Here is a 52,458-nt window from a genome sequence, read left to right as displayed (position 1 = left end):
GCTTCACAACTAGAAGTGGCCACAGTAGGTTGCTTCTTGCTCAACCAAGATATGCATGAGCTACCGAGCATGAAACAAAAACCACTTGTGGACACTCTTGTGTCATAGCAACTAGCCCAATCTGAGTCCGAAAAGGCATGTAAATCTGGCGGCAACGATCCCCCCTTGGGATAAAACAACCCAAGATGTATGGTGCCACTCAAGTAGCGAAAGATGTGTTTAACTGCCTTCCAATGCTGAGACCCTGGGCTATGCATAAACCTGCTCACCTGTGAGACTGCAAACTGAATGTCCGGCCTCGTAATGCATACATAAATGAGGCAACCAACAGCTGTCTGATAGAGTGTGACATCAAAGTGATCGCCAGCATCATGAAGACTCAACTTCAAACCTGTCTCCATTGGAGTAGCAATAGGCTTGCAGTCTTCAAGGCCAAATCTCCACAACAATGTCTCAATATACTTTGTCTGACACAAAGCAATACCTCCATCACACTGCTTAAATTGTATCCCCAAATAATGATGCAAATGCCCCAAATCTGACATCTCAAAAGAGGCATTCAAATCAGCCTTAAAATCAGCAATATGACTCTCATTTGGTCCTGTGAGCAACATGTCATCGACATAGAGAGCAATGATTAGATGTACATCATCCACACATTTAACATACAAAGTGCTTTCTGTTGGACTATTCTGAAAACCATGTGCAGTCAAATATGCATGTATCTTTTCATACCAACCTCGTGGAACTTGCTTTAAACCATATAAAGCCTTTTTAACCTGCACACTTTGTTTTCCTGCCCTCTTTGAACAAAACCACGAGGCTGCGATACATACACCTCCTCATGCAAATCTCCATTCAAGAACGCAGTCTTTATATCCAACTGATGTACATTCCAACCATTATGAGCTGCCAATGCACAAATGCTACGAATGGTAGTCATACGACAAGTGGGAGCAAAGGTCTCATCAAAATCAATGCCCTTTTCTTGAGCATAACCCTTTGCAACAAGCCTAGCCTTATAGCGATCAACACTGTCATCTGGCTTTCGTTTCAACTTAAAAACCCACTTACATCCAATGGCCTTTTTACCAATAGGCAAATCACACAAAGACCATGTACCATTGTTCATTATAGCATCATATTCACTTTGCATTGTAGCCAACCAATTTTTTGATTTTTGTGCCTCATCAAATGAAAGAGGTTCTTCCTCTTCACACATACTAGACACAGCCAAAGCATAACAATCTGATGCATAAGAGGCATGCTGAAAACCTGAACGAGTAGGACTAGACATAGGTGCATCAATTTTACTATCACGCAAGGTTTGCACCAGCCATTTAGGCATACCTCTAGCCTGCTCATTTTCAGTCCTATCCTCATGAATTATATCCTGTAAATCTGCATCACAAATAGGCTGATCTATGATGTCGTTTAAAATCTGCATAGGCTGAATATTTGCCTCATTAGGACTTACATTTGAATTCCCACCTGTAAATAGAGGCAACAACATATCAAATACATCCCGTGAGCTCACACCTGTCTCTTTGGTACATGATAACAAAGGCTGCACAGCATCTTCCACAAAAACAACATCTCGACTAATCAAGATACGCTTTGACTGCGGATGATACAATCTGTAACCCTTGCTCTCAGCACTGTAACCAACAAAAATGCATTTGACAGCCTTATCATCCAATTTTTTGCGTTGTTGCACAGGCACTAAAGCATAGGCCAAGCAACCAAAGACACGCAAGTGACCAATAGAAGGTTTCCTGCCATGCCAAGCTTCATATGGAGTAATAGACTGCAAGGCCTTAGTGGGACACCTGTTGAGTACATATGCAGCACACATGACAGCCTCAAGCCAAAATGCATGTGGCAAAGCTTGGCTCTTGACCATACATCGTGCCATCTCCATAAGTGACCTGTTTTTCTCTCAGCAACACCATTTTGCTGAGGGGTATACAGCACTGTACATTGGTGTTTTATCCCACGATTAGCCAGAAATGCATCAAACTCTTTAGACATGTACTCCCCCCCTCGATCAGAACGGAGGGTGCCCACATTACAATTGGATACATTTTCAACCATAAGCAAAAACTGTTTGAAGCACAAAAACGCTTCAGACTTTGCCTTTAGTGGATATACCCATGCATGCCTTGAGTAATCATCAATGAAATTTACGAAGTACAAGTGTTTACCAAATGACGGAGTTTGCATAGGCCCACATACATCACTATGTACAAGTTGCAATTTGCGAGTGGCCCGCACAGAACCATCCTTTGGAAACGCAGAACGCTGCATTCTGCCCAAAATACAGCCTTCACAAACATGTTTTAATGGTGCCTCAAGAGGGGGCAATGAAGCAACCATATCAAATTTTTACAAACGCAACAAACTAGCAAAGTTCAGATGACCAAAACGAGCATGCCATAGTTTTGCATCTGAAACTGGCTTTTCATCAGAAACTGCATTTGCTGAATCTTCCACACACTTGTCATAAGAATTGAGCCTATACAGCCCACGAAACAAGGTGCCAGATACAATAATCGTATCACCAGAAGTCAAATCATGAACAGTACATCTGTCATCCATAAATTTGACTACAAGTCCAAGTCTAGCAAGCGCAGAGACAGACAATAGATTCTTCTTTATCCCTGGCACATACAAAGCATCTGAAAGTGTGAAAGCGCTGCCATTTGCAGCCGTAAGCATAATTTTACCAATGCCCTTCACTGGGTAAGAAGCATTATTGGCACATGTGACATTATTCCCATTAGGGACAGCCTCAAGAGAAGTGAACATATCACGATGTGAGTTAATGTGCTTTGTAGCACCACTGTCAAAATACCAAACATGAGAGTCAACAGAAACTGCCAAACATGCATCATGTATAGATGGGTCATACTGGCAATACACGCTAAACGCCCATTCTGTATCCTGCACAACATTGCAGAATCTGCATTTGTAGAAGCATCCGCTATTGTGGTTGCATTTGACTCTTTCTTCTTTGCCTCTTTAGCCTTTAGCTTAGGGCAATTCTTAATGACATGATCATTTGCCTTACAATAGTTGCACCTGGTCTTTTTCTTGCCTTTATCAAGAGCCTTCTCAGACTTATTGTTGCTACCTGTGGAAGGAGAAGAAGTTGCAGACCTACTAATAGGAGAAGAAACAGTGGAAGGGGCTACCTTACCACTTCTTCTCTGCTGTTGGGCAGCAATAAATACTTGATCAACTGCACGCTGCCTGGCCCTGTTTTGCCTGGACTGCGCTTCTTGCAAGAGCTTGTTGACTAAAGTATCATACTTGACAGCATCAGGTCTGTCCTCAGTAAGAAGTCTCCACGTGGAAGCAAAAGTCTGATATATCTCAGGTAAAGCATCAAGAACAATCTGCACAAGAGAATGATCAGGAATAATCTCACCTGCAGAAATCAACTGTTCTTTGAGATCTTTAACCTCAGCAAAAAAAACATTCATGTCATCATCTTCCTGCATAATCTTCAATTCTAGCTCTTTACGCAGGTAAGCGATTTTTGCCTCGTTACGACCTGCATACAAACCAGCTAGAATATCCCAAGCCTGTTTTGCTGTTTTAGCTGAACGAATATGTGGGGTGATGTTACGTTTGACAGAAAGTGCAATCAAGGCATGAGCCTGCGCATCTTTACCATCCCAACGAGCTTGTTCAGCAGTGGGTAAAACAGCAGCAACAGTAGAGCTGCTAGAACCTGCAACATCCTCAACAGATCCTACATCCACAGAACCTGGATGTACATCCGTATCCTGCACAATGTTCCACACTCCTTTTGCAACCAAAACATGCTGCATCATGTATGCCCAAAGTGGGTAGTTGCTGTCTCCATCCAATTTGTCATCAGCAGATAACATGCGAAATACATCATTGCTGTTATCAGCCATGGCCACTGACTGAAACTGATGCAAAAGCTACCTGTAATGAAGCAAAGACTGAACAAAAAACAACTTGTGCTATGTAGCACGGTCCACAATAGAGTACGTATGCCTGTTTTGCAAAAAACTGCACTGTCAAAATTTCTGCAGAAAATGACGAAAACACCTGTGCAGAACTTGAAATGACGAAAACACCTGTGCAGGACCTGCAAGCGCTCGTGAAATCTCACCTCAATCGGAGAAGGTGAGTCGGAGGGTGCTGGCGGCGTAGCCCTAAGAGCCGATGCCTGCTCTGATACCAATTGTTGTTGCAGGAAAGCACACAAAGCTTGGAGAAGAAGAAGCAAGAATGCACACAACACAAAGTGTATTAGATTGTGTCAATATACAAAAGATAAGTTAGCCCTAGAATGATGGGCGTATATACAAGCCAGGGGAAAAAACCTCCTAAAGAGGGAAAAAGTGCCCCGGCGGTCCTAAGTGTGTTCACACACATCACTGTCTATGTATATGGCAACACTCTAGAACCATATGGAGCATCTGCAATGGCCAAAGTGTAAGGTTGTGCTATAACAAAATGGTCCATTTCTTTGACCCTTCCCTCATACACGCATTACTTCATCGGAACTTCACAACATTGTCAGGAACAAATGTAAACACATTGGAAATATTTTCTACTTGTTGTGCCTCCTCTTTCCTCTTTCTCTCTTATCGACACAACGAGAGAGATGTTACTAAAAGTCATGAGGAATGCTCTTCAAGCTAACAAGAAGGGAAGGCTTCACTAAATAAAAAATAGAGCACATTGACTACTAAATTCGGATTCTTCAATCCCAAAAAACAAGGTAAAGATTTTCAAACCTAGAAACTAGAATAACAAATAAAGACCAAAAACACAAAACACCTAAAGAAGACAAAGTTATGGATTCTGGAATTCAATTTGACAAGATTTTGAGCTCACAAAAGAGATTCTAGAATCCAAAGTGCCAAAAGACAAAGTAGAAGGATTCGCAATTTGACAAGATTTTGAGCTCACAAAAGAGATTCTAGAATCCAAAGTGCCAAAAGACAAAGTAGAACAAAAGTAAAAATCTCTCCAACTATGATGGATTCCTTGTTTTTGGATGTAAGCTTCTCACTTCATCCCAGTTTGCACAATTCATTTTTTCAATGATAATACATTGCATGTGTAAGTATGTTTTTTGCCTAGAAAAAAGTACAATAAGTAAATCAAAAAGCTAAAAACTTAAAATGCATTTAAAAAGTAAAACATTTAAACAAAAGTACCTTTCAAATTCTGCACCCATCTCTTCAAAGGAAAAACATCTAGCCTTCACACGCAAGAGAACCCCAAGGATTAAGGATTTTTCTCGTATTCCTTGCTTTGACCTCCAAGGAGTAATCTTCATTTCTTCGGGGATGGGTTTTAGTACATCCTCACTTGTACTGCTTTTACCTTTGGAACTTTGAGAAGATTTCATCAACTTCTGGTCTTTCAATTTTCCCTCCTTTTAGAGCTTGAAAATCCCTTCTTGCAATTCCCAGACTTCATCATCCCAAAAAGCAATCTAAAAGAAGTTGTCATGGCCCTTTTTGTGCTAGGCTTTTGATCTACACCTCGGGCACCATTCTTCTTGGTCTTCAAACCACATTTGTCATAAAGTGCAAGAAAAAAATTATCATATGCCCTGTTCCTTGCCTTAATGTGTTCAACGCACTCATTGTGAAAGAACCTAATCTTTTATAAAAGGTCATTTGTAGTCTAAAATATGTGTTCAAATTATGGCCGAGGGCATGAACCTTGGCTTCTTCATCCGTCAATCTAGCATACATCCAAGAAAGAGCAATTTTGAATGTCTCAAAGTGTTCATATTCTATGCTAAGTTCTTTCTTGTTGGCAATCAATGTGAGTGAGTGCCACCAAGAACCTAGTATTTATTGTAGCATTATATGGTAGTGATGTGTGTGAGCACACTTAGGACCGTCGGGGCCCTTTTTCCCTCACTAGGAGGTTTTTTCCCCCATGCGTATGTACACCCTCTTATCTACTCATTTTGGGGTGTGTACTTATCTTTTGTAGCTGGCACACATTTGTTCATTCTAATCTAGTGAGTTTGTGTGCTCTCAAGCTTCTCTATCTTGTGTGTGTGCATTGTTGCAACCCTAACCCTAATTCCTACAATTGGTATCAAAGCTAGCTTCCTTGACACTTGATCTAGTAGTCTGCCTCATGACCCTATTTTTTTGTCTCCAATATTGAGATACCCTCTTAGAAGAAGAAGGTATATACTGTAGTGTGATGTATACAAAGTATACAAAGATTTCGGGGTCCGCGGCGCACGATTCGGGTGCATTTTGGGCACCGTAAGGTTTATGTAGACGTTCTGGAGAGGCGTCATTTTGGATTGATTGTGCTCAATTTTGGGTGTTTGGACTGTGCATCGGCAAAGATTTGGTGTGCAGCAACATCTACAGTGTCTTCAACACCATCGATCATCATACGTTTACGCCAGTAACATTCTATTCTCTACTCTATGTTATTTTTCATACACTTTGCAGGTGATTCAGTCAGTTGTGGTAGCCATCCGGGGTTGCATTTAGTGAATACTGAGTACTTGTGTGTTGAAAGATTTTGCATTTGGTGGACAGTCGTGGCTAGCAGTGGTGATGCATTCAATATGTTGTTTGCTTGTTGGGACTAACTACTCATTGTGGTCCTATATGATGAGGCATGTACTAGTTGCTAAAGGCCTGTGGAATGTGGTCAAGTCGTCCTATTTCACAACTACCAGAGTGCAACCAGATACTGCAGGTACATTTGAAGTAGAATCTGATAAATATGTGGCTCCTCCACATGCACCACTAGTACCTTCCACTACTGATCAAACGAGATGGGATGGAATAGATGCACAGGCACATGCATTGCTTGCACTTTCTGTGAAGCGGCGCATTATTCCTTATATTCGGTCATGTAAGACTTCAAAACATGCATGGGATGCACTTGCTCCATTATACCAGGTGCGCAATGAAGCACGTGTTTCATATCTGTGCAAACAATTAGAGTCTGAGCACATGAATGAGGGAGACTCAATGGACAGCTTCTTGACCAACGTCAAAGATTTTAAGGAGTAGCTGGCTAGTGTGGATGAAAGATATCCTGATAGTACATTGGTGCCCACAGTTCTCAAGTAACGATGCATAAACACTATATATTTTTCAACAAGGGGGAGGCTTCTATTTATAGGAAAAATTGAGCTCCTAACCAAACAAACTGATTCTAGAATTTTCTAAATCAGTTTGGTCAATATTTGACCATTTTTAGGTCAGTTAAGCTAACTTTTTGGAACTAGACTTAAATGAGGAGAGAGGAGAGATGAAATATCTCAATTTTTATGAGTTTAAAACTCATTCAAGCATGTGGAATATGCACCTCCTTTAAAGAACTCCCCTTCTTACATATGTCATACTTTTAATATTGCTCATAATTTTTTTACTAATAAACCTTGTACATTTTTAACTCTTCATCTTATGTGAAATATGCACCTCCTTTAAAGAACTCCCCTTCCTTACATATGTCATACTTTTAATATTGCTCATAATTTTTTTACTAATAAACCTTGTACATTTTCAACTCTTCATCTTATGTGAAATATGCACCTCCTTTAAAGAACTCCTCTTCCTTACATATGTCATACTTTTACTCCTCTTCCTTACATATGTCATACTTTTAATATTGCTCATAATTTTTTACTAATAAACCTTGTACATTTTCAACTCTTCATCTTATGTGAAATATGCACCTCCTTTAAAGAATTCCCCTTCCTTACATATGTCATATTTTTAATATTGCTCATAGTCTTTTACTAATAAACCTTGTACATTTTCAACTCTTCACCTCATGTGAGCATTTACTCATTTTTGGGTATTTTCTTTTTACAAGTTGGATTTATCTCCTCCCTACACATGGATTGATGCTATTGGTCCATAGGAACCTTAATTGGACCATAGTCTAAAGATTTCTGAAAATCTAGACCCTTAGACTAAGGTTCTTTATAGCTATTTTCAATTAATTCCAATTGCACATTGGAAAATTCTTTTTGAATTTCTGTTTCAGGGGAACTCATCTGAATTAGAAGAGATATTTTTCTATCCAAAAATATTCAAAATCTGAATATTCTCTCTCTAGAATATTTTTCTCTCTCTAGACTAAAACAGATAGAAACAAGGTCTTTATATTTCTGAAGAGGGATTGATTACAGGGAAAGATACTAGACATCAAAAAGGGGGTGGGGGAGGAATCTTACACCCCACCACGTTGTATCATCTTGAGTCCATGCATTGTTCTCCTCGTGTTGTAGACCCTCATGTTGCACTATCTGCAATCTTCTTGAGTCTGGAACGGCACGTCCCCCATGTTATTCCTCTCCACAAGGCAATGATAAGTAAATTATGTAAGCCTTTGTGTATATGCTTGAGACTCTTGCCCGAGTTCCCATAGTTCGTTGTATTGCGAATGTAGATGTTGGAAATCTTGTAAAGGTAGGTCCAGATCTCCTACATGACTGAGTATTGTAGTTGCAGCTTCATTACTGGTACCTTTACTTTGGCCTTTATAACCTTCCGATGGTGACAACTGTGGTTGATTATTCACTTGGAATGCATGGACATATGGGTATGTCAATTTGCTTAAAGCTTTTCCCATCCCATCTTCTTCCTTTGGGTTAGGTGGCTTGCCATTGAAGTGTTGTTTAAAATCAGCTTCCCATTGAATGATTTTAGTGTCATCAATGGAGAGGTAATTGATGTGAGGCAAATCAAATTCTAAAGAATTTCCTCGTTTTAGGATTTCCAAATGAAATGTAATGATTTTGAATGACTTCAATATGCTCAAGGGGTGATAAAGATTGCTTTGCTTAGCTCGTTACAAGGAGCAGTCCCTAGCCTCATAAGGTCCAAAAAGTTTCATCCAAGTAAGGCTTTGGTCTATGTAGTCTACACATGTTTGGGCTTCAAAGGTTAAGTTCTCTAGTAGACCCACTTCCATAAGTTCCCCTTCCTTAGAAAATCCTTGAGAATTGAGAAGCACCCTAACCCATGCCCGAAAATTGATTATTATAGGATGCAATGGGGTATAAAAAAGATCACTAGGGCTTTGTAGACTAATGTCTCCATGAAGAATGGCCATTACAAATGTAGGGGCATTTTGTTGGGACATTTTTTGAAAAACCCACTGCACTACCTCACTAGGAACCTCAAAATCTATGTCGTTTACAATCATTAGACAGTAAAAGGGTAGAGGTGAAAAAAATTTATGTTTTTGTTGGAGTTCATGGGAAAACATCTAATGTAGCTAGAGTAGAGGCATGGTTAGAGATAGTGGCAAGAAATGTAGCTTAAGCAGAGGCATGGTTAGAGATAGTGGCAAGAAATGTACCTGCCCCTTATTCTACTGGAGAAATCTCCTCCTCTGTGTGTTGATTCTGTTGTGCTCAACATGATACTTTAAGCAATCTTCTCGTGCCTTTTGCAGCAACTGGAATAAATTATCTTTTATGCCTTATGCTTGACTTTGACCCTAACTTCTTCTTGATTTTATTTTTGAAGCTGTTGTACCAGGCTTTCCTTGGCTTCTTATAGTCTATGTTTCAAGTCACTACCCTGGCTTTCCTTGGCTTCTTATAGTCTATGTTTCAAGTCACTACATTGTTTTGTTAGTTCTTTTACCCTAGCCATGTCCGTAGTAGCCATCTTACTCTGAGCCTGATTCCTAATTGCTATGACCAAGGAAAATTCTTTGCTTGAAGTTTCTAGCTCTTTTAGCAGATCTTTCTTTTGTTTGTGTACCTTGTCATAATGTTCCCTTTGCTTACTAGCGTCTATAGCCCTTTTCAAAGACAACAGTTTTTCCTCTTCCTCCAAATTGGCCACCAACTCACTAATTTTATCTGCCTGGTTGGATGATTCCTGAAGCTAGGATTTGAACTGTGTTATTTAAGTATGTTGTTGGTCAATGACTTGTTGCTTATTAAGTACCTATTGTTTGTAAAATTATGCAACCTTCTGGATGTTGTTGGTCAATGACTTGTTGCTTATTAAGTACCTATTGTTTGTAAAATTATGCAACCTTCTGGTTGAGTACCCTTGTCAACTCTAAAAGATGTAGCCCAAATTCCTCCTCTACTTGTTCTGTGTTCAAGCCAAACAGAGTGACTACCTGTTGGTTGTACTTGTTGCACTTTAGGGTTTAGGACTTCCTTTGCAGCTCTTTGCTTCTTTGGCTGAAGGTCAAATTGTATTGACATTGCTTCAAGCATTTGAGTGGTCATTCCAAAATCCATTTTTCTCTTACCTTTAGGGTCAGTTTGTTGGTGCTGTTTACTGACGTGGACTTTGCTCGTGGAGATATTGCAATAGGGATTTTCTTGCACATGGATGACGATTCACCATGCACATGTTGGTTGGTTCTATCCTTAGAGCCTTGATCTCCCTAGTCTTGCCTTTGAGCCTCTTATCCTATGAGAGTTGGAATGTTGACACCCGCTTATTTTTAAGGACCTTTCTTGCCCCATATTCCAAAACTTGATGTAGAAGATAAGGATTACCAATGATATACTTATGGTCTGCACAATAAGCAATGAGGTTGTTAAAGATTATATGTGCCCAATCCTCCTCACGACTTTCTGCTACCATAAAAACAGCCCGAGAGTTTATCCTATCATGTATGTCAATGTATTTCACCTGGGTGAGAAGACTAACTACTCTACAAGCTTTTTCTACTGTAGTATCCCTGATTTGTGCAAAGAACTCTCTGTGTGGTGACTTACTCCATTTTTTCATGTGTGTACTAATATTTATGGTGCCTAGTTTGACTTTTGAATATGAGACCCTTGACAGCAGGCCGAATGCTTTAATGATTAACTTTCTGTGCAACTTAATCTCAACCTCATGGTCTCCTATGGTTACTACACCTATCCCTCTATCGGCATCAAAAGAGTTTAGGAATTCAGCCTATGAGAATAGGGTCATAGTAAGGATTCCAGGAAGCTGCCATCTTATCCATGCTAGTTGCCCGCAATTTCTCCATTACACCATCTTCCTTAAGAACTGAGTAGTATTTTGGTGCATGGTAGAGGTAAACAATGAGGGCTCCTTTTCTGTATTCTGTTGGAACACTCGAATGTGTATGAATTCTCCATTTGTGCCCACATCACCCAGCCAACTAGATGAATGACCATACTTAGTAACCTAATCTGGTACCTTTGGTATTCCTTTTAATCCCTTGGGTTATCCCTACTTTTTTGACTCCTTGTTAGACACAACCTATTTCTTTGTCATATTTGCATTTGATTCAGTGCTTGCTTGGGTGTTCTGGGACATTTGCAAACAAAACCTCTTATTATTTTCTCTACCTGCCGGTCTTAATCAATATGTAATGCAGTACCTAAGTTTCCCAATGAATGACACTATACCCTTCGGGACATGATTAGAACTTTTGAGGAAAAATAATAATATCCCCCTTTCAGGGCAAGTTCCAATGGCCCTTTTCCACTTTCTCACGTTTGAAAGTGGTGGCCAAAATCATGTAGGCTGAAAACCCACAAGATGTCCCTCCCCCTGGTCTAGACCCACCCCTCTATGAGTGTGTATACCCAAATGTGTATACCCAAATGAACATGATCATTACAGCTATAGAGGGTGGGTGGACAAGAATAGTCAGGATTTTTTGAAGGGTTAAGAATTGTGAAAATAGGAGCGCAAAGTAGTCCATGTATAGTGACTTCCATACCCATGCGGTCTCTAAGTTAAGAGTTTGAGGAAGGACCAGATGAAGGGGGCTGGAATAGGCCTTAAAGTTCAAACCTGAATTCTGAAGATGAAATTTTTGTTTTTATTTTCAAAGAAGTGAAGTGGTTTGGAGGGCAACAACAAGGAATCAAGTGGGCTTCACTCTGCTAGTGTAGCATCCACCATGATCACCATGTGTTGGGGGTCATCCAGCCATTGGGGCGACAATCGGCCTTGCCGCCGCCAACCTTGCCGCCCAGTATATCTGTTGGGAAACAAACTCAACCTTGTAAACTGAATCTTGCCAATGGGTAGTACCCGAGTAGATGTAAAGGGAAAAAGGCAAACTATGGGAGATACAAGATAGAGAAGAGAGAAGAGAAGACAACTAAGAGTGTGATACGGCATTATACTTTGGGCTAAGCCTTTGATCTAGTAATACAAGTGATTTGTCTGTGAAATTCTCCATTTTTTTATACTATGTTAAGCGCTTTCTTGTTACGATATGCCTTTCTCACTGGGATTTTCACTCAGAGTCATTCCTATCCGGACATGGCTCCTATGTGGAAACAAGATCAAGAGTCACGTCAGGAATCCTAACAGATGCAAGAACCGACCTCTGTGGTGCTAGCATGACTAACTCTCTTAGCCTAGGCAGATCGGTGGTGCAACGCATTAGCATTAGCTTATTGCATTGGGCACAATTGCATTAGTCGCGTCTCCTCTGGAGCCAACTAGGTGGTCCGGAACCACGCAAGTGCCGGGTCTCGACCAGACACCAACAATGTATAACCACCATCATGAGTATGCATAATCATCACATTTATAGAATTCCAAGTATATACATATGTGAATGTCTCATAGACTGATTCTAGTGTCAAGATAACATCCACTCTGAACGAACACAAATGCCTCATAGATATGATATATGACCTCATAAGAGCATCTATGAGCATTGAATCTAAATGTCTCCAAATCTAAATCATGCTAAGGTAACCCCTAGGGCCAAGAGGAATTAGACCAATTCCTTATGTGGAAGAGTAGATCTGCAAATTGCTTCAGAAAACCGACGCTTGAAAAATCATGAATTTCGACAGCTTCTCTCGGCGGTTTGATGAATTGATGCGACTGGCTGATGCATGGGGATGTAGCTAGATGTGACTAGTATCTTGTTGCCTAATGTTAAGCCTGGAGGGGACAAACCCCTCCACTAGCTGGCGGTGCAGAGAGCTTGTTGAAAAAGACTAAAAAATGATTATCTCTTAATCTTAATTAATAGGGTGATTAGCAAGATAAAGAAGCTCATAAATTGGATGGATCCTAAGCTAGGCTCTGATACCATGTTAAAATGCAAGCAAAGTGATGAGCTATGGTGGATCAAATGCAAGAATCAATATCATTAGCAAAGTGATTAGACGATGATTAAGATAAAATTAGTGAGCAATTAATTGATAGCTTAATGTAGGCATGGATACTCAAAAACCAGCAAATACACATTAGGCCAATGCCTCAATTTATAGTGTTTACATCCACAAGATGCCAAGCATCTAATCCCACTGATCTCTCCTTGATTCACTCCACCTCTTTTGCTTGATTCTCTCCACCTCTTCACTTTTCCCAGAATATCTCCACACATCCTAGAACTTCTCATGCTACCCTTTATTCTCTCCCAGTAGATTCCACTCACCTTTTCACTACTACCCACTCATTTACAGACTCTCTTTTACAACCTCTTGCTAAGGGCTGGTTCCTGCACACACACCCATTCACTCGTATATTTCAACAGACCAGGCTTATGATTCTCAAGGGCATGCGAAAGATGTAGATTTTGATGACTATGCTTATGATGAGTATGGTAGATGATTCTTCTTATGAGGTCACTTATGGTAATGAGGAGTGGGTTAATAAATGTGATGATGAATCTCAACTCAACACCTATGAGAGTAACACTAGAAGTGATCTTGTGGACACACTTGATGAGGATGACGATGAAGAGGATGAAGAGGGTTTTAATTCAATGTAAGAAAGAGGCAATAGTTTTGATGCAATGCAAAGAAGAAGGCAATGTGTTTGATGCAATGGAAGGAAAAGGCAACAATGCTTTTTTCAAGAATCAAAACACTCAAGTCGAGTCTTCTCAAGTTGTCAGTATACAGGACTTTGTGGAGACAAAATAGTCCAAACAACATGATATTTTGGTGCAAAAGTAAGAGTTTATAATAATAAGTACAAATGACAATGAAAGGGGAAGATATGACAAGATTTATGATGTTGTGTGCTCCAAATTGCCAAAGTCTACAAAGACACATGAATTCATTGAGTACATGTGTCTACTTAAGTAGGAAATCTATGGTTCAAGCATGGTGAACTATTCTTCCAAGCATTATTCTCATTCAATGGGTAAAGGAGTCACTTATGTAGAAATTAAGGAATGGCTTTGCACAATTGGGAGGCATACTTCTATGTCTTCCCTTGTGAGGTAATAAAGGCAAGATGAAGAAAGTGACCACATTTCATGGGAAATGCTAGGTCTTAGTGGTTGTAAGCAACACACAAGCATAAGTGGTGTTGGGAGATTTAGCATCATATGAAGTTGTACGAAGCTTGTGACTATAAGCAAATGAGCTTTAGAGAAAGTTGCATGACACTTCTACATGAGGAGTCTTTATCTAGGTATGCTGAGGTGTATTCGTATCTTTCCTTCTTTATGCCATATATTAAGGAGAAGGAAAACATAGATAAATTTGTGCAAAAACTAGACAAAGGTTTCATGCAAGTGGTCCAATGCAGTATGGAGAGTGACAATGACATTGTGCTCGATGAGGTCTTGGTGTTGGTGGGAGTTTTCCATAAGCCAACCTTATCTTTTATTGGGAAATCTACAAAAGGAGTTCACTTTAGTCCATATCTTTTATTGGAATCCACTCTTATGAGAACACTACAAGTGAACCAAGATAGGGAGGATCAATGTATATGAATTGTTTATGCCATATCTTGTTGGTTTACCTCTTGATTTGAGTGGGGATGGACGCCACTATTATGAGAACACTACAAGTGAAACCAAAATAGGGAGGATCAATGCATATGAATTGTTTGTGCCATCCCTTGGTTTACCTCTTGATTTTAGTGGGGATTATGCACTCAATTTTAGATGATGGTGGCTTTACAAAGAGAAAAAGAGGATACCCATTCACTCTCACTTTTGGTCAATGCATGGATTATGATTATGTAGATCTTTATGAGCACATTACGGGAGTTGAAGTGGACAAGACACTTGCTGTAATTTTTGGATAGTAAGATAAGAAGAAGCCATACACGTATCAATGATTATGTGGGTCTTTATGAGCACATTATGGGAGTTGAAGAAGCGGACAACACACTTGTTGTAATTTATGGACAACAAGATGAGAAGAAGCCATACACGCATCAATGCAAAGATTTGGATCTCATCTTGAGTTCTAATTACACCTCTACACAAGAGTGGATCATTCTTGTGTTGATTTTATGGATGATGTTTTGGATTTTGATGATAGTATTGGAAGCAAAGATTCATGCATTAATGTGGATGATGGTGACACATGGGATGCGTATTTCAAGTAGTTATATGCTGTAGATTATGCTTATGTGGTTCTATGTGATAAGGACCATGCCCTGGGTTTGGGTGATTTATAAGATATTTATCATGTTGATGTCAAGGGTGCTCTACATGCTGGTGATGTCAGATTTGTAAAATTCCTCAAGGAGAAGTGGCATCAAGCTCTGCATCAAATATGCAAACAAGTGACCTTGGTAAAATAGAGATTAAGCATTCAATGTTTGGTCAAATCTTTTGTTTCTTGGCTTGTTCCTCTACTAGACTAACTGCTATTGATGCCTTTGAAAGGATTTGAGCTCATTTAAACTCTAAGGCCCCAGATCTAGCCTCCCCGCACACTCTGTTTTTTGCACACAAAACAGGGGATTATTTTGCTAATCAATGATTAATCAACACTAATCACTATATTTTGGTGCAATTACGGGTTCAAATTTACCATTAGGTATCTGATACAGATCCCTATAACTTCAGATTCCAATTCGGAGATGGTTTGATACTCCATTCAGTACAGATTTATGCTGATAAATCTATTGTAATCATCATCTTGCATTTTACCCTTGGTAAATGCCTGCAAATCACATTCAAATTCAAGTTAGTCACAGCCAGTGTTGCATTTGGGAATGTGCATAAGAATGAATGCTATATGCATTATGTATTGGGCACACAGAATAAGACAAGAGGTAAGACCTCCCACATAGATTTGGGTTTGCATTGCATGATTAAAAAAATGACACAAGATAAACATCAAAAGCACAAAAGAACTGTCAACAATACATTAAAACATGTTGCTCACATGGAGCAAGAGCTGAAGGTCAAGCTCGTGGCCCCATCCATGAAAGAAGAAGAACATCTCTTTTTAAGAAGAGGATCAACACTGAGAAGAAGAGCTAGACAAAGCATTGAAGGAAGACATAGATACGTGAAGAAGAGAAGCTGCCACAACAAGAAGACTGAAAGAAGAGCTAGACGAAGCATTGAAGGAAGACATGGACGCGTGAAGAGAAGCTACCACAACAAGAAGACTGAAGAAGACAAGAGAAGATGTGAGGCTCCAAGAAGTGAGGAGCCATGTGAAAATTTGTAAGGAAGAGAGAGAGAAACCCTACAACCCAATGTAACCTGCCCCAACAGAGTAAAACCACCTCTCAGCCACCAATGATGTAGGCCATGTGGTAGATGTATGTGTGAGCACTTTAGTCAAGGTCACGGGCACTTGTAGTAGCCTTGGTGGACACATAGAGAGAGAGTGTCAAGGACTATGAGTTAGGGACTTGAGGCATTGGTCGTGGGCTACCAAGTAAGAGGGAAACTTGGTACAAGGTCCAGCTGTGCTAGGATTATTCACTTGAGGGGAGGTGTTGAAATATACAAGTGAATGGGTGTGTGCGAGAACAAGCCCTTAGCAAGAGGCTGTAAAAGAGAGTCTATAAATGAGTGGGTAGTAGTGAAAAGGTGAGTGGAATCTACTAAGAGAGAATAAAGGGCAGCATGAGAAGTTCTAGGATGTGTGGAGATATTCTGGGAAAAGTGAATTTGCATGTCCATACTGTGCAAAAATTCTCTAATGCACTACGCTTCCAAAACGCTTTGTGCTAAACTTGGGTGTTACCCTTACCTTTTATCTCCCAACCCTAGCTATCTCGCATCTTACAAGATGGTGGAATTTGAGTATCTCTCCCCACCATTTGAGTGTCTCTCGTCCACCCTATACAAGGAGATAAATAAGCATGTTGAATGGCTGGATAGGATGGGACTAAAGCAATTTGTGGAGTTTCCCTAGGAAGAGCTCCATCACAATGTCAGAGATGTGGAGTAGTTGGAGTAACTCCAGAAGTCAAATGTCATCACGCTACCATCAGGTGAGAAGAAAGTTTTCGGACCCTCTATATGTTGCCGAAGTGTTCAACTTATCGGTTGAGGGAGAGGTGGAGATCAAGCCAATGACTTGATCGGCCCGTTGGGGTGTGGAGCCAAGGAATTCAAAATAACAGGCACATCAGATGAGGACAGGAAGAAGCAGATGCTCTTTGTGTGGCGGAGATGATCAATCTCATCCACAAATCGTATTGCATGTCTAGAAAGACCTTCGGGATGTCCGCTGAAGCTGGAATGAGAGTGGCCTAGGCTGAAGTCCTATATCACAATTTGAAGGAAAAGATAGGGAATCTAACCCAGCACAATATAAAAACAAAGGTTGGCCCATATCTGATGGCATTGTTTAACGGGAAGTCATAAGCAGGAGCTAGAAAAGATAAGGAGTAAGGCCCTAAGGAGGATGTAGCAGGAAAGCCTCACGACCAGGTAACTTCTGAACAGGGCAAGAGCCTCAAGACTAGACATTGTCGGACTAAGAAAGAAGAGAACGTTTGAATTTGGTGAGAAAAAGATAGGCATCAAGAAGGGGAGAATTGCCAAGGAGGGGAGTTTTGACACTTCTCACTAAAACAGTCATAACTTTGTGCTCGCTTCTCCGATTTTCCTGAAACTTATATCAAAAGCCTTGTTTTTTCTCAAGATCTATCCATTGATGTTTTTGAGACTTTGTTTTGAGTAGCACAAAAAAAGTTATAGCTGTCTGATCAGAGCATATTTTTCACTTTGGGAAGTTTTATTGGTTTCTTTCTTTTTCTTTTTTTTTTGAAAATGATGTGGCCCAACCATCCGATCCGTCCAAATGCGCAGGGCAATGGAAGCGACAAGCAGTTGGCAGCTGAAGAAGGACTTGGCCGATATTGGCAAGTCGGTTTTATCCCAAAGGTTGGAGCAGTAGTAGAGTAGGAGCGCAAGCTTGTAGCTAAAAACACAACCTTCACGGCTTGCTCTCTCTACAATCATTTCTACAAGCTTTGTAGATTCTATCGACATGGAGTGGATATAACGAGCAATAATTAGTTTAATGCTGCATGAATGATAGGCTAAAGGAGATGTCGAAGGCTAGTCAATCATCAAGGAGAAGGATGCTGCTCTTCATATGGCGAGGAGCCAGCAAAAACCCTTGCAAGAGGAGCTATGCAGGAGAAGAATGGAGGCGGGCCAGTTGGATGAAATGTAGAAAGAAATCCAGGAACTCCAACAGGCCAACAAAGAGATGAAGATGGAACTGGAGCAAATGAAGGAGATGATGGCCAGGAAAGAGCAGGTGACTGCACAAATGCAAAAAGAAATCCAAGAACTCTAGTAGGCCAACAAAGAGATGAAGATTGAAATGGAGAAAATGAAGAAGATGATGGCTAGGAAAGAACAGGTGACTGCACAAATGCAAGAAGAATTGGACAAAGCCATAGACAACCAAGCTATAACTGAGGGGGACAAGTCACCCTGATCTGTGAAGAGCTCCTCATAATTATAAAATAGGTCTAGGATAGGGTTGAGAGAGATAAAGGGAGCTCGAAGGTAGAAGCCAGGCTGGTAGTTTTCGATGCAGAAGCATTCCTTGAGGTGTACGAGTTGGATGTGGAGAAGATGAAATATTGGGAAGGTTATGCAATGGATGACCTTAAGGAGGTGTGGGGAAAGTATCTTGAAAAGTTAACAGCGGTAATGCAAGCCCCACACCTTCCTGCAAATAGTTGGCTCCCCACCAGTCAAGACGTGGAGATTCGAATGAGGGGTCCAAAAATCCGAATTCGGGCCCCAAGGCCTAGAGCCAGCAAAGGCCTTGGAAGCATCAGCAACAACTGACCAAGTGGGCAAAGAAGATGGCAGCACGGAGGAGACCTGCGCAATCAAAAAGGAAGGGGAAAGAGATCATTCTATAGTGGAAAGGATGAACAATGGATCTCATCCCCGAATTAAAAGAGCATGCATGGGAAGCCACAAGTTGGAGGAAAAAGAGAATGATGAGGCTACACTTAGAGTCCAAATTGAAGCGCTGGAGGCACTCATCAAGGAATTCAAAGAAGAACATAAACAAGATGGTAAGACAATAAAGGCCCTACATCTATAAGAGTGACCGGAGGTAAAGGTGGAAAGATGACAATAAAAGAGCTGAACATTGCTTGTTGACGATAACTAATGCTGTCCTCAGAAAGAAAGCAGATCAACATATGGAGGAAGTACAATCCAAGGAGAAAATTCTTGAAGACTTCCAAAGCTGGGCCAAAAGAGAAAAAAGGGCAAGGGAGGACCTGCAAAGAAAAGTGCAAGAAGAAATGGGCCAGAAAAGCATAGGTTTCTGGAAGGAGACTGCCCTTAAGTGCACGTAGAATCTGGTCTAAATGACACAGCAAGCGGGTGCCATGAGGCCTTCCAACTGGGATGACATTACAAAATTCATGAACCATTTGGAAGTGCCTAAGGTGGTAGGATAGAGCCAGAGCATCTCCCGGGTAGCAACAACATGTGGACAAGGAAGAAGCCCCTCCCCCAGATCTAGAGCAGTGCAGGGAAGCAATGGGCTTATGACTCATGGATCCACGTGAGGAGGCAATAACTCACTCAAAGAGCAATACTGCTAGTGCCTATTGGCCCAACGAAGTCCCCTAGAAGACAGAGAAAGGGGAGTGCCAAGGTCAGAAGCCCCTCCCCCAGATCTAGAGCAGTGCAGGGAAGCAATGGGCTTATGACTCGTGGATCCACGTGAGGAGGCAATAACTCACTCAAAGAGCAATACTGCTAGTGCCTATTGGCCCAACGAAGTCCCCTAGAAGACAGAGAAAGGGGAGTGCCGAGGTCAGAACCATCAGGCATGCCGCCCTATGGGTGGAAATGGAGTCGAGGTGGGAGAAGAGGGCCAAGAGAGCTAGAACAAACAGTTTTTGAAGATGATGCCATCACCCAAGAGCAAACAGAGCCCCACACCTTTGCAGCAGGCATGGCCAACGCAATGAAAAGGGCCAAGGCAAAGTATCCAAAGGCGCATCCCATAGACGTGCAGTTTCGATGGGTGAGAGAAGCGGATTAGGCCATGCATGGGTGAGCAGCAAGAAAAGGGCCTATGAGCCAAGGTATGCCTAGGACCACCCAATCAAGTTTGTTTTAGGGGGCATCACAAGAGAAGAAGAAGAAGAAGAAGGCGGATGGGACATGTCGTAAAGTTTTTGGATTGCAGGGTCCAGAGTTAGGGCAATCCAGATGCAAAGTTTTTAGAACAACTATGGGCTTCGCTCCTGCTGGCATATCGTCCACTATGATCGCCAAGTGTTGGCAGCCAACTAGCCCGTTTGGCCCTCCTAGGTTGTCATCCGGACTGACCCATTGTGCAATAAACTATTATGGGTTGAGCCTTCTTGTTTTGTAACAAACTTATAATGATTTCTTGGAAATGGGTAGTACCCGGATGGCTATAAAAAGCAAAGGGGGAATTATTCAGATATGTGTGGATAAGAGGATAAGGAATTGAGGGATAGTTGAGCATAGTGTGGATGAGTTGAGATTTTGCTATTGTAATGCATTGTATTGTTCAAGCTAAGACTGAAGAATGTTACAGGAATTAGTCTCTAACTTGTCTCTACTCTTCTGTTCATAGTTTTGTCTATTTTGCATCTATTCCAAGACGATTAACTTCCCTAGATTAAGCAGACGGGTAGCTCAATGTGCCAACGTTGGTTTATTACATTGGGCACAGTTACATTAGTCGTCGCTCTGTAGGAGCCAACTAGGTGGTTCGGAGCCACGTAAGTGTCAAGTCTGGACAATTGGTTCCAACATTGAGGATAAGACTCCACTTACATAGAAGGTGAAAATGAAGAGGTGGACCATGTTAAAATGCAAGCAAAGTGATGAGCTATGGTGGATCAAATGCAAGAATCAACATCATTAGCAAAGTGATTAGATGATGATTAAGATAAGATTAGTGAGCAATTAAACCAATAGCTTAATGTAGGCATGGATACTAAAAAACCAGCAAATACTCATTAGGCCAATGTCTCAATTTATAGTGTTTACATTCACAAGTGATAGAGAAAGTGATATGATTTTCAGTCGTTGTCATGGCCCTTGGTACAGCCATAACTTCATGATATCTCCATGATTCTCCCTAATTCTTTTCAAAATCTGTCCATGAGTGCCCACTACATGAGTTGCAAGATCACTAATGACCGGATTGAAAAGGGGCAAAAGTGATGTGACACATCTCCCTTTCCATCCATGTATCCTTTTTCGAGATGGCAACATCGATTTTCTCGCCACCTCCATGTTGATTCCAGATGCTAGCTTCTCGTTCTTTGTGCACATTGCAATCATATTTACATAGGTAGTACCCAATTTTAGATTTTGTTCTTTTCTATTTTTCATTCTCTCTAGAATCTTGTCCCACCTCCAATTCTCAATCTTGACTGCACTCAGATTCTACTAGTTGGACATTCTTCAGATCTAGAAACACTTTTCCAGCTAGGGTTCCTTCCTATTATGGCATCCGGCATCCATCCATGATAAGGATTCATCCTATATTTGCTCACCAGTTTCTTTAGCCTTTCACCATCCAATCTTGACTAGACTCGGATTCTTCTTGTTGGACATTCTCCGAATCTAGAAACGCTTTTCCTATTGGGGTTCCTTCCTATTCTGGCATCCGTCCATGATAAGGCTTCATCCTATATCCGTTCACCAGTTTATTTAGTCTTTCACCATCTGGACTTGATAGCTCAAAGGTTCCTATCCCCATTTTTCTAACAATTCTGAATGGGCCCATCCATCTCATTTTTCTAACAATTCTGAATGGGCCCATCAATCTCATTTTCCGCTTTCCTGGGTGGGGTCCCATTCTCGACGAGAAAAGCAAGACTACATCTCTTTATACAAAGATCTTAAACTTTTTGTTTGTCCACCTATAGAGCTTTCTCCTCTTATGTACAATTTTTGTTGTCCATACAATATGCAGTCTCCTTTCATCCAAGCGAAGGAGTTGCTCAATTCTATGCACTTCTGACTCTTTCGAAGAGAGTCTTTTTGCCATGGCTATCCTGAGGTTTTGTGTGAGGAACTCCATGGGCACTACTGCTTCCAGCCCATACATCATGCTGAAAGGCGTAAGTCCTATTGCATTCTTGTAAGCTGTTCTGAATGCCCATAATGCTAAGTGTAGCTTCGTGTCCCAGTCGGTCCTGTTTTCATTTACCGTCTTGACCAAAATTCCCTTCAGGATCTTATTGGTGGATTCTACTGCCCATTCTCCTATAGTAGACTATTGACTTCTTATGTATGATCATATGTTGCTCTATCATCTCCTTAATCACCTCATTGAGGAAGTGGCTCCCTTGGGCTGACTATCTCTATTGGGCACCCAAATCTTGTCATGATAGTTTCATAAAGAAACTTTGCCTACTATGATGCCCTACAGTCTTTTCAGAGCCTTGGCTTCTACCCATTTTGTGCAGTAATCTGTAGCCACCAGAATGTATCTATTTCCTACTCTCTGAGTCCATACCCCATTTCTGGAACGACTCTAGTGGAAATATTAGGGTGTGAGGCATTCTGTCTACATCACTTGGCTGGCCCAACCTTTTACACATATTACACTCCTTTGAGAACTTGTGTGTATCTTTCAATGCCATTGGCCACCATAATCCTACTTGGAACACTTTTTGCCCTGTGACTTCCCCGAAAAAGTTCCCTCCACTTATCTCTTGATGTGCTTCTATGTAGCACAGCCTGTTGTTCATGCTCGAGGATGCATCTTCTTAAGATTTGGTTAATTCCCATCTTATAAAGTTGACATGCCACCACCTTCTTCAGAGAGTCAGCTTTTTCTCTTATCTCTAGACATATACTCTAGAAAGCACAAGTCGAGAGGAACATCTCATCATACTAGCTATGTTTTTTTCCATCTATGAAGAGCTGAGCATCTGGGAAGTCATCTTCCACCCCTTCTAGATTTTCTCCTCACTCCAATCTAGATAGGAAATCTGCTACTACGTGCTTGTTTTCTAGGGTGTGCTTGATAGTGAACTTAAACTCTCGTAACAATAGCATCCATCTGGCTAATTTTCTGGCTAATGTGCTTGATAGTGAACTTAAACTCTTGTAACACCAGCATCCATCTGGCTAATTTTCTTGCCATGTGTGTTTTGTTCACCATGTACAAGAGTGCTTTATGGTCCACATGAAATTTAAACACATTACCTAATAGATAGTCTCTATATTTCTTGATCGAGTAGATCGTCTCCCCAATGACTCCTTTTCTGTGGTGGAGTAGTTCCTTTCTGGCTTGGACATCCTTCTGCTTGCAGAGTAAACGGGTCAAAACCAGTTGCCTTGTGACTTCTACATCAAAGCACTTCCAATGGCAAAATCAGAAGTATCAACGAATACATGGAACACCATATCAAAATTTGACTGTTGAAAAATTGGTGCCGATAACAATATCCACTTTTAGATTTCAAAATGCCTCCTGAGAGGATCCTGACCAGACATATTCTGCATCTTTCACAGTCAGACTATACAGGGATATTGCCACATTTTCTAGGAACCTCATGAATCTGCTATGCCATTTTATCAATCCTAGGAATCTGGCAAGTTCTTTAGCGTTCTTGGGCGGCTGCAATTTTACAATAATCTCGCTGATCTACTCTACCAATCCTTCTGTAAATACTATGTGCCCCAATAGGAATTCACATGGGTAAACTTGACCTCTTTATTACCTTTACTTGCAATCCTAAGTGGGATGAAATTAACAATGCTTTACTGCCGGGTCAGGCTGCCCAAGATTAACATGTTTTAACAGCACGTGTCTTTTATGAGAAGCAGAAGGATATAATGCACTTATTGGTGAAAAAAGCATTATTTGGAAGGGTAGTTGGATTTTTTTCTGTTATTGAATTTCAAAAAAGAGGCTTGCCACATTCACATGTATTATTAATATTAAAAAGCGGATGCAAATCTACTGAGATTGCTTATTATGATATGTTGATATGTGCTGAACTTCCTAAGAAGGTGTGTGTCCTGAGTTGCATAACATAATTAGTCATTGTAACGTCCATGGACCATGTGGGAAACTAAATATGCGCTCTCCTTGCATGGTTAACGGGAGTTGCAAACATCGGTATCCTTGGAAGTTTTCTAAGACTACTAGCGTTGATGACAATGGGTATCCAAGTTACATGCGGCGACATGCGGCGAGACAATGGTAGTTTCATCCAAGTGAAGGATTAGAGATGATGCAGTGAAAGTGTGTGTAAAGCATATCGTCGAACACGAAAGTAACATAGAAGGTTCAAACAAAGTCTTCACAACCAATGTTGTCTATAAAGAGGTATTGCAAATGGCAAGCAAAAGAATGTAAGTGTAATCTATGCCCGAAAGGTAGAGAATGAGCTAAGCAGCCTACAAATGCCTAAGACTACATTCATAGATATCTCTGTATCAATAAAGTAAGAATTTCAAAGGAGAATATTTGTAAAGATGTGGCATGTGCAATCTATGTTGTCTTTCAGAAAGTGTGCATGCTTTGAAGTTTATTGATATTTCTTTTAGAATGACAATTATTATATAAAGATGCGAAGACATGAAGTTAAATAGGAGATGGATGTAAAATCCTACTATTTATCTCACATTGATGCTACGCTTTTTGGTAATATTAATTTGATATGTATAAATCTACTTACATTTATAAATCTACTTACATTGTGTGGATTAAATGGTTGACATTGAGGTAAAGCCACCATGCAGATCCACAATAGGGAGTGCCCCACCATCATTGCTCAAGGGGTGGTTCAAATTGTTGAGATGGATGAAGGGGCTCGAGTACTGTTTGTTTTTATAACATTTGGATAAGCAAGTGTTTTCTTTTGACTTGATTTTATATATAGTGGCATTATTTATTTTTCTTGCTTGGCTCAAAATACTGAACGTCCATAGAGAGAGAGAGAGAGAGAGAGAGCTCAAAGTCTTAAATTATTAGTGTAGTGAGTGTTATATTTGATATCATGGGTATATTTCTTAGGATGGATGTGGCAAGGAGATTATTTTCATTTATTTATGGTGATGGACAAGATATTGAAGGTATTTTTTTCGACGGTTGCTATAATATAGGCATCATTGTTTTCCATAATCTATTTAATATTCATGGCTCAATTGTAGACCCTCCATTTTGGGCTTCATGTACATGTAATGTTTGTAGACTATGAAAAGCCTAATAAGTTAGATTTTTGGTGCATAGGCACTGGACATTACCGAATTTTCTGATTTGCTATCTACAAGCCTGTTCAAATGCCATTCATCTCAAATATTGATCCACCAAATGAGTTTTGTAAGGTTTTATCTTTTTCCTTCTTTTTTTTCTTTCAAAATTATACCGTTGTAATATCTAATGTTTATATTTTCAATATATTTTAGCAGATGGAAGCGAGGAGTTTAGGTTTCCAAGGAGAGAGAATCCAGTTGCTCAAAGATTGTTTTAATGCTTTGTTTAGGTGTGTTAAGATTGTCAACACTATATTGGGTTGGAATGCTAGATTTATATTTATGCCAAGTTTGGTGCTTTATTCAAAGAAATGTAAGTGCTTTAAGAGCTTCTACATGAAGCATGGTGTGTTTATATATAGGTTGGCAAGTTGAGGACCACGAGGCCCAAAATGGGCTTCAAATATAAGATTTATCTCTACTCACCCCCGAGGACGAGCCTTTTGTTTTTATGCATGCAAGAATACTCTTGCCGTAATAAGGGATGGGTCATGCCGCTAGGGTTCTACATGCTATTCTCGCGCAGTATAATGCCCCTCTTCTTAACCACAAAGGGTAGCTTAAGATGTGGCAATGCACCTTACTGTTGTGCCCTACTCCTCTTGACTGGCAACTACTTGCAGATATTTGCTTCCAAATCAAAGTGAAATACATGGAATGAACCTTACCCATGTGTAGCTTCCTTTTCTTGCCTCTAGCTTGCCTCTTGAGCCCTCTTCAAGAACCAGTTCTCTAATACCATGAGAAGAATGCAGGGGAGAGGAAGAGCTTGAGCTCCTTACAATTAAACACACACACATATACAATAGTAGACAAGTACACAAGAGAAGAATGCAAGGGAGAGGGTGAGCTTGAGCTCCTACAAGTAAACACACACACACACAATAGTAGACAAGCACACAAGAGAGAGATAGATGGCTTCTTCTATTCTCTTCTCTTCTCTACAATCCCATGACATAAAGATAAGAGTACATACTATAAGGGAAAATTCTTTACTACTTAAAACATACAAAGTTGACGGTCCATAGTGTGAACACTACTACATGAGCTGGGGCTATAACTAGGCCATAACTTTAGTGAACGGAAGTGGCTATCACGGCATGTAAACCACTCATAACATATTACCTATAATCTCACCAACTATTCTAGTGGCATAAATGCAGAGTTATCATCCTAATGTATCATCCATATCCACACTAGTTAAGCTCGATATCTCTACGAGAGAGAGAGAGAGAGAGAGAGAGAGAGAGAGAGAGAGAGAGAGAGAGATCCACTAACTTCAACATAAATTGCTTGCCAACTTTTTCTTTCCAAAAAGCATTTTGTTCTCCTTAGGCTAAGAATACAGGTTTTTTTTTGTTACAAAACAACGTTCTCCAAAAAATAATATTTTCTCCTAAGACTACGAACACTACTTAGGAATGACCACATTGGTTTGAAAATTTAATGCTATGATTTGTAAACATATATGTTTAGAAGTAGATGAAAGCTCAAATTTATCAAGGGAAAAAAAAGGAAATCAACTTCTTTTATTTTGATTTGAGAATGAGGAAGCTAGCAAGTATGTAGAAAGTTGATGTTGACTACTTGAACAATTTTGTGGAACTTAATGGTTTCAAGGAAATCATCTACTTTTGTTCGATTTTTAAAAAGGAATTTAGCATATATGCATTTTCTTAATGCTTTCATAAAAACTTTGAAAATGTCATCCAAAATTGACTTCAAAACTTCTCTATAAATTTGGTAAATTTCACTATGTTTGAACAATTTATTAAATAAAGTTTAATTGATGCATATACATTAGTAATACAACAAAAATGAAAAATTACAACTTGATGTATACCCACAAAAAAGTCCTTAATTGCTAGTGGAAAATCATTCGTATCATATTTAGCAATGTGACAAAGTACAAACTACCATCACATGAATTGTTCATTTGCATGCCAATTATACTACTTCAATTAGTATGGGCAGATAATCACTTGAGTGTTATATACATTTTCTTAATGTTTTTCATATTAATAAACTTATGAATGCTAACCAAAATTTGATTTCAAAACTTCTCTATAAAATTGGTGATTTTCACACAAATTTTGAACGAGGTAAAATAAAGTTTGATTGATACATATGAATTACTAGTACAAAAAAAAAAGAGGAAATTTACTACTTGATGTGTATACCCACAACAAAGTCCTATTAAAACCATCTGTATCATGTTTAGCTATGACAAAGAACAAAGTGCCATTGCATGCATTTTTTGTCTATATGCCAATTATAAAAGTACTACTTTGATTAGTATGGGAAATTAATCACTTTAGTATTGGGCTAGTTATGATACAACATTTGAAGTAACATGAGTTTATGAAAACACCATTAATGGCTCCTTTATTATTTGAGTTTAGTGAAGTAGTTAGTTTTTTCTTACAAAACTTGAAAGTCTTATTAAAAGGGTTATGTCAAGCACTTGATTTTGTTATGTCAAGCCCTTGAGTTTAGAGGATAAGAAAATATTCACATTACAATTTTAGATCCATGATTGTAAAGCACCTTGGTAGGATAACACTCTATCCAAAAAAGCACATAGCTTTATTGATAGTGGGTTCAATTCTTATCTACTTATTGAAGGTTGACAACAAAATTTTTTTGTGTACTTTTTCATAGCCATCTTTGGTTAGGAGATGGTTTACAAAGAATGATTTATTTTATTTTTAGGAGTTGCAATCATTTAGTGTATTGAAGGTGGTCCCTAAATGTATTAAATAGATACAATCCCTGTGTTGCATCATGAAGTACCTAAATAGATACTGAAACTTTCGGTTATGAGAAATCTTCTAGAGTATTTGTCTTTTCTTTGTAATAGTAAGGCGTGATTATGATATTGACATGCTATTATTGACATGCTATATACATTTTCATGGAAATAGAAACAAATTTGGAAGCTAAAGTATTCACATTGTATGCACCTCCATCTTAGTATATGACTAGACAAAGAAAACAAGATAGAAAGTTGACGATGATCTTTTCTATATTAAAAGTACATACTCACTTTTCAAGGTTAGTTGCACATATAACAAACATGTTATACTAATATACCATTTTATGCATGAGTAGGCTTGAGGCAGATTTATCAAGACAATGATATAATCTTCAATAAATGAGCATGGGGGAATCAAATGAATGATAAATAAGAAGCCATATAATATGTGGAGGTATTGATGTGGTGCAACTTTTGTGGACACATGTAAAAGTGTCTTTAGCTCATGATAGAAGATTCTCTTATGAGTTGAAAACAAGTTGAGAAAATGAATGTTTAATGTTCCTTTGCAAAGAAGTCATCCTTCATGACAACTTTTTTTTATATAAAGGATGTAAACTTTTATGACGTGACAATTCACCAAGAGGAAAGATCCGATGTGGATAACAGGTGTTAATGTTGTTGGTGGGCAAAAGATTAGGCAAGGGCAATGACAATGGGCCGCTACTTTAGGTGTACGGGCAATATTTTTTCTTTTTTTCTTCAAGTGCAATAGTTTGTCGATGTTTTTTTCTTCAAGGACAATAGTTTGTCGATGTTTCTTTTATTCAAGTATAATTGTTTGTCGATGTTTTGTATATCACAAGATAGTTTTACACTTGTAAATTATGGTTTGGTGCCTCAAAGCCTAGACCTTCTTGTAAAAGCATGGCAAAAACAAGGCTACTTTGCAAATGGTAAATTCTATCAAAAGTTTGGCGTCTTTGTGATATATCCAACTTTGGAGTACAATTTTGGGAGATGAAAAGACTAGTGTTCACTCAATCGCTCTCTTCCACTTTGTATGAGTAGTTGTTCCCTTAGGGTGTTCATAAACATTACCTATCCATGGAGAATGTTCACAACCCAATTACATTCTTAAGGGCATGAGGACATGGACGTCTTCATTCCACAATCAAGAATTGCCACTTTTGCCAAGGAGGTGATTTGCTGCTAAAAAGTGTTTAAAAAAGCATTGCAAGAACCCTTTTCCATGTATATAGAACAAGGCATTTGCACCTAGTCACTTTTTAATCTTTTGAAAGACTATATACTTTTATGGGTCTCACACTCTATATTTGGCCTTGAAAGATGCTCTCTCTCTCTCTCTCTCTCTCTCTATATATATATATATATATATATATATATATATATATATATATATATATATATCACACACACACACGTGCACGTGGGCAAAGGGACGTATATACACACACATCACAAAGCCATATGTGGTTGTATTATGCCACCCCACCATCTACTTTTTATAGTGAATAAATTTTACCTTCTATTATTGAGTAGTTGAATATTTCATCAAATCCTTTTTTATCCTCCCGTGCCATTGTTATCATAGATACACTCTTGATGTATTTTCTAGTCTCATGGAGGAGGGGAGATCCTCTAACATATACCTGCCTTTCCTAATTGTAGGAAAAGATAATCCATGTAAACATACACTTGCCTATCTTAATTGCATAAAAAGGTGATGGAATGCAATACATTTGGCCACCCACCAATCTTGGAACATAAATATACAAAATGGTGGTTTGATTTCTACCACATGCTACCAAACTGCTACATGCAAAATCAGATTTCACAAGCCTAATTCTTACCTTGTAAGAGGGAAGATCTCACCCAAACAACATTCATGAGGATTATTCATGCAGGATAGATGGCTATTAAAAATTGGAGCTCATTTGGTCACATGTGCTTGAACTAGCTAGCCATTAGCGCTATTGTGTGTTCGGTCATTCACATGATGGGTTGGAAGACATCTATAAAGACCCTTATTGCAAGTGATGCATTGAAAATGTGGTGATGCTTCTAGTTTGTTGAATGAGTTGCCTTTTGATTGTGTGTGTGAAGTGTGATTATTGCTTTGGATGGAGCCTAGTCCCATGCTAGAAGGTGCAAGAATTTGCATGTCAATGCATGGGAGAGAAGTAAATTAGAACAAAATAAAAACACCCACAAATCGTGTAGTTGCAAGCTCAACACAAGGGCATTCTATGTAAATGTTTTCATTGCCTACAACATAATTCTACCTACTTTTTGGGTTTGTTGCTTATCTCGTGAATCAAAAACACACAGGGATACCCATAGGATACCACTTAACAAGACTTGTGTGAACGAGCCTTTTTGAACTACTATGTAGCATAACTGGTTGCAACCAATGAACTTGTTTCCATGCATGGTTGAAAAAATATTGGTCATAGCTTAAGATAGATATAAATTAGAAGAAGACAAAATTGCCCACAATTTGTGTAGTTGTTCTAAGCTCAACACATAGGATTTGCTACCATGACAAAAATTGCCTTTTGTGAAAATTGCTCCAAGCTCAGGCTCTTGTATCTTCTTGTGTGGAAATGGGTTGGCCCTTAGGCCCTTAGCCCAGTTAGGATACAATAGTAGCTCGGTTGATAAGGTGGAACCCTTTTTCCCCCTGGAACACCCCCTTTTTCCTCAGGATGCAGTTCTTTTCTAGCCACCCCTCCCCCCCTCACTCCACAAATGGGGTGTCAAAATAGTGTGTATACTATTGGCAAAAAAAAAAGATAAGAAAATAAAGAAACATTAAAGGATTTATCATAGTAATAGCATAATATCAATATTCATAGTACATGCTTGTGTTCAACATTGAATGCTTCTTAGATATGACTACTACATTTATCTATTCTATTAAGCATAGGTTTTCCTCCTTTGCACAGATGGCACTAACAAGAGATATCCACCATTCATTCTATTTATGTGCTCAAAACCTATGAGTATCTTTGAGTTGTTCTTAGAGGCAAATCACACAGGTAAATGGCATGCAGAAATGACACTTTTTTGCTCGCCATCAATGGTGTTGAGTGTGAGAAAATCTCTCTCCAAAGATCTAAAAAAAAGTGAAAACCACATCGACTCTTGCAAACCCGCCCTCCAAAATTGCATGAGCTTGCAAAACCACGTGGAGATCTAGCAATACTACCTTGAAGTTCTACCAGCTCCGCCTCGATTCTCGCAACACACCTTGTGCGTGACCAGAATGCATGGCCACTGGAGGCCACCAATGTGAGCATTCGAGCCTCCGTGTGATCTGCCTCTTATGCTGCCTGGATGCTCTCCATGTACACTTTTCTGCTCTATATGTATATGTATCTTTGACTTCAACCCACGCTTGTTGCTTTACCAGTGGGCTATTCTCTCTTGCCCCTAAACTCTTGAAATCTATATGCACGCAGAACACTCTCTCTAGCATCTCCTCTAAAATCATCCATCTCCTTCTCCTCTAGCCAAGTGGCATAATTCTTTAAAGGGGCAGACTGTGCAGAGGTGGGGGGCCGGGGCACGTAAGCACCAGCGCGCGCGGGTGCGGAACTTGTACAAGGTAATGCAAATAAAATGTTATGTCATTTCAGCTGTGGAAATTGGGGAATCTGATAAATGTGACGTGAGATTCATCAACGGTTGGCGACAAGTCAGGAGAATGGCGTTGTATTTTAGGTACCGGGCCGTAATCCGTCGTGCACAGAGGTACAGGCGCGTGTGCGGTCGTCGGGTAGCGGTTCACAGTGCCCATGTGGCATGCGCTGTCCAAAAAAAAGCGTGTGGAGGTCTGACGTGGGGCTTGCTCTCCAGCTCGCTACAGCGCCAGGCTCTCATTTAAAAAAAAAGGCCTGTGTGGAATTTTGGTGTGACCGTTTGAGGGCTGACGTGGAAGCACTGGCACACTCACACTGCGCATCTCTCTCTCTCTCTCTCTCTCTCTCTCCTACCTCTTTTCTCTCCTCTCTCTCTCACACACGCCTTCCTCTCTTCTCTCTCCTCTCTCTTATGCGACACTCTCCTCCCCCCTCTCTCTGCTCTCTCTCCTGTCACACTTCCTGCTCTCTCTCACCCAGCTACTAAAACGCGCCCCCCTCTCTCTCTCTCTCTCTCTCTTCAACCCCCACCCCCGTTTGAAGTTCCTCTTCTAGGGGAAGGGAAGAAGGTGCAAGCTTCAGGCTGTCTACTAGAAGATAGAACACGCACATTCTGTGCCAGTTCCTCTACCTCTAGGTTACACATGTAAGTGCTGCACCTCCCGGATCGACCAATCGACGCCCACAACGCCTCCCTTTGTGTGGCCCCTTCACGCCAGCCCGTCACTCGCCTTTCAGCTCCGAGTTAGCCCCCGTTTCCTTGTCTTACCAGCTTTGGCAGCTTTGGCTTTGTCAATTTGCTATTCTTGGCTCATTCACAGCTCTGCCCAGTGGGGTGTGCTGGTTCTCCACACCCGGCCTTGATCCAATCACCCTCCCCATCTTTTTTTTTTTTTTTTTGGCGCCTCTGGGCTCGCGAAGAAAACAAGGCGAGACAGGGAAGACGCACAGGCTCTAGCCTCTTTCTGTAAGAAAGTTCTGTGTTAAATCCAAAGAAAGTTCTGTGTTAATTCCAAAGCCTTCGCCTCTACAGTGCCTTGTTTTGTTGGTGAAGATGCTGCAGCAGTGTGGGTCCATCTCCATGACCCGAAACCCTAGCAGCTACGCGGCTAGGGCAAACCAGAAGGTCCATTGCAACTCCCCTTTCCAGCTCTCATCGCCTCTCGAAGGAACCCCTCAGTACAACCGCACATTCAAGGGCCACGATGCAGGCTGCATGAACACTGACCTCGACACAGCAAGCGATGCATACAGGGATGAGCTCCAAACACCAGCCGGCCGTTTGAGCGACACACATTTAGCCTCCAGAAAAGCGAGCGAAGCAGGTAGGTGCATTGATACTCAATATCTTTTCCTTGAATTTACCATTTGCATATACGTAATGGTGCCTTGTGATGGGCGATAATTAGCGCTTAATCATATCTTTAAAACGATCGAAGATGCAAGGATCGTCTGTAACCTGGGGTTAATTAGTACTTATGCAACTGCTGCAATTGACACCCTGCTTCAATTGGTTAATCTGTGTTTTCTAACGTAGCCGAAAGGAGATTCCAAGCTGCATCATGGCTACAAAGCATGTTTGGCCCCTTGGCTCTCTCCTCAGAGCCCTCAGAAGAGGAGCTTCGGTTATGTCTGAGAAACGGCCTTGTGTTATGCAACCTCATCAACAAGGTTCATCCAGGAGCTGTCCCCAAGGTGCCTAACTTCTCTGAAACTGATATTTAATCCTTGCTTGAAATTTCTGAGCAGCAAGCTTCATGAAACACAGTAACCCGTTTTGTCTGTGTCCAGATTGTAGAAAATCCAACTCTGTCCAGCCCTCCTCCAGAGGGTGCAGCACTCTCAGCTTTTCAATATTTTGAGAACGTAAGAAACTTTCTCGTAGCTGTAGAGGAGATGAAGCTGCCCTCATTTGATGCATCGGATCTAGAGAAGGTTAGGTTCAAAACCCTGATTTTCTTTGTTTTGTTGAAACCCTGAGAGTCCAGACCCTACTACAGAAGACAAGCTACCCCTCATGGACCGTACTCTAATCACTGCTTGCTTGTTTGATTGGTTTTTTTTGTCTCTCGACATTGCAGGGGGGCTTGTCAGCCAAAGTGGTTGATTGCATCCTTTCTATCAAGGCATATCATGATTTGCAGCAGGCTGGCGGACAAGGGAAGTTTGGGAGACCCTTCAAGACTCCTTGTCCTCCAAAGTCATCAATGACGAAGCCACTCCTTGCATGTTCATGGCTAGGATCTGGAAGATCCTCAGAGGTGTTGGCCCTCTCCACATCCAAAGCAAATAGCCAGGACCCTAAACAGTGGGGTTTGGACAACTTGAAGAACATGTCTGAAGATTATGGAAATCTCACAGGAAAGGTTGGACTGTTATGGAGTGGTCATTCTGTTGATTTCATGGAAGAATCGGAGAATTCTTGGGCAAATTTTGGTAGGTTTTGCTAAGTTTATAAGGAGGGTGTTGTGCTTGGAATCATGCCTATGATGTGTTTTTGCTAGATTTTAGCTAGTGCAAGCTGGCTTCAATGCTGGTACAATCTCTTTTCAGATTCAAGTGTAGCATGGGTTCAGCATGTGTGTCAAAAGTTCGTGGACACCTTTATGGCAAGAAGCAAGAACTCACGAGCATCTGTCCTAGGAATTCCGGATACTGTGAGTGCTCATGCTTGGCCAAACCACACTATAGATAATATCTTTTCATGTTACGGCAGTTTGTTGGCCCAACTGCTGTTGCACTGATCTAGGTAGGATTGTTATGATGTGCAGAATATGCCCTGTGAGGCCCTCTTGAAGCTAGTGATGGCAGTTCTGGATGACAAGAACCCAGAAGAAGTAGCCATGGTTAGTGCATGAAGAGAAAGAATGAAAACATTATGTTGCTGGTAGCATTGGTAGATATATTTCTGAACCCCTACCCTGTGTGTCTCCACAGCTTGTTGAATTCATGCTGAAGAAGGTTATTGAGGAGTTTGGACAACGAACTCTATGCCAAGATGGACAGGTAACATGCTTTGCAAGGTCCCACCATAGAGTATTGAACTAATCTCAAAGGCCAAAGCAATCGGCATAGCTAGTTAAAACATTGCCACAACAATAGATGCTCTCTCTCTCTCTCTCTCTCTCTCTCTCTTAGACACACACACACACACACACACACAATAGTTGCAAATTTTCTTGAATACTTCATAATTGAATCACACACACACACACACACACACCCCTCTCTCCATCCACCCACACTTTTTTAAGGAGAATTTGTGTTGCGCTCTCACTAAGATACACACACGCGCACACTTTTTTTAGTGAAACCACTGTCTCATTAGAAAAAACAATGTTACATTCACACATTCATAGTTGTCCGAGCATGGGGCAGCTACTAAGTTCGGAAACAGTGGGAAAACACTTCTAGTTGCTGAAAGGAAGACCCTTTGATTTCATGAGAATCTCGGAGGGATCGTAAAAGGGCTTTTTGGAAGTAAGCAAAGAGTCGAGGAGAATCTCCAGAGAAGGCAACTGATTCTGAGCATGATAGATAGTCCATAATGCCTAGAATCTAGTCCAGTCAAGGAAGTTTGTATAAGTTGGTAGTGGAGGAGAAAGGCAACCAAAAAGCCAAAACCTTGCTTGAAAGGCCTCCCAAGAAAACGAATCATCAACAAAACCTCGAGAGTGAAAGCAATACCAAAGATAGTGGGGCACCCAACCACACATCTCCATAGGGAAATCTGCTCTTCCAAATTCTTTTCAATGTAGCTTTCCACCAAGCAGAGATTTCGACATATACCAGAGGTGATTTGCATGATCCTCAATCCATGGGAGTGTGTTAGCACATTCATCCCCAGTTTTTGCCCATTTCTGGTGCCCATTTGGTCCCTTTTGTATGGCCCTTGATTGTGGGCTGGTGGCCACCTCTTTTTTCCATATTTTTTTGGGATTTTTCCCAGTTGTTTTGGTATTTTACCAGTCGGCTAGCACATATGCTCCAATCGGCCAGCATATGCATTCCTAGTCGGCCAGCATACCTCACCTATAAATAGGTGGTGCTGGTCTCTCATTTCTCATTCAGTCTTGTACATATTTTGTCCCCTCACTTATGAGACTTCTAGTGTCTCTTGCTTGGGATTGTTTTGCTTCAGTATATTCAGCATAGTTGCTCCATATCTCTCTCTCTCTCTCTCTTGCACTCTCTATTCAGCACACTCTAGTGCCACTTTGCTTCCGCTCTGTGCACTCTTTCATGGTATGATCGGTCCTGGTTCAGTGACTCCTGTGCTGCCCCAGAGTCGGCCCTATTTTCAGCACCCTCTCTGTCCACCAGCCTGGACATTTCCCAGTCTGAAAGGGGTTTGGTGGACTCGAGGATGTTTAAATATTTGGAAAGTACAAGCTTTGGGAATGGGGGATTATCCTAGAATACAAAGGACCACACTCCAAAAATTTAGGAGAGTTGCTATTTTTGGCCCGACTCCGATGGAAATTCTGTTCGTGTCATTACATCTGGAATTCAGGAGATACCAAGAGTTGGCAAAGTGCCTATGACAGAATGTCTACCAATTGGGATATTTTTAGAGATAAAGTTTATGGAAGGACCCATCTCTTAGATTGGGACATGTGGGAAGAAAGTGGACCAAAGTGAGACAAGTGGCTTGACACTTGTTAGAAAGTGGATCAAAGTGAGACAAGTGGCCTGACACTTGTTAGAAAGTGGATCAAAGTGAGACAAGTGGCCTCCTCACACTTGTCACTTCAGCTATTGTGTGGCTCTCCACTTGTCATTGTAGCCTTCTCTTGCCATTTTAGCTCATGGGAGGCCCAAATCTATAAATTGGAGCCCTCTCTCTTCATTAATGGAGGCTCTCTTGCTGCACACTAGCCTCTACCACCGTTACAGGCTGCCCTAATGATGGCTCCTCTCTTTCTCACTCTTGAAGGCTGCCCATGAAGAATACCAGCTGTTGGGGACTGTTTTGGAGGCTTCCATCGCGAAGAAATACTGAAGGCAAGGGTATTTAATCATTTATTATGATTTCCAGCCATTGTACTTGTTGTACCAGCATTTGTACTTACTGTACCAGCCCTTGTATTGGTTGTACCAGCTTTTGTACTTGTTGTACCAATCACCGTATCGGCTGTATCAGCCACTGTACTTGTTGTACCAGCCCTTGTACCGACCGTACTAGATTCTGTACTTGTTGTACTAGTTTCTGTACTTGCTGTACCAGCCACCGTACCGACTGTACCAGCCATTATATCTGCTGTACCGGCTGAATGGAGAGTTGTACTTGCCATACCCTTTCTATTGCATGAAGACCCGTGGTTTTTGGGGAAGAATCAGTACCCACACGGAGGTATATGGATTATATTGTTGGCTCGGCATTTCTACAGCCTATGTTCCGGCTTGATTGCCTCGTGTTGGGCTGTGTTATGGCATTTGTATATGGATAATCCGGCATCTCCTGTGGGGAGAGTAAGGCCCCCAAAGCTTGTACACGATATTATTCTCCTTGGGTAATAAAATACTCCAAGGGGGGGGTCGGCCCATTCCGGCCTCTATGCGGTGTCACGTGTGCAAGCTCCATTTTCAGCATTTGTGGATGTTTTGTCCAGCTTTTATGTTTTATGCAAAGTGATGATGGATATGTGTTAAGGCTATGGCAGAAGGCTCTTTGGAGGCTTGCTCCGCTTGTCTTTTTGGACAATCCTTCTTACCATGCCCAATGGCATGACAGAAAAAACATATGTTTTCTGACTGATACTGTCTTTGCTCCTTTGGAGGAAGATAGCCTCCAGTTATGCCTGCTTGAGCCTTTTCCTCAGGGGTCTTCTTAGGCTTGGATTCCTTACCCCCTGAACTAGAGCTAGGACTGTTGTCTGTCTTAGTGTCTTTAGAAGACGAATTACCCTTCCCCTGTTGGGGTTTGGTACTGGACTAAGATGACTGTTTGGGCTTGCCTCCGTTCATCTTCATTTCTTCATTCTGAGCGAGAGTCAGAGCCCGGTCATATGTACTTGGTTCAAAGTTACGAACTCTGAATTGAATGTTAGAGTCCAATCCACGAATGAATTGCTCCATCTTAGCGTGCTCAGATAACCCTAACTGATGTGCTAAAGTAATAACCTTACCGGAAAACTGAAGCACTGGGGATCCGTTCTGTATGAGTCCATAGAACTCGTCTTTCAGACCGGTCATGTACTGGGGCGGGAGAAATCTGGTCTTCAGGTAATGGACAAAGATGTCCCAGTCAAAGGCTGTGACACCTGTGGCCTGGTCTGTATAAATACTAGACCAATGCTGCCACCAAGTGACTGCCTCACCAGTGAGATGGGGAGCCGCTAAGTGGACTTTGTCTTGTGGGTCTGTGATCCTAGCTAATGGAAAATGAGCATTAAACTGATGAACAAATTGATTAACTGATGAATGATCACACTTACCATCATACTTACTGAAGTTTGGTTGACTGCGAATGATGGTGGTTGATGCTGCTGTGCGGGCTGCTTGCTAGTGACACCTATGACTGGGGAGACTGAGGAGAGCTGCTGATACCTCAAGTGTATGGCCTCCTTTTCTCGTTGGTGTTCGAGTAACATACGTTCTCGATCAAGCTCACATTGGTGTTCCCGAGCGGCGAGGTCAGCTTGACGCCGGTCTTCGTCGATCCTGCGTTGGGTTTCCTCATAGTCCCGTCTTTCTTCTTTTTCTCTTTTCCTTCGGGCCTCGTCCTCTCTCCTTTGTTGTTCCATCTGAACGAAGAGGGAGATGTAGTCAGGTGCTGCTGGAGGTGTAGAAGGACGTGCTGCTGCTGCCTCCAAGAGTTGGAGACGCTCCATGAGAAGCTGGTTCTGAGCTCAAAGAAGAGCTATGGTGTCTGCTGTAGGCGGAAGAACGAGGTCTCCTTCGGGGGAGACGTCTTCCGGCTGATGAGTACTCTCTCCTGTAGACATGATGCTGAAGTCGGTGGTCGTGCCGGAACGCAATCTAACCATCCAAGGATGCCCCCACGCTAGGATATGGTGTGTGTGGACAATCTGAATTAGATACCAATGTGATATGCAGCGGAAGTCTTTGTATTGGAAGATCCTGTCACACAAATGCTCACACCGTCTTCTGTATCGTGAGTTTCGTGAGTTTAGCAATCCATTTCAATACTTCAAACTTTAAAGAGATGAGAGAGAGAGATATGAGAACTGTACACCAGATTGGGTCCCGAATTACCCACTGAAGGGCCCCCTATCCCGATAACGAGATAGTATTTGCTTTATTTCTTTAGAGAGAATGACTGTGGACTGTAGATAAGCCAAACGCAAGATCTCGGAGGATCGGAGAGTGGCTGATCTGTACACTGCTGTAGAAACACCTTGATGACCTGATCTCGAGCCTATGCACTCTTCCCAAGGGCATGAGGAAGGGCTGCACACCTGAGGCTGAGAGAAGAAGAAGGTGGACTGTTCTACACTATGTTAGAATGCTGAAAACACTTATGAATGCTGTGTTACCTTCACCAGATGACTGCTGCATGTATGGATGATGCACAGAAGGCTGGATGCTGATGCAAACTGCTGATTCAGGGCTGGAAACTGCTGTGGACAGAAACGCAGACCTACAGGGATGGTGCTGGATTGAAACGCATGTGAATTCTGGTGCTGCAGACTGCTGTTGTACGGCTGGACAGAAACGCAGAGGAGCTGCTGTACGGCTGGACAGAAACGCAGATCTGCTGGCGTTGAATTGGGCTGGTTTGTATGCTGAATCTGGGCCTGAAGTGATGCTGAATCAGGGCTGAATGGATGCTGAAGGCAAGCGCCTAGGGCTGACTGAAGCAAGGGTTTCTCAATGGCTGGAGAAGCAAGCTTATGAGCTCCAAGGGCTGGATTAGTCTAGGGCTGAGGAGGAGAGCTCTTAGCACAATGAAGACTGAATGAGAAAATAGGCTCTATGCAAGCCTATTTATACTAACTGGAGGTTGGTCATTTAATAAAGTTTTATATTTATTAATGCCCAATAATGCTAAATAAATACTATTAAATATGGAAAAAATACCAGATAAATTCCAATAAATTCCCTAAGGCTTCGGGGATGTTCTAAATGATGCACAGGCATATGAATGCATATTATGCAGGATGCAGAGTGCTTTCTGATGCAAACCCTAAGGCTTCTACTGACTCTACATGCATGAATGATTCTGGGTTAAGGGACTTGACTGACCGACTGACCCGCTAAGGCTGAGGAATGACCTACGTAGCTCGTGCCTGACTTATCCTGGACTGAGGATGTACAATGGGGTCACGGCGTACGACAATTATCATCCTATTGGGTTCTAAAACTGTACAACTGTTGCACTTCTGATGATGAGCCATCTTGTCACCATGCACTGAGTGCAGAGTACATGTGACATAGCGAAGGATAGTGGGCCAGTTTTGTTCACTGCATCTGAGGAGTTTGTTTCTCATGTTGCCCTGCCTTTAGTTTCTATGCATACTTCTCCTTGCCAGGATGATATCTCTGGTAATGTTTTTGAGGAAGATAGTGGGCTATCCTTGCCCACAACTTCTGAGGGGGATTTGTCTCCTATTGCTTCGCCTTCGACTCTTTCTTCGATACCCAATGACCAGGATGTGTTGCTAGTCCCTTTGCCTTCTATGGAGGAGCCTACTTCTACGTTGTGTGATGCTTGCTATTGAGGAGGCTACTACTACTTTAGTTACCACTACTGGGAATGTTCCTATTTCCCTTACTCTGTGTGAGGATTTTGGATTGTGGTCAGGTGTGTCCGTGACTGTGCCTGGGGCACAGTGGTACTTCTAGAGCTTGAAGGATTGATATTTGGATTTGGTTGGGCTTGTGGAGTCCCGACATCAGTTTTCAGAGGGGGCAGTTGAGTTATTACATCTGGCGATGCCGACCTTCGAGGAGGGTGCTATTATACAGCATTTGACTACTCTTGGTACAAAGTTGGAGTAGATGGACTCTTTCTTTTGAGGGTATTATCTTCTTGGAGCTACATGCTTCTAGGGATTCTTGTGACACCGTGTTTACATTTGGGTTTGGCACCGATATTTATAGCAGCACGACGCAACCTACATGGTTGTTCTCTTCTAGAGAAGCAGTGTACCTAGCAGCTTGTTCTGTTGCTTTTGTAGCTGAGTTGCTGTGGAGATTTCTTGTGGAGCTTTTTTGGTACCTGTTGTTGCTGCATTCTTTTGTCTGTGACAGAGGACGACTTCTTCGGCTTCTTGGAGTTTGTTCAGCATCTAGTGCTGAGAGGGGGTGTTAGCACATTCATCCCCAGTTTCTGCCCATTTGGTCCCTTTTATATGGCCCTTGATTGTGGGCTTGGCCACCCCTTTTTTCCATATTTTTCTGGGATTTTTTCCAGTTGTTTTGGTGTTTTACCAATCGGCCAGCATATGCATTCCCAGTCGGCTAGCATACCTCACCTATAAATAGGTGGTGCTGGTCTCTCATTTCTCATTCAGTCTTGTACATATTTTGCTCCCTCACTTATGAGACTTCTAGTGTCTCTTGCTTGGGATTGTTTTGCTTCAGTATATTCAGTATATCTCTCTCTCTCTTGCACTCTCTATTCAGCACACTCTAGTGCCACTTTGCTTCCGCTGTGTGTACTCTTTCAGAGTGGTAAGAGCAACCTGTAAGCCATGGCCACAAACACTTGGTGAAAAGGCACAAGAGTATATCTTGGAAGTTGCCTATCAAAACACCAATCTCGAAGTCTCCTTGCCTCCTCAAGCATTGGCACTGGCTGCATCGTTTTTGAAATGACTTTCTCGACTGCCTATGATGCATCCCCAAATTACATTGCCTGACGGCTCACGAAAAAGTGAAAACATAACCACTTTCATCCATGATGTCACATACGTGACAAATTCCCAATGTAGATAGATTGTAGGTCTTTCTTGGATGAGACAAAGCAAGTGGTCGCTGCTCCAATAAAATGCAGCAACATTGAGTTACTCCGATTTGTAGGCCTACCAAATCATTGTAGATGGCATAGGATAGCTTGCCAATCTTGAATAAGAGTGTCAAAGAGGTGATAGTCCAAGTGGTAAAGTGTTTGCCTAGGACCGAAAGGTCTTGGGTTCAAACCCTGCTTGGACCCCTCGGCGGCACCTCTCATCCGCGCTCTCCATAAGCTTCCCTTTCGGCGTCGATCGTGTTCTGGCCGCCTTTCCCAGGAGGACTCCAGTGTAGCCCCTCCGCTCTTTGTGGTCGAGTGTGCTCGTCGCCCTCTTTAGAGGGCCGCGTAGATGATCTTGTAGCTCACGACACCAGCGTGGCTGGGACGTTGAGCGAGTTGTAATGTTAACTATTAGTAGGATCTCTCTCCCGGAAAAAAAAAAAATAAAAAAATCTTGAATAAGAGTAGTTGCACATGAAGAGCCCGAAATGCGACCGGTGAAATGCCCAAAGGCTATATCACCTTAATTGATAATCCAATGCTCATACACATCTGTAGGCATGTTAGTGCACATAGCTCCCAACATACATGCCCATGGCTTGACTTGGCCTTTGTTGCATATTAAGGACATTGAGCCCACCTTAACTAACGTAGCCCTTTTCTATCGGCTTTGGTTTTCCACAGGCATTCCATTGCGTTAGACATGAAATTGTCAATTTGTTTATGCGAACAAGGTAGTAGAGCAGAAGATAAAATTGCATTGTAAAATTGAATATTGAAAGGCCACGCAGATAATTTTCAATATTCAATTTTACAATGCAATTTGCCCATCACCCATTGAGTCTCATCCTTCCAAGACCCAACCAATGGGATAACCCAAATGCCTGACTATCTCATTAGGTGGCAGGATCTGACCTGGCCACAAAATATGATGCCAGTCATAATTTTTCAAAGGGAGCAACATGGATTTTTCACAATTCACATGCAATCCTGTAGCCAAACCATAGAGGGATAGTGCTTTCATGAGGGCCCTTACATCAGCCTCCGTATTCTTGGGAAAAAAGAAAGAGTCATCACCATAATATGCCTGCGCCACAAATTATGTACCATCTACCATGGAAAGACCCCCATCCAATCCACCCATACACACAAACGCAAAAACACACACACTTTTTTTTTTTGGGTAAATCCATGAACAATATATTATCAATGAAATTTACATGAGAGTCTCCAAAACGGAGAGCCTCAACGGGAAATCAGAAGCAAAGAGAAACTATTTCCAGGCATGACTGATGAAGATCTCCTTGGTGGCAAGCATCATAAACAGATTGCCGTAAGGAGCTTCTAAAATACTGATAAGATTGCAAAACGGTTTCCCAAAATATCTCATGTTGTGATCCTGCCATATGGTCCAGAAAGCCCAATATCTGACCCAGTACAAGAGTAAAGAGTAATGGACCATGGTTGTAGGGAGTCTGCCAAAAAGCCAAAAGTGTTTCCCAAAAACACACACACACACAACACACAATGGTTGCAAATTTTCTTGAATGCTTCATAATTGAATCACACCCACATGCCCACACACACGAACGCAAAAACACACACACACAACACACAATGGTTGCAAATTTTCTTGAATGCTTCATAATTGAATCACACCCACATGCACACCCCCATCCAATCCACCCACACACATGAACGCAAACACACACACACACACACACACACGCACACACGCATACACACGCACACCCACCACCCACAATGGGTGCAAATTTTCTTTAATCAGCCTCCATATTCTTGGGAAAAAAGAAAGAGTCATCAACATATGCTTGCACCACAAATTGTGTACCATCTACCAGACCTCCATCCACCCGCGCACACGAGCACGTGCACACACGCACACACACACACACACACGTGTACACACAATCGTTGCAAATTTTATTGAATGCTTCATAATTGAATCACACGCACACCCACCACCCACCACCCACAATGGGTGCAAATTTTCTTGAGTACTTCATAATTGAATCTGAAGGGGGCATTTTTGACACACACACACAAGCTGAAAACAAGTTCCGTGCAGGATTTGTTGAAAGGCTCGCATGTTTGCCCAGAACAGTGCACAAAAATGCAAGCCATTGAACGGGAGGTACAAAATGCCAAAAGCATGGATCATCACTATGCGGTTAAGTTGGAGCTACAGAGCAATGAACTCAAGGTTATTTATCTTGCTGCTGCTAGATGATTGCTGTTGCTGAGCATATTAGATCATGAGAGGGCTTTGATACTCACTTTTTTGTTGAATCCAGGAACTAAAATGTGCCTTGGAAACTACCAGGCTTCAGTTTCAGAATTTGCAATTTGGATGGGAAAAAGAGATGGGAACCTTGAGTAAGTGTATATAAGATAAATTAGAAAGCATTTGCACATTCCAAGTACAGTGTATATGTATGCATGAAATTGAGTTGGTTTTTTACTTGGGTACTAGACTTGTCTACTGGATGACCAGGTGTGAAGCTGCATGGCCTTGCTCAAGCTGCAGCAGAGTACAACAAAGTTGCTGCTGAGAATCGGGAGCTTTATAACCAAGTGCAAGATTTGAAAGGTTAACATCAATGCTGCATTGAAAGCTGAACATCATAACAAGATATGTGTTTATTTACAGATGGGATATTGCTTGCTGGCTCCAGGAAATATCAGGGTATACTGTAGGGTAAGGCCTTTCTTGTCTGGGCAAAACAGCACCCAAAGTACAGTGGACTTCTTAGGGGAGAAAGGATCTATCATGATTTTGAACCCTGCAAAGCAAGGCAAAGAGCAACGCAAAGCTTTTACTTTCAATAAAGTATTTGGACCCTCTGCAGCGCAAGGCAAGCATTTCAGCTATGGGTAGAGAAAGCATGCCATCACTCATGGTTATGAACCTTTTCCTAAACACATCATGAGTGCCTCTAAGTCCAACACATCATGAGAGCTTCACAGTTAAACACAGCACGAGTGTCAAACTTTAGATTGCATCATGACTGCCCGAGTGTTATGTATGCTGCAACTTGCTACCAGGTTTTCTAATACAATGGGGGTCCTCAAGTAGCTCTGAACTTGTCTTTGCAGATGAAGTTTTCCTCGACACTCAACCCCTGATTAGATCTGTACTAGATGGCTACAAAGTGTGCATCTTTGCATATGGACAAACCGGCTCAGGCAAAACATACACTATGGTATGGTCATTCTTCAGCATTTTGGACTTTATTTGTGCTTTTGCTCATTAGGCTTGTAACGGGTGTTTATAAAATGCTCTACTTTCTGCAGACCGGACCCACCAACCCATCCCCCAAGGACTGGGGAGTGAACTTCCGAGCATTACATGACCTGTTTCAAATCTCTCGGCACCGACAAGATCTGATGAGATATGAAGTGGGTGTCCAAATGATGGAGATATATAATGAGCAAGTTCGGGATCTCCTTTGCACAGATGGCACCAACAAGAGATATCCACCATTCATTCTATTTATATGCTCAAAAAAGTATCTTTGAGTATTGTTCTTATGCTGCCTGGATGCTCTCCATGTACACTTTTCTGCTCTAAATGTATACGTATCTTTGACTTCAACCCACGCTTGAGATTCGGAACAACTCTCAACAGAATGGACTTAATGTCCCAGATGCCAGCTTGCTGCCTGTGAACTCTACTGAAAACGTTTTGGAGCTAATGAACATGGGGCATAAAAACCGTGCTGTGGGGGCCACTGCTTTGAATGAAAGGAGCAGCCGCTCTCACAGGTATTTCTGATGCAAACATCCTGTCTCCTTTGCTTTATGTGACATATCACTGAAGAAGCACGCTGTTTTGCAGTGTGTTGACAGTTCACGTCAAAGGCACCGATCTAGCATCTGGAGGTGTTTTGCGTGGGTGCCTTCATTTGGTTGATCTTGCTGGAAGTGAGAGAGTTGACAAGTCTGAAGCAACGGGAGATAGATTGAAAGAAGCCCAGCACATCAACAGATCTCTTTCTGCTCTAGGAGATGTTATAGCTGCTCTTGCACAGAAGAGTCCTCATGTTCCTTACAGAAACAGCAAGCTGACGCAGCTTCTCCAAGACTCTTTAGGTACATGGCATTGGAGTCTTTCTTCAAATTACGCATGATGATGCTTTAATAATTCTGGATACCAAATGCTGTGTTCTAGGTGGACAGGCAAAGACTCTGATGTTTGTGCATGTAAGTCCTGATTATGAATCCTATGGGGAGACGATCAGCACTCTAAAGTTTGCAGAAAGAGTTGCCACAGTTGAGCTTGGTGCTGCCCATTCTAACAAAGAAAGTGGAGAAGTTAAGGACCTGAAGGAACAGGTAAGGACTTACTTTTCCGGGTTCTCCTTTCTCTTCATTGTTGAATGAGCCCATTAATGCTATCATGTGTGTTTTTGGATCCAGATAGCCTTTCTGAGAGATGCCTTGGCCAAGAAGGATGTGGATCTGGAACGATATCAAAGGGAGCATAGAATGAAGGGCCTTGAAAGGTTGCAAGATAGGCCGAGAGTGAAAGCTGTGATATCTCCAGGCCAACTGGGAATGGTGACAGGGCATGGCAATCGAAGGTTGCCCATGGAAGAAGTGCAAAATGCAGAGGTTACAAACTTGTCTAGCTTTGTTATCTCATTGATCAAAATTTATTATCTTCTCTTCCAAAACTACTGTGTTGACAGCTTACTAAAACTACTAAGTGGTGACAGCTTAGCTTACAACATTCATCGGCCTGGTTCCCTGTAGGTTCGTCAGAGTCCTGGTGTAGCTCGTAATTGTGTTCCAAGTACAGATTTTCAGGTCATGAACCTGCTACAATCGGTTTCTCCTATGGGGTATGCTGCAGCAGTAGCATCACCATTCTCTCATGGGCTTGAAGAGGATGACACCCTCAAGCGGAGGGCTCCCCAAGCTACATCTCCAGACAGCAGGTCGTCTTCAACAACCACCTCGGAGGTCTCCTTTCCCACCTCATCTGCACGAGTTGGCAGCAATAGTGGCTCCAAAAAGAACAAAATAAGGCATGGCAGCTTTGACGAGCTGGAGCCATACATCGCAAGAGCTTCACATGAACGCACTAGAAGCTTTTCTGTGCAAAGATATGGATATGATGGCATGGAGAGGTCATTTGAGGGTTGCGAGATTGACAACAGACCCAATGCAAAACATGGTGACAGGAAAAAGCAGTCGAAGGCATTGCTTCTGCCCCTCCATAATGCACCCATCACTAAGCCTTCGCATGTGAGAAACTCGCGAATTTCTGCTGTTCCTCTCAAAGAGGCAGCAGACAGTGAAGACAGCTACTTAACAGAAGAAGAGCCTACCGGCCAAAGGGATTCTCTGATGGGCGAAGATGAAGAAATTGTTAGTGATTATTCAGAGGCTGAATCATGGCAGATGGCAGGACCTGAGCAGCACTCCAATGGGCAGATGTCCATGGCTAGCTTTGGAAAGAGGAGGAAGGAGGGTGACAGACGGTATTACATCTAGCGTTACATCCAATCTGCTTATGAGCCTTTCATGTTCTGCGTTGAAATCACTCACTTCTGTTTTCTTGTAGGTTCCCCGGACAGCAACAACCTGGCCACCTTGCGAAAAAGCCTACCACTGCTTCCGTGCAGGCGCTCATGGGTTCTTCTAGGAAACATGGATTGGCGGGTTTGACTTCACCTGGAATGGAACCCAAGAGGAAAGGAGGGAAAGCCACTGCCGAGCCCAAGCACCTCCTCGCAAGCAAGAAGCCCATCTACTAACACCTATCTCATGGGCATTGGGCATGCAGAACCTAGAGAGGCACTCGCACCAGCTTTCGATGCTCACACGCATACACCATATATATTTCTTTTGTTGCACTGAGCTGTACCTCGCAGCAGAGTCGAGTCGAATTATATGTGAAATTGATTGTGATTGTAATTTTTTTGTGCTGAAAATTTTTACATACAGAGATTTCCCCTAAATTTTCAGCATTCCCAGAATTTTGAGGCTTTGATTCGTGTGTCGCATGTGTCCAAATCACTCGCCCGCCAAGAATGTTTATAACACCCATTTTCACCTCGCAGGTAACCTTCCTTAACCACACACCAGCTAATCCCTTATTCCCTGCTCCACCCCCAACACACTGAGAGTAAGTGCAAGACTGCAAACCCGTCAGAAAGAGACACAGAGAGAAAATCGAGAATGGCATGACAAAGAAGAGAGTTTGCATAGCCTGGCCGCCGCTGATGGAACAGAAACTATGTACAATGAGCCTAGCTCTCCATCCCCCACAGGGAATAAGGGAGGACAGACCTGGTCGAGAGAGAGACACTCTGCTCAACGTCTACTAGGGCTCTCTCTCCTGCAACGAACAAGGGGGGAGCTGTGGCCGACATGAAGCTATATTGCACACAGGTGTGTCAATGTACTTAAAAGTTCCTTAAAAGAAGAAAAGCATACAAGCTAGTCTAATAGACCCCTGATAAAAGATTGTGGAGGAGTTTGCCACATGGCAATTTACTTTGAAGGCAAAAAAAAAAATTAACCAATAGCCAAAACCTTGGTTGTGATACTTTAACTCGGCTGGATTCAAATCAATGTATTGATCTCTTCACCTTAACATATTGGAAGAAAACTGTAGTCAGCTTGAGGAAGAAGAGTGTTTTCAAAATCTCATGAAGTCATTTACTTTTTGGCTTTTGACAAATTTTACATATACGATGTTCAAATATGGTCTTCCCACAACACTTACGGAGACTTTTTTTAAAAAAAATGGTAATGAGAACACAAATGATGTTATAGATGTGTTAAACTATGTTAACCACTCCATAGGTTAACATGGTTTCACTCGCTTGACCTATCGTAAGAGATGCCTTGTTACCTTCTTCGCTCAAATGGATATTTATTTTTTGTAAGATGGTGTTGGAATATATAAAACAGTCTTACTAAAGAAAGTCTAAGGATATTGTGTATATACTTGCTTAAGACTAGAAGTAAAGGTTGAAACCACCTAGTGTAAAAAATAGTCACTCGTATCTAAGTCATTTTTGGCAATAAACAATATACAATATACAATCATTCCCTTGCAATGATTGTAACTATTCTAACTTTCATGTATGTTGATGGTTTGTTTGTAGGTTTCTCTCTTACATTAGCTTCTTTTTCTTCCCTCTCCTTGTGTGTGAGAGAATCTTCATGTATGTATCTCACACACTCTACTACGGTGGGTGTGGTTATTCTGTGGGAGGGCCAAGATACAATTTCATTCAACATGGAGAATAATTGGTTTCTAGCTTTTCTTAGACAAGAGATATCGTTTGTAAGAAGATCAATTAACATTTACGATATCTCTTGTCTAAGAAAGGTTAGGAGTAGATGTGAAAAGTTTTATATGCAAGCAATGTATTGCTCCTCATATCCTTGAGATTGTGGAGTAGTTGTAGTATTCTCTATCTCAAATTAATGACATAAATTTTTGGCTTTTTCAAAATTTGTGTTGATTTCGATCAAATTTTAAGTTTTTGAAAAATAAGTAGAAGTGTAAATTAAATCTGTGCTTAACATAAAAAGTAAATTTGCAATTGATGTAAAGCACTTTTTAATTCTTTATATTTTGATTATAAGTTTGTATATAAGATACACTTATATTTAACTATAATTATAAGTATAATTTTTTATGCATAGATATTAATATAAATGTAAGTTTAATTATGAATTTAAATATTAATATAAGTTTTTAATATAAAAGTATAAGTATAAGTAAGTTCATTTATTTTCATTATATCTTCACTTACTTTCACTCTCTAGCTTTCCTTGCGTGTAATTTCTCACTTTTTCTCGTGTATTTCGATATTATCATGTCTCTTCGTTGAGTAGCCTTTGATGAGTAGATTAGTGAGACTTGTTACGCTACGTTCATCTTGTAGACTCAATTTATGCTAGATTTTGTAAGAACATACGTCTTGAGATTTTGCTATCTAGTCTAGAGCCTGAGAACTTTGTCTTAGCAGAGTTTTGCTTGGGATGTAATGAAATTACCTTCTCCATTTCCAACTCTGTTTCTAGGTGGATCCTTGTGCAGTTCCTCTTCTCCATGAAGAGCGGAGATAACCCCAAGAAAGTTATCAAGAGAGCCTTTCTTAGCACATGTCTTCTCGGACCTCCTCACAACCTTCGTTTCTACCTCCTTCGAAGAGCATATTCCAATCAATCTAATTGAATGGAATATTGCTCTTATAATTTACATTCTATCAACAGACATTCAAGCGGAGCCTAAAGCTGACCCCACTATTGACATCCTTGACATTCCTTGATCATGAGCTAGCATAGACGGCTCTTGATCCTCAAGTAGAGGTTGAGAAAAGTCTAGAACTATTATGCATAGGCATCCAAGAGCCTAAACATATAGAATTTAAAGGCCCACCTTGCGAATCCTTGTCAAAGATGTCTTGGAGCTCCTGGACATGAGAGAAGATGAGCTATATTGCACACTTGTTCAAGATGTTGGAGACGACTTCATTGACTTCAGCATACGGGATGCTCCACGATGGTAGTAGCTTGGATAATGTATCACAAATTTTGGGTTGATCAGAGCCCTAGAAGGGCCCTAGCTGAAGGCTAGCGTATGGGACCCTGAATCTATAGTTCTTCTAATTCGAGAGAATTCCCCGAATACTTGAAAGAGAGAATCATGGAAAATGTCAAATATTTGACTAGATTTGTAAGAAAAAGTCTTTCTTTGTTTCATAAAAATGTGATAAGCATTGGTTTTTAGTAATCATGGCTGTTTAAGAAGTGAAGGGAGGGCGAGTAACCCCATATACCACTATAGATAAAAGTGACTGAAGCATGATGCAAGTTTAGTTGAAAGGAAGGTGTAGATTGAGGGCTCCAAACGCTAGCCTTCAGGGGGGCCCCTTCTAGGGCTCTAATTAGTCCAGAATTTGTTTCGGCGCCTCTACAGGGCCCAGGGAGCATGCAAGTCAAGTTAAAACTGAATCATAAGAAAAAATCTATTTTTTTGAGACTTTATTAGTGGTGCGAATGTTATTCTGGCATATGCATGCACTTATACTAACATAATTTTTCCCTTTTGGTTTGTAGTATGTCTTGTATATCTTGATAAGTTCTCATCTAGGCAGGCCAAAAAATCTAGAAGGCAAGGAAGAGTCCAAGACTTAGCCTTGAAAGAATATATTGGCCGGATGGTGGACGATATCATTATCCTCCACAAGACATACTCCTTGCTTGGCTCAAATGGTTTTTTGAAGTTGAAGGCATTAATCAAAGCTACTGCTTTCAAGTCTATCCCTACAACATCTAGCTTGGAGAAAGTCATGCTCTTGCGACGCTCCGAGTTAATTTTTCTCTACTCTAAGTAGCGGAGGGGTGCACTACAAGCCCTTATGGTAATTGGCCACATTGCAGGGATACATGATCCCTTAAGAATCCAAAGGGATCTTGCGAGGAAGGCAATTTTGCTCCCAACTATCTAAGGCCCTCCTTCATCTTCTAGTGAGCCAAGTAGCAAGAGGCAGAGAACATAGCCTCTCTTTTGTAATACAATCATGGTTTCTTGTAACTCTCTATAGTAATAAAAATCGGGTTTCTTTTTTATCTTTGCATTGCATGCTCATTTGATTCTATCAAATTTTAAATATTTAATTCTATATCTAAGTGTTTAAAAACTAAACTTGATATGATAGATAGTTTGTGGTTGACACAGTAAAATCAATTGCACACAATTAAATAATAATAGTTTAAATAAACTTACCACAAGATAGAAAATGAACAAAAGCACAACACAAGGAGCAGAGAAAAGGCTTCATATTCATCAAAGTCATCAAATTACATATTGATGGTTACATAGTTATACGATTACAAAAGACTAGTATAATTATAAATAGCTATCATCTCAAGGAGTATCCCTCCATCTATGCAAGCGACAAACTAGCCACATGTCCTTTTTGGTGTTGGTGACCCTCTTTGCATGTATAGCTGCTGCTATCAAGGTATCATTGAACATATCTACTAGGTAAGCCTCCACAGCCACCTACAAAGCATCCATTGCTTGTGCTGTCCATCGATATGGTAGTTGGCAATCTGCTCGCAGAACCCAAAATTTGTGGTTGTCGCTCAACCTTAAGTCGTCATGAATTTCTCGTATGACTCTCGCCGCCAATGTTGCGTTAGGAATTAAGTTGTGCACTGTCTTTTGATAGTGCCTGATTTGCCGCCGCAAGGCCACAGTACCTGGCCTCCGTCCCTGTTTGCGGTGTCTTGGCTCTACGATTTTTTGGGATTGGGGGGCTAAGGTGGGGATTGAGGTTAAGGGTGGGGCTGTGGGCTCTGGGGATCAGGTTGAGGTGGGGGCTGGGGTTGAGGCTAAGGTTGAGGCTGGGGTTGTGGTTGGGGCTGAGGTTGAGGTTGAGGCACGGGATGGGGTTGGGGTTGGGGCTCAGGCTGAGGCCGGGGCTGTGGTGTGAGGTTGAGGTGGGGATTGGGGTTGAGGCCGGGGCTGTGGTGTGAGGTTGAGGTGGGGATTGGGGTTGGGGCTGGGGTTGCGCCTCATCCTCCGACTGGTGTGGGGCTTGGGTGAGGTATAAAGGTCCAGGCAGGTCTTGGTGAGAGGAGGTTCCGGCTTCCGAGAGTCGAAGTCTTGTGGTGGTGGCATAGGCCTGCTCTCTTTTGGGGGCCAC

At 41.5% G+C, this 52,458-nt stretch overlaps 1 protein-coding gene across 1 annotated transcript; it reads left to right on the top strand.

The window, feature by feature from the left end:
- Positions 1 to 32,274: 32,274 nt before the first annotated feature.
- On the top strand, positions 32,275 to 47,742 carry LOC147639949 (kinesin-like protein KIN-14Q). The gene is made up of 19 exons (XM_086775544.1): positions 32,275 to 33,161; positions 33,374 to 33,531; positions 33,628 to 33,771; positions 33,918 to 34,272; positions 34,390 to 34,493; positions 34,608 to 34,682; positions 34,774 to 34,842; positions 43,845 to 43,979; positions 44,071 to 44,152; positions 44,271 to 44,366; positions 44,452 to 44,631; positions 44,873 to 44,979; positions 45,071 to 45,249; positions 45,377 to 45,541; positions 45,615 to 45,868; positions 45,948 to 46,111; positions 46,196 to 46,390; positions 46,532 to 47,262; positions 47,346 to 47,742. Exons 1-19 carry the CDS (start codon positions 32,891 to 32,893, stop codon positions 47,536 to 47,538), a joined length of 3,657 nt encoding a protein of 1,218 aa, XP_086631670.1. The 5' UTR covers positions 32,275 to 32,890; the 3' UTR covers positions 47,539 to 47,742.
- Positions 47,743 to 52,458: the final 4,716 nt, after the last annotated feature.

This window comes from Cibotium barometz, chromosome 3 (genome assembly GCF_041138505.1).
Source record: "Cibotium barometz isolate CiBa-2024 chromosome 3, ASM4113850v1, whole genome shotgun sequence".
Classification (NCBI taxonomy): domain Eukaryota; kingdom Viridiplantae; phylum Streptophyta; class Polypodiopsida; order Cyatheales; family Cibotiaceae; genus Cibotium; species Cibotium barometz.
Note: the sequence above shows the minus strand (reverse complement) of the source record. Positions and strands in the feature narration are given on the sequence as shown.

What these genes read in the sequence shown, in the direction of transcription:
- LOC147639949 (XM_086775544.1), top strand. Translation starts at nt 32,891, where the DNA reads ATGCTGCAGCAGTGTGGGTCCATCTCCATGACCCGAAACCCTAGCAGC. An exon ending in CAGAAAAGCGAGCGAAGCAG is followed by an intron (nt 33,162 to 33,373) that starts GTAGGTGCATTG and finishes TTTCTAACGTAG; the next exon opens with CCGAAAGGAGATTCCAAGCT. An exon ending in TCCTAGGAATTCCGGATACT is followed by an intron (nt 34,494 to 34,607) that starts GTGAGTGCTCAT and finishes TATGATGTGCAG; the next exon opens with AATATGCCCTGTGAGGCCCT.